At 39.3% G+C, this 51,256-nt stretch overlaps 2 protein-coding genes across 2 annotated transcripts; one reads left to right on the top strand and one right to left on the bottom strand.

Annotated features, from left to right (window-relative positions):
• Positions 1 to 7,233: 7,233 nt before the first annotated feature.
• Positions 7,234 to 35,148, bottom strand: LOC139742845 (uncharacterized). Its single transcript, XM_071653360.1, has 16 exons — positions 34,962 to 35,148; positions 33,607 to 33,643; positions 29,537 to 30,025; positions 28,964 to 29,114; positions 24,141 to 24,283; positions 23,094 to 23,179; positions 22,683 to 22,776; positions 21,805 to 21,910; positions 21,063 to 21,152; positions 19,243 to 19,330; positions 14,339 to 14,479; positions 11,643 to 11,782; positions 10,850 to 11,062; positions 9,162 to 9,259; positions 8,438 to 8,556; positions 7,234 to 7,913 (listed from the first exon to the last, which is right to left on the bottom strand). Exons 1-16 carry the CDS (start codon positions 35,071 to 35,073, stop codon positions 7,234 to 7,236), a joined length of 2,787 nt encoding a protein of 928 aa, XP_071509461.1. The 5' UTR covers positions 35,074 to 35,148.
• A 268-nt stretch (positions 35,149 to 35,416) lies between these two features.
• On the top strand, positions 35,417 to 50,684 carry LOC139742855 (spermidine synthase-like). The gene is made up of 8 exons (XM_071653371.1): positions 35,417 to 35,726; positions 36,764 to 36,884; positions 37,288 to 37,380; positions 38,614 to 38,767; positions 39,320 to 39,403; positions 45,768 to 45,913; positions 48,723 to 48,845; positions 50,362 to 50,684. The coding sequence occupies exons 1-8, from the start codon at positions 35,596 to 35,598 to the stop codon at positions 50,404 to 50,406; spliced, it is 897 nt and encodes a 298-aa protein (XP_071509472.1). The 5' UTR covers positions 35,417 to 35,595; the 3' UTR covers positions 50,407 to 50,684.
• The last annotated feature ends 572 nt before the right edge of the window (positions 50,685 to 51,256 follow it).

The following is a 51,256-nucleotide window of genomic DNA, read 5'->3' as shown; positions in this document are numbered from 1 at the left end:
AGAAAAGCACGGCTAAACTCTCATGATTTTCCAAAGATTTCAGGGGGGGGGGGTCCCATTTATCCTGAACCCCCCCCCCCCACCTCTTGGAAAACCAACCAATCTAAAACATGTTCCGCGGCCCTGTATAGTAGAGAATTCTACGTTTGTGCCTGTATACGAAGCCTTATGTTCATTGTTTCATGGCTGTGAAAAAGATTGCTTTAATGACTTTTTGCTATATTAATACATGTATGTCCAACTGTCTTTAAAAGCTGCCAAATTTGTATCACTTAATACATGTATATAGGGTATACTGTGTAAATAACGAGTATGTGAAAATTGTAGTTTGGTATGATGCTTCACGTTTCGTGTTTGTATTTTTGCTTGTTTGTTTTGTTTTTTTTTTTGCCTGTATTTTCCTTCTCCTCCTCTGCATACAGTTGTGTTATGTTTGTGTGACATCGGAACTACTGCATACCGCATAATGAATTGTTAATTATTTAATAATTAATCCAGAGAATGCCAGAGAAAGGGGAAGGAAAAGGGGACTGGGTGCCAGATAGTGGAGATGGTGTTATGATTTGGGAATTTAATACTCTTTGACCTACGGAAGTCCTAGGCCCTGTTGCATAAAAACTTTACCGCTGGACTTACCGCTCCTTTCTAGCGGTAAGTCTTCAAATTAGCGGTAAATTTTAGAATCTTTGATGCTGATTGGCTGTGATGCCTAATTTTGACGGTAGTTACCATTGAAATTCAACGGTAAGTTTTATGCAATGGACCCCTCGTCTTGGTGGTATTCATCGGACTACATGTACAATTGTACATATACAAACTTGCACATGTACAAATGTACTTCTCTCAACTTTGTATCGTGTCTGGACCAATCCAAAGTATAAGTACACACTCCCTCCTTTGTGAAAGATTTAAACAATCATCTACAGATAGAACACATCCACGCAGTACATTACATATCTACAAGTACATGTAGGCCCTAGTGTATACTTGGACTATTGTACACAATAATAATATGCCTTGAGCACTGTCCTATAAAATAAGATCCTACACAAATGCAATTCATGTTAAAATATATATTGGTAGCACAAGGTACATGTACTTCAATATTCAGTCTCAAATACCAAGATCAATTTCATTCCCCCATTTCTCGTCTCATTTTTTTTTTTTTCAATCATGAGCGGTGACACCCCCCCCCCCTCCTTTTTTCTATCACACACCTTTTATGAAATACTAGTACAAGTACTGCGTAAATTGACCCTCTTTGGCATAGAGGTGCAAGCCATATGTAATGAGAGTGGTCACTCCCATGTTGAATTTAATACAATGTATGTTCACAAAGCTAAAAGTACATGCATGTTTAACAATATGAATTATTGAGAAAATTATATCTTGCAAACTAAATAATCATTGCAGTTGTGATTATTGATTAATACAATGTACATGTATCATCATACTGTAATTGTTTTATTTGAATGATTGTAATGTAAATAAAATACAATAAAATACAATGCTACATGTCTTCCTATCATTGTTGAAAGACTGGTGAATCTGTGAGGAAAGATTTTCTTGTGGTCCTCTACAATATACGGTACATGTACTTGGTATGATAAATCCTGCTCCAAGTTTATCTCCTTACGCAGTTGAAATAAGAGAGTTGGGAGTGAAATACAGTACATGTATTTTTTTTCTTTAACCCTATTCTAACTGGGGGGGGGGGGGGGGGAGTCAAATTGACCCCCACCCCCCTTGACGTTTCGCACCACGATTTCGCAACGCGCAAAGATTTTGCCGCGTCGTTTCACGACTTTTTTCATTGAAGTCTCCCGCATATTTTGAGACCAAATTTGCAACGTCCGGGTATACCGTTTTGAAGTTACGTAATGTTTTGCATATGCATGTCAACAAAAAAACAGCTCAAATTCATGATATCGTGTGCAAATCCAACGCAAATTGTGTTTTTTGGTTAAATTGATATAAATTAGATTATTTCAACTTTTAACCATTGAAATTAATCAATTCTAGTGTAGATAAGCCTGAAAAAGTGCGTGCAACAAATTTTGGCAAAAAAAAAGAAAACAAAAGGTCGAAAAAACAATAACATACATAAGAAATTAACAAAACAATAAAAAACAAAAGAAATTGATTCCGATTGTGCTATTTTTTTACAAGAAAATTGTTTGATGTGTTTTGAGGAATTCTGACATAAAAATGTAGCAATCCTCCAGTCTTTTTAATGGAGTTATAGGTGAAAATATGATTTCATGCACAAATTTGCATAATTAATTTATCAAAAATAGAACGGCAATATTTTTCTAATGTATGACCAGGTCATCTTGTAGTTGACATCCAGCTCTATCTTCAGACAAAATTTCGCGGCGATCGCATGATCGGCGGCCGAGATCTGAAGGGGAAGGGGGGGGGGGGGTCAAATTGACCCCCTCAGTAAAAACTTGGTCTCAAATAGCCCAGTTAGAATAGTACATGTACAGTGATTTTTAAACCCTCCCATCATCAATCCAACCTTAAAAAAACAAACAAACGTAACTGTGTTATCATTGCCTCTGAAGGTCTGTCTATTCACTTCCTTATGAATGGTCCTTTTAAATAAAAAGTCTTTACCCTAACTAGGCCGGGGGGGGGGGGGGGGGGGGGCTCGACGTTCCACGCTATGTATTGCTAACGGGAAAAGCTGTCGCCGCGACGTTTCATGAATTTTTTCTTTCAAGTCTCCCGCATCTTTTGACACCAAATTTGCGATGCCCGGGCGCGCGGTTCTGAAGTTGTGCATAAATATGTACGTGCATGTCAGACCAAAAATTGCTCAAAAACGTGAATTCGTGTACAACTTCAATGCAAACTGTGCTTACAGGCAAATTTCTTATAAGCATGATTATTTGGGGGGTTATTGATTAAAATCAATTAATAACATATTATTTTCTTGTTCGGAACAATGTTGCGGACCAGTTTCATCGAAAAAAAATGAAAAACATAAAGTAAAAAAACAGAGAAATACATAAGAAATTTAAAAAAACAATAAAATACTTCAGAAATTATTTCTGATGACACAAATTTTTTTTCTCTTATATTTGCTCAGGACACTAAAATGAATATTAACACAAAAATTTTGGCCATTTTGAGCTATATTTAGTGATTTATACCAAATTGTCTGATTTCATGCATCATTATGCATAAATTAGCATAATTTAGCATAAATGATTTCCTTTTTTAATCTAATTTTGTGGTACTATAGATTGCGTCATAGGCAATGTGTGTGCCAATTTTCATTGCGATCCCGTGGTCGACGGCCAAGATCCCCCCGCTCTCTATGATCTTCCTAAATAGCCCGGCCTAGTTAGGGTTAAACCTTAACGAGTTTGTAAACATTAACAGCTGACATATCACTAAATCATCTTTAGCCCTAGTGCACATCCTCACATTATAACGATTAAATAGGAAAGTCACAACTAAAAACACGTTTCAAACTTGTTTTGTCACACAAGTGTGATGATCTTTAAAATGCTTTAATTTATTTCATCCAGAAACATGGTGATGATTCAGGGGAAGCAGAGTGCATGTTGGGGGAATCCTCATAGATTTGATGCATAAATGCAATACATAAAGTATCATTCCAGCTGAGATTTCATTGTCATAGTTTCATGAATGATACAAAGCTTTACTTAGACAGATCTCTCCCTAGCAACCACAACACCTATGCTATGCACACATATGAATAAACTTTGAGCAGGTTTTGTATATATGGTAGTTGCTCTCTGGAGTTCATGAAACGCTGTTATCTCTCCCTGTTATGCATTTTAATTTCCTCATTCAAGGTGGCATTTCATGTAGCATTTTTCCAGATATTTTCTCTGAAAAATTTGCTCTAAGCCAAGGATTTCAGTACAATCGTAGCTTACAACATTTAGTAAGGAAAGAACAAAAAAAAAACCAACTTGACAAAATGCTTCATGAAATGCCCTCAGGTTTCGAGAAAGGTACATGTATGCACCTAGAATATGGCAGCAAAGGAATTTCATCAAAACTTATCATCACTTCATGATGCCATAGAGCTATGGTTCTATGCCTCTACCATGCTTCCCACATAACTGGGTTCACAACAGTTAATGCAAGCCAGTGGTGCAGACAAGACCAATGGGGCAAAGAGAAAGTGTCTCATGAATACTTTTATCACTTTATCACGTGTTAAAAATAAATGCTCGGTGTACTGGTAAAAAGAATGAGAGCAACTTCATAAGCACTACAAAATATTCATTTTCAAGGTCCTTGTATTCATGCAAAATATTTGAATGAATCCAGAGGAAGACAATCTTTCATTTAATTCTTTTCTTTTTGTCTCTGGCCCAATTTGAGACTAACTCTCTTCACTTGAGTTGGATATAATACAAGTGAAATTTTTGCCTTACAATAAAGATGTACAGAGTTACTTTAATTAGACTCTCAGTCACTGTTAAAGGCATGATTTACTATTTGCAGAAGAAACAAAAACTCAGCATTAATGCTTTAAAATAGTTCTAAAATGTAAGTTAGGGACAGAAACAACCACTGTAAAAATTTGAATCCGTATAATTGATGCTAAGTATTGTTAAATACACAAAGTGTGAACAATAGTTATAATAAAAATGTTTCCAGACTAAACCGTCTACAGTTATGGTTTAATGAGAAAAATACTTGTATCTCCTTATATTTTAGGCTTTATTGCGAAAATTGTATATGGTAGGGTGTTTTGTCAGACAACAGACCTACACATATGCATCAAATGTGATATCTTGAACATTTTTTAAATCACTGCTCCCAAAGGTAAACTGGACCTTTAACAAAGATGAAGACCCTAATTGATTTTTACCTATATATGTACTGCTGACACAAAGATTTCCTGATCAATAAGGTTAATTACTTCCAGCAGATTTGGCAATATAATCCTTTTAATGAATTTCACCATAAAAAGCTATCATATCCCCTACAAAATGTTATCTTTGTTTTGTGATTTGTATCAAGTGGCATCAATAGTTGTGTTACAGTTTAAGACTCGCAAAATAAACATTACAAGATTAACCCGTTGAGGACGAGTCCCGAGTATACTCAGGCATGTGTCTATGGGAAATGCGTGTTGTAGCAAAATCAGTCCATCCTCAACGGGTTAAAGTAAGACAAGTACATGGTACATAATTACTTAGAGAACTTTAATAAAATTCAAAGCAAACAGGATGGCTCCATACTCATTAAAAATACAATTCAGATAAAATTCAGGCCAGAGTACCTTGCGAATGTTTTCGTATTTTAGAACACGTACAAATAATGAGTTAAAAAGAATTCTGAACTTCCAAGTTACCCAAATGTCAGCTTTCTACAAATGAAAAGCGTATGTGTATAGTTTGCTACCCTCTGTGTCTATCAAGAAATGGGAGAGTTCTCACAGCATATTAAACTGCTTGACTCTGATCATACATGTTGTTGTCATGGCAACATCTGGGTAAACATGTTACGGTAGGCACAAAGCAAACTCACACAGCCATTCAAGCGAGCCCTGTGAGCTACTCATCCAAGGCATTCAGAAGTCTATTTGCAGACTGTCTTACCCAACATGCACTTTGACCTCAAACATCTAGATTTTTTTCATCAATATATATGTAACCGTGCACCACAAAATGAACAAAAAAGTCGCACACACTGATTTTGTGTGGAGACTAAAAATAGGTGAAATGGGTCAACCTAACCCATCTTGACTTTTTCATACTTTCTGAAGGAGTAAGTCTTCTTCTACATTATGTTACAATTTGGGATCATAAAATGGGCAAGAAAGTGACTGTGTTTTTTAGCAGTTTATCTTGAACTTTTTTTGGTAGAATAATGTGATTAGGTGTGTTTTTAGAGTCCCCTTTTCATTTCTTAAAAACCTTGAACACACTCTTCACTTTAAACTCCAATAACTTTTGAAAGGATGATGTCACTGTTTTGAAAGTTGGCATCAATTATGAACAGAATGTGTTGATATGGCGCTCTCAATTTCAGTTTAATCTGATAATCTCTTCATTGTTGTTACTCTGGTGATTTACATCCTGTTTTTTGTCCCATTCGTTGCACAGCCAGCACGGCTTGGTACAGATTTAGCGCTCGAATAGACACTGCACTTCAGAGCCTCTTTCCTCAGTTCACACTTTTCCTGAGTGTGTGTTTTCTTTCCACTATTTAGAGAGGTTAGGAGAGTCCATTTGATTTGAGTTATACATCATTTTAAAGCTTAAAGTCTGCTCTTTTAGAATATGCTCTTAACTAAAATTTCATGTCTGGCGACTTTCTGTGCGTTTTGTGATGCAGGGTCACATATATATGTATATTTTCTTTTTTTGACTGATGTGCTGATAAAAACACTGTAAATCCAGAGATTGTGTCAAAATGGGGTCAGAACAGGTATGAATTTTTTGAAAACAAACCATTCCTGCTAAGTGTTTTTCTGCATGTGGACTATTAAAGATACTACCAAAATCATGTAACAAATTTTAGGGTGGAAAATCGAGCAAAGAAAATGGGATGCCATCGGGATTTGAACCAAAGACCTCCGGATTGATAGCCCGGTGCTCTACCGACTGAGCTACAGAAAGCCCTAGTTCAGTGTTTGTCCCAGAAACCCTAAATTCACAATGCACGAAAGGTCAGAAGCTATAGCAGTGAGTGTGTTTGTGTGTGACACACACGTACACACTTGAACCTGGCATAAACCCGAGAGGATAATTCAACTTGGGGATAAACATAAAATGGTTTGTGTGAGGAAAAAAACATACAGGATTGCATTATCATACCGAACCACAGACTGAAAAATGGAATATTAATTATCACCACAATTTGTGAATGATCAACAAATAGTTACAAATTGGATTTGTTCTCTCTTGATTTAAAAATATTCAAGATAAATAGATGATCTGCTGCAATAGTCAACTCTGAATGGTCATTGCTGAAATGTGTGAACAAGGCTATCATAATCCAAGGAGAATTGAGTGGGCTACATTGTATCATAGCTGCTATCTCCAATTAAAACAAGGAGAGAAGTAAAAACATCTCTTCAATTTGTGAAAGAGTCCTCATATCAAATTGAGAGAATCATACATCAGCTCACAGTATATCAAAATGAGACCTTTTTTTCAAATTGTAAATGAGGTAAGCTTTACTTAAAATTCATTAACAGCATAATCAAAGCCTTGATGGCAAAGACTTCTAGCACTAGTCGGCTGCAGCCCCAGCAGACTGCCTTCTTTTCTTCTCCCTCCTAGCCGCCAGAATGGCGTCTAACCTCCCCCCGAAGCTCTTTGGCCTCGGCGCACCGGCTCTCGGAGTGCCGCTCATCCTCTTCTTCTTCGACTTCTCCTTCACCGGTGTCACTGTCCATCCGCTCTTCTTCACTTCATCCACTTTCCTCTTCTCCTCATCACTTTGAGGTACCTTCTCACTCTTCTTGGGGGTTTTAACACTCCTCTTCCCAACACTGTCACTTGTTTCAACCTTTGAGGTTACGTCCTCTTCCACTGGCTTTGCTCCAATGTTGCCAACTTTCTTCTCTCTGCTCGGTGTGGATACTACTTTCCCATCTTTCCTTTTCTTATTCCTCTTTTCAACTGCTGGCGACATCGTCCTTTTCTTCCCCATCCTCTCTCCCTGTTGGTGATTCTTGATGTTCCCTTTGCCGCTCTGCGCATCCCGCGACTTTGCGCCGCTCACCTCTCCGTTTGGTTTCCCCGGCGACGGCGATTGTTTCTCTGCCGCCTTCTGCTTCTTCCCTCGTGGAGTCGTCTTGGGGTTGGAGGCAGCTGTTGGTGTGTCACTGTCCCTGCCGTTCTGCACCGTCTCCATGGGCTCGGTACTATCTGCATCTTCCTGGGTATTTGTGCCCTGTTTGGTTGCATCTGATGCAAATAAAGAGAAGGCAAGTGAAAATTTTGCTGAGAAAGGCACCGTACAAAAGGTGAAAAGGTGGTGAAAAGGTGTTTTTATTGGGGAACATCCATAGCAGTCTGAAGGCTGTATTGCAGTCGGTTTACATGAATCAGTATGAAAACATTGGCATATACAAAAAATACAAGATGCATAGAGTAAAGAAAAGAGAAACAGAACTACAGAAAAAGAAAAAGATAATGCCTCTCCACAAATTCAGCGATTAATTCTGAAAACGTGAGATACCCTTCCCAAATACAAAGAGAACCATGAGCAGCACTCAAACAAACATACGAACATACAAATACAATTGAGAAGGAACAACTACAGGTGCATGCAAATATCAACCACTTCTGTGTCAGAGACAACAATATACACTGCTATTGGGTTTTCTGTGCCAATCGATACTCAAAGCAAATGAAGGTTTTAAAAAGTAAACGAGCTCCAAAGTCGGGACTGGAACTTGTTGCATGACTATGAAATGAAGATAGCTTACCAGGAACTTTGTTGGAGATTTTCTTTAACTTGGCAATGAAGAACCCATCCATATTGTGAGTGTGTGGGTAGATTCTCTTGGTCAGCTTCAGCGACGGATGGAAGTGACGTCCCTTGAATCTGTAACAGGCAAAATGAAATTTGATATGATTAACACACATGCTGTGGGGTGGTCAAAGTACTTGATCATGTGAGCCCCCTCCCCCATTTTTCCTTTCCACAGGGAAAGGCTATTTATCTTTTTAAAATTATCCATTCATGCTCCACTCGTGGGAAGGATTACCCTTGCAGCCATAGCAAGAGCTGATTTCAAAAGGGTCTTTGAATGAAGGGTACATTTCAGTTTAACTTAACAACTTCACATGGTTTCTGTAGTTGCCAATTACGTTGCTCTAAAAAGCGATGTAAATATGCATCACGAAACATACATGTTGTCAAAAGATCATGGGGGCAGGTAACCTTTTGACAAGGCTTCAAGGCTGAAAAAGAGACTAACTGTGAGGGAACAAGTGAACAAGTGGACAGCATAATCTGCATAAATAGGATGACACACTGTCTGACAGACCCAGCTGTAGTTGCAGCAGTGGGTTTTAACCACTTCGCTCCCACCCTTGCCAAGAATCATCTGTCTCCAAGGCACTGTTTGTTTGTCATCCATGTAACACTACTGCAAATTCAAAACTAACTAATCTCAGCAGCATATTGCAAAGCAGAGTATGGCTTACCTTGAAAAGCCATCCTGGCCAAAATCCACACCTGTGGGAACCAGCTTCACATCGCGCTTCTTCAAGGCATAGTCAACCACCCACTCATTCTCCTCCACCTGTGCGTGGAACAAGGAGAGAGGTGTGGTAGATGAAACACATTACAGATATGGAATACTCAACACATACTCTTGTCTGAGCAGAAGTTATAACATACAGGAAAACCTCATCATAAGAACGCTGCCAGGATTGCCGATTTTACTTAATTACAAATGTAACTTGTTGTAAATGCACTATATAAGAGACCACCTAAAATACAGTACTGATACTAGAAAATAAGGACCACTAGATTCCCCTCATTAAACTTGGTGCCTCTTAACCCTATTTTAACGGGGGGGGGGGGGGGGGCAAATTGACCCCCTCAACATTTCGCGCAATAATTCCTTAATGTGCAAAGATTTTACCACGTTGTTTCATTACTTTTTTCATTAAAGTCTCCCGCATATTTTGAGACCAAATTTGCGACGTCCAGGTACACCGTTCTGAAGTTACGCAATGTTTTGCATATGCATGTCAACCCCAAAACAGCTCATATTCACGATATCGTGTGCAAATCCAAAGAATGCAAATTGTGTTTTTTTTTGTTTAATTGATTCAAATTAGATTATTTTAATTTTTGAACATTGATACTATTCAATGCTAATGTAGAAAAGCTAGAAAAGTGCCTGCAACAAATTTTGGCAAAAAAAACAATAGAAAACAAAAAGTCGAAAAAACAATAAGAAACATAAGAAATTAACAAAACAATAAAAAACAAAATTGTTTGACGTGTCTCGAGGAACTCTGACACAAAAATTTAGCAATCCTTCATTCTTTTTGATGGAGTTATAGGTGAAAATATGATTTCCTGCGTAAATTTGCATAATTAATTTATTAACAAATATAAATTCAACATTTTTCTATTGTATGACCATGTGATCTTGTAGTTGACATCTGGCTCTATGTTCAGGCAAAATTTTGTGGCGATCGCATGATCGGTGGCCAAGATCTGAAGGGGGTTAAATTGACCCCCCCCCCCCCTTGTAAAAACTTGGTCTCAAATATCCCAGTTTAAATAGGGTTAAATCAGTACATTGTAAGATACTTTTGTGCTATATGCATCACAACATGCAAAGATTTCTAAATGATTAAGATTTTATGTACTCTTGTAAAGGACATGAATGATATCTATAGCCACAATCACACTACTCAAAACTATGCAGAGCTTGCTTCCCAATAATTTCCAGAAGTTTGAGCATGTGGTCATGCTACAGACAAAACTAAGCATAGTTTCAGTTTAATAGGATTGATCTCTAGCAGGAAAAAAATGCAAATGCACTGCAGTGTACAAAAGAATGCACTACAGGAGTAAATAACATTGAATGGATCGATTGTGGCTTCATGGTGTTTATTGAACTTTAGGCAGCTCGCAGTCACACTGCATAAAACTACGTATGATATGAACCGAGAAACTTCCCAGGTATGCGGAGGAAGTTTCATGGGAAGTTTTACTGGTGACTTCATGAGAACTTTGCAGTCACACTACTCAAACTGTGCGAAGCTAAGTACCAAGTAGTGAAACTATGCATAGTTTGGCATAAAGAGACCAAGCTTCTTGTTTCACAAAACCTCCCTTAAATTCACAAGCAGACTTGGAAGCATAGCTTTACCATGATTGAGCAGGTCGAGTAGACAAGGTAGCCACCTGTCTTGGAGCGGGCATCGATGGCGTCGATGGCCGCCAGGATAAGCTCCTTCTGGAGGTGAGAGCAGCGCTGGATGTCCGTCTCATCTTTGCTGAGCTTGACTGCCGTATCCTTGGAGATGACCCCTGTCCCACTGCAGGGGGCATCCAGGAGCACCCTGTCGAATCCTCCCATCACCTGCGTGGGAGTGAGGGAAGGGGTGAATGGAAGAGTGGTGGGGGATAAGGAAGGGAAAAGGAGGACAAGGAGGAGGGGAGGGGGGATTAGGAGAATAGGAGCATGAAATATGAGAGGAGAGGGGAAATTGAAGTGAGATTAGTGATAGGAGGATGGAATGTGGATGGTAGGGACATGGAAGAGAGATGAATGGTGGAAGAGGAAACAAAAGAGTGAAGGGGAAATTAATGGTTGAAAGATGGAATGTTAGAGAATGGTGATGGAGGGAATGGAGATGGATGAGGGATTAATGGTAGGGTCATAGAATGGGAGAGGAGGAGCGGAGATGCAGAAAAAGAAAGAGCAATGCAATTGTATAATCGGATGATATCATCACCATATCATTTTTATAATTGTGATTAAAACCGCTATCAATGGATGCATGACAATGCCCAACAATTCTGCAATCTTCTGATTTCTTAGCTAACTCTATTGAAACTTGAAACAGGCCAGTTGGCTTGACATACACTTGAGCTAGAGAGTGGGGTCTCACCATAATAAATATTTCCGGGGGGGGGATATTTTCTGGAGTAACACCTACCTTGGGGAAGGACTTTCCATCCTCATTGCAGACGACGGTGTTGGTGATGCCACAGCGGTGGATGTTTCCCACGAGGGCCTTCACCCTCTTCTTGTTGGCGTCGTTGGCAAACAGCATCCCTGTGTTCTTCATCAGAGCAGCTGAAAAACAGCAAATTTGACTCTTAAAAATTTCACAAATCAAAACAATTTTCCATCACCTTGGTTTATGCCTGAATATATGGACATTATACTTTGCTTGGCTGAGTTTGTTTAACCCTTGCCCCACTTTGGTGAACACCTGCCATGCACACTGGAGTGCTTTGTTCTTTACCTCACCCCCCCCCCCCCCTCCCCCCCCCCCCCCCCCCTAATCCTTATTGTGTCACCTTGTCCTTTCTGTTGGACGGAGGCACATCGCTACACCTGAGTGGGCTGGCTTTTTTTGCAACTACAATCTAGGTTCAGTTTGGATGTAATTTTGAAATGCTGATGAGAAAGCTTGACAAGTAAAGTGAAGTATCTAGGCACATCAAGGGTCATGAGCATGCCAGCAAATATTTAAGAGAGGGAATAATTGCTTATATCTAATAATGCCTTTGTTCCTCTCCCACTATCAAATCTTACTGAGACATACTGTACAGTGTTGATTGCAATGCAGAGTTTGGTCTGTCTGGTTTCACACACCACTGGATGGCTAAGCATAAACCCGTGTATGCCAGTGCACTGTAGATGGCGCTCTTCATGTCATCCAGACGAATCAAAGAAATAGCAATGCAGGCAAATTTGCATTGTAAAAATACTTCTTTCCACAACTACGCAAAAGGGATACCAAACAGAAAGCAATCGGTTCTCTGCAGTGTGTTAGAGAATATCTTGGGATGAGAATTTTTTCCAGGTCAACACTTTCCATTCTAATAGAAATACAAGGAAAAGTAGAAATTACGCGGTGCGTAATATATGTCCCCGCCGGAAGTAGCATTTTGTAGCAAAATGTGCAATATAGGTAAAAAATCAAGGTCAAAGGTCAAAGAAGTCAAAGGTCAAAATTCTGTGTAAAAGTTTTGAAGCCCTCACCTAGTGCCATCACATAAAGCAAACAGAATCGAAATCGGGTTAGAAATGGCGAAGGAGTAGCATTTTATAGCCAATGTACAATACAGGTCAAAAATCAAGGTCAAAGGTCAAAGAAGGCAAAGGTCAAAATTCTGTGTAAAGTTTCGAAGCCCTCACCTAGTGCCATCACATAAAGCAAACGGAATCGAAATCGGGTTAGAAATGGCGAAGGAGTAGCATTTTGTAGCCAATGTACAATACAGGTCAAAAATCAAGGTCAAAGGTCAAAGAAGGCAAAGGTCAAAATTCTGTGTAGAAGTTTTGAAGCCCTCACCTAGTGCCATCACATAAAGCAAACGGAATCGAAATCGGGTTAGAAATGGCGAAGGAGTAGCATTTTGTAGCAAAATGTACAATATAGGTCAAAAATCAAGGTCAAAGGTCAAAGAAGGCAAAGGTCAAAATTCTGTGTAGAAGTTTTGAAGCCCTCACCTAGTGCCATCACATAAAGCAAACGGAATCGAAATCGGGTTAGAAATGGCGAAGGAGTAGCATTTTGTAGCAAAATGTACAATATAGGTCAAAAATCAAGGTCAAAGGTCAAAGAAGGCAAAGGTCAAAATTCTGTGTAGAAGTTTTGAAGCCCTCACCTAGTGCCATCACATAAAGCAAACGGAATCGAAATCGGGTTAGAAATGGCGAAGGAGTAGCATTTTGTAGCAAAATGTACAAAAGGGTCAAAAATCAAGGTCAAAGGTCAAAGAAGTCAAAGGTCAAAATTCTGTGTAGAAGTTTTGAAGCCCTCACCTAGTGCCATCATATAAAGCAAACGGAATCGAAATCGGGTTAGAAATGGCGAAGGAGTAGCATTTTGTAGCAAAATGTACAATATAGGTCAAAGGTCAAGGTCAAAGGTCATGACTGAAATTCTGTGTAGAAGTTTCAAAGCTCCCATGTAGTGCTATCATATAAAGCAAACAGAATCAAAATTGGCTCATAAATGACAGAGAAGTAGCAAATTGAAGATTTTGATCACACACGGACGCACGCACGGACACACGGACACACGGACACACGGACACACGGACGGACGGACACACGGACGGACACACGGACGGACGGACACACGGACACACACACGTACGGAGCCCGTTTCATAGTCCCCTGCTCGAACTCGTTCGGCGGGGACAATAATATATGCTATAAACAAAACAGAGCACTGGTTATGATTGATGCTACTATCAGAGTAAATCAAGTCTTACATGTATTTGGCAAATGAGGAGCTCATGAATAGGCCAACTGGGTCCTGTTACATAAAATCATGAAATCAAACCCAAGTAAGATAATCATATGTAAAGTGGGACTGAGCATTCAGAGACTTACTCATGTTTGATATTCTGATTTATGTTTTTATCTCAACTTTATGCAACAGTGCCCTGAAGTTAGTTATGGGTTTAATTACCAATTATGCCGAAGGCAATAAGCCAATGACATAAACATGGTTGGAAAAAAAAAAGAAGAAGAAGAAGAGAGAGAGAGAGAGAGGGGGCTTCAGACATCAACCATGCAAGGCAGCAGACAGCACCCTCAAGTACAATCACCAATGACACTAATAGAAAAGGTCACATTATCTCTGTCATGTCCAGCACAAAGGAGTCTTACCTATGTAGGTGGTCTTGCTGCCCGGCGAGGCGCACATGTCCAGAATCTTTTCGCCCTCCTGGGGGGCGAGTGCCATGACCGGCAGGAAACTGGACGCCCCCTGCAGAACGTAGTGACCAGCAAGGTATTCTGGTGTGGCTCCTGTGGAAGGATAAGTGAAAACAAGGGAATGAGCAAAAGTGAAAAATTATATTTGACAAGCATTGCCACCACCAGACTGGCAAATAGCAATCATTACTTGTTCACTTTGCTACCTTTGAGAGCTGATTGACTATTAATGCTCAATCATTTCTACTTTTTACATAAATTCCATACTCTGATATTGTTGGAAGCTTTTACCTCTGGCATTATGATTATCAAATCTGACCTACTGTACATCACTCAAAAGTGAAGCAGCCACCATGCTTCATTTGGCAACTTCCAGTTGTTCCTCACTATGTCATAACAAATACAGGGGAAACTCGGTATAACGAACACTGCTATAACGAGATATCGGTTATAACGAGGAAATTTTCCCGGTCCCAAATTTCCTCCACACTAGTCTATGTAAAATGTTACTCTTATAGCGAGATCGGCTATAACGAAATATCTGCTATAACGAGATAAATTTTGTGACTTCCAAACAAAGAAAAACAAAGCCAATCAAACCTGCTATCGCGAGGTAAAGCAAAATGTCTTCGGTAAAGCTTTACTTCGCCTGTGCTATCATCTTCCGAGATTGTAAAGCTTGATGCGCCGAAAACTGTCTTGTACACACATAATTATTTTTCTTCAGTGCACTCCAGCTAGCACTGCATATTGTACGTGTAAGTGTGTGTGTGTGCGCACACTGATACATGCAGAAAATGTGGTGGGACGGCCATATGTATACATGACATCATCATATCGTTTAGCAACGGCGTAGCCAGGATTTCATCTTAGGGGGGGCGGTTAGTCTGCGAGGGAGCGAAGCGACCGAGCCCGAGCGAGCGGAGCGAGCGAGGGGGGGAGGGTGTGGGAGGGGTGTGTCCCCCCTCCCACGGTAAGAACTTTTTGCATTTTGATGTTGTAAATGGTGCAATTTGATGCATGTTTTTGCGCGTTATATCGACGTGAAACAGTCCCACTTGTTTAAGGTAGCAGTTTATTTTGATGTAGATTATTATTGAACAATTTGCCTATAGAATGCTATAATTTAAATACACTTCTTGTATTACTTCTTTTCACTGAATATCATGAACGCGACTGAACCCGAGCGAGCGGAGCGAGCGACGGGGGAGGGGAAGGTGTGGGAGGGGGTGTCCCCCTCCCACGGTGAGAACTTTTTGCATTTTGATGTTGCAAATGGTGCAATTAGATGCATGTTTTTGCGCGTTTTATCGACGTGAAACAGTCCCACTTGTTTAAGGTAGCATTATATTTTAGTGTAGATTATTATTGAACAATTTGCCTATAAAATGGTATACGTTAAATACACTTCTTGTATTAATTCTTTTCACTGAATATCATGAACGCGACTGAACCCGAGCGAACGGAGCGAGTGAAGGGGGAGGGGAGGGTGTGGGAGGGGGGTGTCCCCCCTCCCACGGTGAGAACCTTTTGCATTTTGATGTTGCAAATGGTGCAATTTGATGCATGTTTTTGCGTGTTTTAACGAGTTGAAACAGTCCCACTTGTTTAAGGTTGCAGTATATTTTGATGTAGATTATCATTGAACAATTTGCCTATAATATGGTATAATTTAAATACACTTCTTGTATTACTTCTTTTCACTGAATATCATGAACGCGACTGAACCCGAGCGAGCGTAGTGAGCGAGGGGGGAGGGGAGGGTGTGGGAGGGGGTGTCCCCCTCCCACGGTAAGAACTTTTTGCATTTTGATGTTGCAAATGGTGCAATTAGATGCATGTTTTTGCGCGTTTTATCGACGTGAAACAGTCCCACTTGTTTAAGGTAGCATTATATTTTAGTGTAGATTATTGAACAATTTGCCTATAAAATGGTATACGTTAAATACACTTCTTGTATTAATTCTTTTCACTGAATATCATGAACGCGACTGAACCCGAGCGAGCGTAGCGAGCGAGGGGGGAGGGGAGGGTGTGGGAGGGGGTGGCCCCCTCCCACGGTAAGAACTTTTTGCATTTTGATGTTGCAAATGGTGCAATTAGATGCATGTTTTTGCGCGTTTTATCGACGTGAAACAGTCCCACTTGTTTAAGGAGCATTATATTTTAGTGTAGATTATTATTGAACAATTTGCCTATAAAATGGTATACGTTAAATACACTTCTTGTATTAATTCTTTTCACTGAATATCATGAACGCGACTGAACCCGAGCGAGTGGAGCAAGTGAAGGGGGAGGGGAGGGTGTGGGAGGGGGGTGTCCCCCCTCCCACGGTGAGAACTTTTTGCATTTTGATGTTGCAAATGGTGCAATTTGATGCATGTTTTTGCGTGTTTTAACGAGTTGAAACAGTCCCACTTGTTTAAGGTTGCAGTATATTTTGATGTATATTATTATTGAACAATTTGCCTATATAATGGTATAATTTAAATACGCTTCTTGTATCAATTCTTTTCACTGAATATCATGAACGCGACTGAACCCGAGCAAGCAGAGCGAGCGAGGGGGGAGGGGAGGGGGTGTCCCCCCTCCCACGGTGAGAACTTTTTGCATTTCGATGTTGCAAATGGTGCAATTTGATGCATGTTTTTGCGCGTTTTATCGACGTGAAACAGTCCCACTTGTTTAAGGTTGCAGTATATTTTGATGTAGATTATCATTGAACAATTTGCCTATAGAATGCTATAATTTAAATACACTTCTTGTATTACTTCTTTTCACTGAATATCATGAACGCGACTGAACCCGAGAGAGCGGAGAGAGCGAGGGGGAAGGGGAGGGTGTGGGAGGGGGGTGTACCACCTCCCACAGTAAGAACTTTTTGCATTTTGATGTTGCAAATGGTGCAATTTGATGCATGTTTTTGCGTGTTTTAACATGATGAAACAGTCCCACTTGTTGAAAGTTGCAGTATAATTTAGTGTATATTATTATTGAACAATTTGCTTATAAAATGGTATCATTTAGATAATCTTCTTGTATTAATATTCTTACACTGAATATCATGAATACCGTCTGTTCAGCAGTCAAACAGAAAAAGCATGCACACGAGGGTGTAGATAGGGGCATATCCCCTCCCACACGAAGGTGATTTTGCGTTTTCAGACCTGAAATTCAGCGATCTGTTGCAAATTTTTGGTGCAATACTTTTTCATCGAAGTGATAAAATCACGGAATTTAGCTCTTATTCCGAATGTGCACCATCTGTGTGTATGTATAAAGTCTAGTGAGGTATATAGAGGAAGGGGGATTCCTCCTCCCGCTCGCGGAGCTTTTGCGTTTTTAGAATTGAAATAAAGCGATCTGGGTATAGCCACAGTCTATACTTCTATGCATGGTGGAAGGGGGGGGGGGCGGGGGAGCAGGGAGAAGGTGTGGGCGAGTGTTAAAACTGATTGGGGGAGGGGGCTGAGGGAGGAAAGGGTCGATTAAAAGGGGAAATTCCCCTTATACATGACAGGAACCTTGAGTTTTTGGATTGTAAGTGATAAGTCTTGTGCACTCAGAATTATTCATAATTTTTTGTAAATCTAAAAAGTGTACTAAGCTAGGGAAAGGGGCACAGAGGGGGAGGGTTTGGGAGGGGGTATCCTCCTCCCAAGCACAAGAGATTTTGCATATTTTGAATTGAAATTCAACGATCTGGTGCACACTTTGAGTGAAATATTCAAAAAATATCTTATTTGATGAAAGGTTGCAAAGGAGACCCGCTTCATGTGCATGCATATACAGTATACACGCATTTTTTTTTCCGCCTCCCAAATCCCCGGTCCAAATCTTAGGGGGGGCGATCGCCCCCATCGCCCCCCCCCCCCCCCCCCCCCCCCCCTGGCTACGCCAGTGTCGTTTAGCAGGTGTGAGGCAATCTGATCCTGTGACTGGCTTTCTACATAGGGAATTCCCCATCTTCACACACACGCAGTAATAATGTACATACAGAATGTGTCACATACACACACAGCATTGTGCACACCATATTCAAGCTTTCCATACAACACACACCCATACTATAATCACATACCAATCCACAGACGATCTTGCACGATACAATCGCAAGCTATATAAATTTACAAATTCAAACATCTACAATTAATACGAAACACATTATTGATATTGGATTTCCTGGCGAAAAACATCTTCTTACCCATAAAGGTGAGTAATTCCCTCACACACAATATCAAGTTATCAGTATTGATGGAAATATGATGGGTAGTCCCACATGTGCAAATTAATGTCTTTATATTATGCTTTCTTTTATGCCTACTGATATAACGAGATATCGGCTATAACGAGGAAAATGACTCGGTCCCGACCATCTCGTTATATCGAGTTTCCACTGTATATGACAGTCACAGAGGATAAACTGTTGGGCAGGAGTCGTCAGAACTGACCTGGCAAGACTGCAAATTCTTAATTTGACTAGGAGATGATGTAGCTCTTGCAAAAATTATGATGCTAAAGTGATTTCCTATAATTCCGTAAGCACATAACGCGTTCTTTTATCTTTTTTTTCCCCTTCAACAAATGAAACACTATTATCAAATTAGCAATTCAGTGCATGTCTGCCCTAGACAGAGAGAGAGAGGAGGAGTGAGACATTAATTGAATAACAAAGATGAGACAGAAAATGCAATTCTAGTTCAGTTCTCTGTCTTTAAAGACTAGGCAACAAAAGGCAGCTGGTCTCTATTCAAGGCTGATTAATATCAATCACGTGCAAATGAGCTTTGGAGATGCAAGACTTGCTGTGCACAGAAATGCCTCATAGTAGAGCCTTCCCACTTTATCGTACTTACCAACTGGGACTGATGAATCGTAGATGACCAGTCCAACCTTTGACCACTTGCCTACAGGGTCAAGGTTTACCCCTCTATTGATCAAGGCCTGAAACAAGTAAAAATAAAGTAAAATCATCAAAATAGAATATATATTATCTACAAAAAACTTGGTAGGAAATAGAGGATGGTATATTAAATTCTTCCCTTCAAACTGCATGAGCCTAGAATGACTGAGCACCCATTTAAAAGAGAAATCGCTTCAGAATCAAAGCAGCAAAATCAAAGGTGTACAAACATGAAAATTTCAGAGAACAAATGGGAGAATTGGAACAAGAGACCCTGGGGTCACGCGCTCACCTGAGTATTGCAATTTCACCTTCCATGCATTCTTGCAGACTCTTACCTGAGAACATTGGAAACTTGTGGTGGGGTAGCTTTGAGAATGGGGGCATGGTGTCCATTTACATATTCCATCACACTCGTAAAAATACCTGCCAAGTACACTCTACTTTATAGAATGTTGGATTATGCAGCTTGGGAAAAAAAGACTTAAAGCCCTATCATTTTTTATTAGAACTAGAGAAAAATATTATCTAATATTCCTTGATTTAGGAGGTTTGGACCCCTGGGGCCCCCAAGGAAAGCATGGTGTCCATTCAAACACTTTGAGATCTTATCCCGAAGGGAATGCTACTTGACAAATTTGGTGAAAATCCATTATGTTGTCTTCAGCAAGAAGATGAAAATTTAGGCCTGCATTTGGACATATCCCCCCCCCCCCCCAATCCCATCCCACTTCCTTGGGTCCCAATGGGGTGGGGGGGGGGGGGAGGGCACCCCTGATTCTCCCATGAACAAACTTGAAACAACAGTCATCAATATACTGACTCATTGTATTAACTTAGCTCAATCACTTCAAGTTCTAGAGAAAATCTGTAAAGATTCCTTACAGGAGGGGGGTGGGACCACTGGGGCCCCCAGGTGGGGCATGGTGCCCATTTGATGGAATTGAGATTTTATCCCCCTAGGGATGCTACCTGCCAAGTTTGGTGAAAACTGGTGATAGGGTTTTCAAGAAAAAGATGAATATTAACAATTTTGGTCCAAGTTTAGGCCCCCTGGGGCCCCCTAGGTGGAGCATGGTGCCCATTTGATAAAAATGAGATTCTTTTCCCCTAGGGATGCTACCTGCCAACTTTGGTGAAAATTCATCATGGCATTTTCAAGAAAAGGATGAAAATGTACAATTTGGGCCCCATTAGGACCCCTCCCCACCCCCTTCCCCTGGATCCCAAGGGGGGCACCCCTGATTCCGCCATGAACAAATCTGAAACTACAGTCATAAATGTACAAATTCATAGTATTAACTAAGCTCTATCACTTCTGGCTCTAGAGAAGAAGATTTTTTTCAGATTCCTTAATTTTGGGGAGTTTGGGCCCCTCTGGGGGCCCCCCAGGTGGAGTATGGTGCCCACTTGAACAAATTGAGATCCTATCCCCCTAGGGATGCTACCTGCCAAATTTGGTGAAAATCAGTCAAGGGGTTCTCAAGAAGAAGATGAAAATGTAAAAGTTTACGCACGATGGATGACGCACGACGCACGACGCACGACGCAAGACGGACGCTGAACGAAGAGCGATCGCAATAGCTCACTTGAGCCTTCGGCTCAGGTGAGCTAAAAAGACTAACTCCTGTGTGAATGTTAGTCAGTGAGTTAACCCGATGAGGGCGAGTCCTGACTATACTCGGGCAAGTCTCTACGGGAAATGCATGTTAAAGCAAAATCAGCCCGTCCCCAACAGATTAATATGAATGCTCTCTTTTTATTGGTACTCACCTGCGCTAAGTCTCTCCTCCTGGTCTTGAGTGAGTTGGTCCTGATGGTGACTGGGCGGCTGACTTCATTGGCTTCCAGGAACTCTATCAGCTGAAAGGACGAAACAATGCGGATAACACAGAATGAGTGCACTCAGAAAATGTCATGATTTAGAGTTGGGCAATCAAGGAGCTCTTGGCAGGAAACCAAATCAGAATGTTGGTGTGTTGGAAGGTCAGGCACCATAAACTTTTATCATCCCAGGACAACTCTTGAGATAGGAACACATTCAAAGGTACAGCATGCTGCTCAAAGACTAAGCTCTGGGAAATCTGTATTCTGTTCTACAAAATGCTGTTTTACGCTGTTGAGGACGAGTCCCAAGTATACTCAGGCAGGTGTCTATGGGAAATGTGTGTTGAAGCAAAATCAAACCATCCTCAATGGGTTAAGTGTGGGTGGCAGCGTACAACATAGCATATCTACCACTTCAAAATCCTTGTCTTACCAACTGACATTCTTTGCAGTTAGGGTTTCTGTATGAATAACTTTCATGCTACAGATGTAATCATCAGGGTGTAGACATTAACTGTTTTACACTTTTTCATTCAGATATGAAATGCTTTTTTTTACGGTACCATATGTCCCCTTCTCTCCGTCTGACACCATGTCTGGGCAAATAGAATAATGATACACTGTACAACATGCTACAGAAAGGCAAATGTGAAATCTAATATGAAATTATGCTGAATGCTTCACATACCTCAGACAGAGGAAATAAGTCCATGATCTTCGTGATGAGAAACTCATTGTAGCTGTAGTAGGTCATGAGGTCGTTGCGTAGGACTTGGATGTACTCCTGACGTGGTCTTCAGTGAGTGGGACCAAGGAGAAAATTAGATGTGAGGTAATGATACATTCTTGCAGTATGTCAAATGTTAGAATCAAGTACATTTATTTTAAAGATTTAATCTTATGGCTCCTTTTTGTGTGTTTCTGATGACATCTTGGTCTTCACTCATCTTGTTCATTGTTGCTGAAAACTTTCCAATAACAACAGGGATCGTATAATTTTGGTTGAGACCTAATTTCAGGTTTCTAACATTTTTGGTGATATGATGAGAAACCTCTTGTGAAATATGAAAGAGTGTGTAATTCCATGAGGAATTCAACATCTATTTGATGAAAATTGGTTTTGAAATGGCTGAGATATCCAAAACAGAGCGATTCTAGTAAAGTGTGGGACCCACACTTTATTATGATCGCTTTGTTTTACTTTGTTTTTGGATGTTGCAGTCATTCCAAACCCAATTTTCATCGAATAAACTTAATTCCTCCTAAAATGGTATGCACTGTACTATTTTGTAAGTGTTTTCTTGATATCTTGCAAAAAGTTAAAGGCCCAATTCTCAACTCCACCAATACTGTATCATCCCTTTAAGAGAAGCAGGAGTAATGTATTACATGCGATTTAAAGAATGCGATCGTTAACTTCTTCTTTTTTTCAATAAACAAAATGAGACTGCAGCCCCCAGATTGTAAAGGGTTTACTAATTATAAAATGTAATCCCTGTAACAATATGTTTCCGCAGGGCAGTGAAACACATCCAAAAGTCTTCTTCCTTCCCCAACTGGGCTTACCTTCCCTCCTCTCTGCGGTTCTTGAAGTCCGCTAGCACGTCCATAATCTCCTTGATTCGCTGGTGAACTAGGCTGAGGTCAGTCGGCTGGGATGGTGTGAAAGGTCAAGGAACTTTAACGCTACTGCAATGGGACATGATTCAGCAGTGTCCTGACCAAAGTTTAGAGGAAGGGCATAAAAACATAATGCCTCCGGCACCACTTTGTGGCAGAGGCATAAAAAAAAAACACACCACAAAAACATGACAACAAATCAAATCTAAACATACAAAAGGAACAAAACAAGGTGCCAACAACTTTACACACTTATAAAAAATCAAGTCATGATTTGATGTGACATTAAAAAAGGGACTCATGACTTTGGTATTGTGGACATTGGCAATCCTAGACATCTAGATTTGCAAAGGATATCTTCCTTCTCTATCTCCTGTCCACTGGGCAGAACAAATGTTTCTGTCAGCGAGATGCCGATTTTCATCTCTTCGTCAGCTAATTTCCTGCAGAAAACGACAACAAAAACAACAATAAACCATACAGTTATATGACAATGCACATTCACTCTCTAAACATTTTGCTGCATTTCACTATCAAAGTTCAGCACATAAACCTTACATAAAACATTGAATTCAATAAATGTATTCATAACATTCTATGATTTGATTTGATTTGATTTGATTTGATTTGATTTGATTTATTTATTCTCTGTATGCCATTTTTTTTCCCAAGTACATCAACTTTCTGCAATTTCATTAACAGAGTACAAAATACCGGTAGTATACTTTATACAATTGTCATCATTTTCATCAATTATGCAATACATCTGTAGTATAATTACATGAGTAACATATGTTAATAATGCCATCAAGTTAAAGGGGCATGTCACATGGCCCTAGGATGTTGATTCCAGAGTAAAGGAGATTACATGAAACGCATGGCTATCAACTGTAATTAGATTTTTTATGTCCCTGACTTCACAAAAGAGAGTGGATGCAGTAGATGAGCAGAAACCAAGTCTTGTCAATCACGGAGGAGACATGGCAGAGAATACATGTAACCTCTGCAAACTCTATTGTTCACTTTCAGAGTGATGCATTTATAATCGACACAGCCAACATAATTTGCTATGGGATGGGACTAGGAGGCATCGTCCTCTTAGCTGCTGGTGCACAGCACAAGAATACGCTCTGCACTGAGGGCTAAGTACCATACATCCTTAACATGAAGAACTTTGTGAGTAGAGTCAATGCAGGGAATTTGGCATGCTTGTCAGAAAACTGAAACAAGTAACCTCAAAGTTTTGGGTACGATGAATGGCAAAAGCCTCATGAATTTTGTGTATAGGCTATTCATATATAAACACAAGCTGTTTATACAGTGTATATAAGCAGGCCTCTTCTTTACTTCTCTGTGGTTGAAAAAGTGAACTATAATTGTTTAAGAATAAACTAGGCTTCTCACTGGTCTCGCTTGATCTTCTTGTCCAATTTCTTTGAAGCTTTCTCGATTGGCAGCATCTCTTCATCATCGTCACCTTCCCCATCTTCATCCCCGCCATCGCTGTCATCATCTGAGTCTAGACCACCTGCAAACTCATCATCAGGCTGCAGACAGTGAGATTGGGAAGAGGAAAGAGGGAAAAAAATTCAACAGTTTTCATTCTGCAGTGAAATATTCCTCCTCTGAAGAACTGTATCAATCACCCACACATGCCAACAAAAAGAAAAAAAATCACATACAGTTAAACTCGCCTAAGTCGACGTCGCATATGTCGAATAATCGCACAAGTCGATGATTTTAAAAAGTCCCGATTTTTCCCCATTGACTTACGTGTATTAATTATTAAAGTCGAATACTCGCCTAAGTCGATGAAATTCCAAGAACACTTCCCGGAAAAACCACTGAATTCACTGTGCCTAAGTCGAATAAGATTTTATGTATAATAAATCACTGTCAAAATCACGAGACGCCAGTTTTTGTTTACATACAGTATATACCAAAAGAAACTTTGCGTTTCATTAATGCAAGCGGTTTCACCTGAATCGTTAGTAACGCAAACTAACGATTGGGAAAATTAACGTTTGTAGTAACGATGAGTAACGATCCCTAGCACAAATTAACGATGTTTCATTAACATTAATGATAGGTAACGCAAGAAGTCACGAGAGATTTTGGTTTTGTAGCCCCTGCCGAGTGTAGCGACCTATGCCTTATATATAACAGAGTTTTTTCGCGAATCGAATCACGATTTCGCGAATGGTCACCAAAAGGGTCACCAAAAACGCACGCCGGGCCACCAAAAAAGCCGGATGTTTGCCTTCAGTTTTGGAAATGAACAGCGGCAACAATCGGCTCCATAAGATGCTAGAATAAATGTTAGATGTTTGCTCTTAATTTTGGAAATGAATAACGGTAATATTCGACTCCGTATAATACTAAAATAAATGTCGGATGTTTGCTTATACTTTTGGAAATAAATAATGGTAAGATTCAGTTCCGTACGGTGCTGAAATTAAAGTCAGATATTTGATTTTGCGTTCGGAAATGAATAAGGATGATATTCAGCTCCATAAGATCCTAGAATGAATGTCGGTTGCTTGTTTTTACATTTGAAAATGATTAACGGTAACATTCGGCTCCGGAAGGTGTTAAAATATTTGTATATGGTGGATGATTGCTTTTACAATCAGAAATAAATATCGGTAACTTTCGGCACTTTACGATGCTAAAACAAATGTCGGATGTTTACAAATGTCTGCAAATGCTCCCACTTTTTCATTTCAAACTTAAATTTTGACCACCTAAATAGGCATCAACTTTTGTAATAATCTATAAGTCTATTTGCTAAATCTTAGAACTTAGAATAATGGTATAAGATGATTAAATATTCTATTTATTTATTTTAGACGTGGGTACCATCCTGTATCACTTCAGTAATACTTAATATTTATTTTTCTATGTTTAGTAGGACCGATTTAGTTTTGCTTGTTTTTTTTTTCGGGCCACCAAAAAATAAAAATCAATCATTTTGGTGGCCCGATCGGGCCACCAAAATAAAAGTTAGTGTGGAGCCCTGGCCTGCATTAATGTGGATAAAGTGTCTTGCTGAAGGGCAAATATCGGGCACACCGCTCCAGCTCTCACCTCCAGAGTAGACAACATACATTATACATATACAACGTGTGGTGTAATGTAAGTCGATTTTTTTTTCGACTAATACGCAAAAGTCGAAAATCGCCTAAGTCGATGTGTTTTGCTCAGTCCCGAGAAGATCGACTTATGCGAGTTTAACTGTATTAGTTAATTTGAATTACAACTTCCTTACAATGAAAATGTGTTTACAACATTCATAGTTCGATTTTTTGATCAAGCTATATTCAAATTTAGAGGAGATTTATTCACCAACTACTGAACACATCTTGAAACTAATTGAAAATGCATCAATGGATCCTCATTTCTTAACCAATAAAATCGGTTTCCATGACTATGTGTACTTTGACAACACAACCAACATTAGCCCCCCTCCCACCATCTCCCCAGTCCATGCCATTGAGGGGTAAAAACTGTATATTGCATTGCAATGGCCTCCATGTGGGCAATTCCGCGGTTAGTAACGTTACATTTGAACAAATTTAGAAATTTGTTTTTACTACTAAATTACCATTTATTCATTTCAAGTCAAAATTATGTCAAAAACATGTTCGTCCTTCCCAGGTTTATGATACAGAAAAGAATGAATACAATCCAGGAAATATTAGAATTGCTATGGCAACTTAAAGGGCTGGTTAGTAACGTTACGAAAAAAGGACATGACAAAAAAATCAATGTCTTGCAACAAAAAGTGTGCAAAAATTAAAGTTACTTCAAACAAAATGTTGCATTAATTTCAGTTATTGCATCATGACGAATGTTCATGTAAATTTTTTTAGCAGTTCGACCAATGATTTCTTAGCTAGACCCCCAAAAGCATGGTTAGTAACGTTACGGTTAGTAACGTTACATTTGTCCGGAGTAATGCCGCAGGTCATTTCACCCTTTTATAATTGACAAAATGTCACATGACTTCTGGGGTATTTAAATGTATTCATCTTTTACCCTTTAGCAAAACTTTGAGGAAAAAATTTCAAAGGAACCCACTGTAATTTGCATTTAAGTGAATTTCAGCGTCCCCAGTCCCACATGTACATTTTAAATGAGGGTTTTAGATCTCGCGAAATCAATACATACGAAAAATAAAATCTACTGAATTTGAAAGACCTTAATGATTGGTGAACATACATGGCATTAGTTGATACCTAGATTAAAAAGTAAGATAAAGAGGCACATTTCTTTTATCCATGTCATGTCCACCTAACTGCGGAATTGCCCATGTGCACCTCCTGCCTTGTGAAAGGCGAGTGGTATTGTCTGACACTAACATGTCACAAGCAAGTTTGGAGTGGGGAGGATTAATTGAATGCCAATAAAGAAGTCTCTTAAGTAATGAGAAACACAATTCATTTATTTGTTATGGTTTGTTTGTATGTTTATTCACAACTCAAAACTACATGTACCTCAGAGTACATGAATGTAATAGTGAAAGGTACAACATTTGTAACTGCACTATTTGGTGTCCCTTGACTCACAATGTGCCACCTGCACTTGTGTGTTCATCTACATCCTCTGGAGTGCTGTGTTATGTTTAATAACTTACGGCGGAGTGTCTTATGTCATTTTTGCATGCTACTGGCATATGGTCGCTGTCTATACCTATAAATCTTGGATTGTGGTACACGTATAGTATGTATGCGTGATTGGTGCCACTGTTGAGGTATTCCACAATGTCAAAGCTTGCGAGTTTTTTGCTTGCTGATTGCTGCTTAGTTGGAGGGGATGTGTAAAATTTGTTTCAAATTCTATGTCTAGACTGCTTGGTATCACAATCTACACTGTATGCTAGAGGAACTCAAAAGAAAAAAAAAAATGCAAACTTACGTTCAAGTCGTACTCTTACTAATGTCACAGAACGATGCACACATTAATAGAAAAACAAACAAACAAACTCAAACTAATATGTAATCACCTGCTCTTTAACCCTAACTTACCTGGGGGGGGGGGGGCCATAATGGCCCCCCCCCCCCCCCCCCCCGACGAATTCCGCGACCATTCCGGCGCTCAAAATTCTTTGACCGCGCCGTTCGCTGACTTTTTACTTTCAAGTCTCGCGCAACTTTTGAGACCAAATTTGTCGCGCCCGGGCATACCGTTCCGAAGCCACGCCCCTTCAAAAAATTTTCGTCAACCCCAAAATTGCTCAAAAACGTGATTTTTGTGTACAAAGTCAATACAAATTGTGTTTTTTCAATTAATTCATATAAAGATTCATATTTTTAATTTTGATGGCTGAAATCAATTTATTTTAGTATAATTATGCTTCAAAAAATGTGTATGACAAATTCTGCGAAAAAACAACAAAAACAAAAGTTCGAAAAAACAAAGAAATACATAACAAATTGATAAAACAATAAAAAACATAAGAAATTAATTTTGATACTGATTTTTTTTTACGCACAAATGTTTGGAATGTCACTAGGAATATTTACACCAAAAATCAGCATTCCATAAGCTTTTATAAGCCAATTACAGACGAAAATTAGGTTTTTTGCATATATTTGCATAATTAATTGATTTAAAATAGAAAATGCAAATTTTTTGAAAATTTAACTGAAAATTCTTGTAGACTACATCCGGCTTTATGTTCATGCAAAATTTTGCGGCGATTGCACGATCAACGCCCGAGATCTGAAGGGGGGGCCATAATGCCCCCCCCCCCCCCCCCCAGGAATTCAAGCTCGCTAAATAGCCCAGGTAAGTTAGGGTTAATGTAAAATGGACCTTGCTTAAAAATTCTATCGATATCTTTTCACAGCTTTTTGGTTAATATTCCTTATCAATAAACAGACCAATAAACAAAAAATGGCAGCAAAAAATGTAAAAAATAAATACACTATCTTGGCAGAGGCGATAACTGTAAAACAAACTTTTGCGAATCTTGCAAGGAGCCAAGATTCACGAAAGTAAACTGCACACCAAGTGTTTGTCTACACAAAACACTGAATGCTTGTGCATGGTGTATTTGTTATTTTTTCATGGTCAGCATTTCATGAAAATTTCATGTACCGAAAAAGGCTGTTGTGTTTCTAGTTTTACAGTATAAATACATACCCACAATGAAAATTACAATGTAAACTGCTATCCAGCATCCTATTACCAGACAAAGACATTTTCTGTTGTTTTCATCTCACCATCTCATCATCAGGCTCTTCATCTCCATCGTCTTCATCATCACCTTCCTCATCATCCTCGGATTCATCCTCGTCGGATGAACCCAGAGCAAGCTTTGACTTCTTGGTGGGTTTCAACCACTCCTTGTTCTGGTCAGTGAAACCTTTATCATCCCATTAAAAGAAGCAATATTTTCATATTGTTAGATGTTAAAAAAAAAAAACAATTAGAAATTTCTAGTTTTACCATACAAGACACATCCGCAATAGAAAATTAAATAAACCGCAAACAAAATTTTAAAAAAAATACAAAACAACAAAACAAAGCAATGAATGGTTTTATTTGTACTCCTTACAGTCCACCATGCTGTATGCTTCAATGAATACATGTTAAGATGTTTCTTCTTTCCTGTGTCTGCATGGATAAAAACAAAGATAACAGGGCCTTCTTTAGAGCAGCAGCAACACTGAAGGGAACTACACCTGTAGGCTGGATGAATAATATCATATCGTATCCATTAGCTCAGGTTCATATTACAGTGCACTTACAGTGCACTTACAGATTTTCTGCATTTCTGAGATTTGAAGAATCATGGCTTACCTTGTTTACCCTTGATATTGAACTGGATCTCATCATCATCACTGTCGTCTTCATCCTCGTACTCATCCTCTTCCTCATCGTGATCATCTTCATCTTCCTCTTCATCTCCTTCATCATCATCATCATCATCATCATCATTTTCTTCAAGGTCTGGTCTGACGACTTTGGAACCCTTCCCTGGTGTGCTACCCTTAGCTGTCACACCTCTGATTGGTTTTCGTTCAGATTTTGCAGCTTCTTCATCCTCCTCATCTTCCTCATAACTATCGTCCCCTTCCTCAGCCACCGATGTCTTTCCCCTCTTTGTCCTCCCCTTGGATTTCTGCACCAGATCTCCTCCCATATCTTCCTCCTCCTGTTCATCAAAACTGTCTTCAACATCATCGTCATCATCAGAATCGTTCATCCTCACCAATGGAGCCCTTTTGGGACCCTGGGCTAGTCTCTTCAGGCCACTCTGCTTATCAGCCTTCTTTGCAGCTCTGAAAAATATGATCATTAAACACAAAGAAAAGAATCCTGGTAAAGAAAGATAAATAAACATACCTTTGTAGTAACCTCCTACCCCCTCTCCCCAAATGAAGAGAGATACAGGTAGATAAGATAGTAGAAACACAATTTTGTAGAAACAAAATTGACAAAATTACTCAAAGCGGGAAAAACAATATTCAAGGGACACACAAACAAATTCACTCTGCTGTCACAATCAATATACTACCGGTGCTGTAATAATGGAAATTTTTGCGCATTTTGCACAACCAGAAATCAGTGCAAAAATAATTTGGCAATGTAATAAAAAGCAATTTGGCTCTTTTTAAGTCTTAGTTAACTCAGAACTAGAATCATAGAATCTACATGGTTAACAATAAAATACAGACTTATGCAGTTACACGTGTACGTGTATGCAATATGGTCAATTCCAGCGTAACGGACATGACATTCAGACCACTTTTTTGTGATTCAAGCCATCACACAGTGAAAGTGGGAGTCTCCAAAAGATTCCAATTGAGTTTATCAGACACATTTAAGTATATGTAATGTACACAGAAAATTTCATGGAAATTTATCAAGTGGTTGTTGAGAAATTGCATTTTTAGCGAGCGTAACGGACATGACACTAAATGGACAAGGCATTTTGATCTACTTACCATTATGAAAATTCCTGTGAATTTTTGGATAAGATGCAGCTGGTTTTGGTCTTGATTAAACCTTTAGGTCATGCTTTACTCATAAAGTCCTAATTTAGAGTAGTTTTACTGTTCATTCTTTTTTAATAGTTTAAAATATTGCGTAACGGACATGACACTTTGAGTGTAACGGACATGACAGTTTTGTCCACTTTTTGTAAGCTAGGAGAAATTTTTTATTACAAGGTATAGCAGATATTCAATTGTTGGCATAGTAAGGTTAGAACATAGGGACACACATCATAACTGCAATCACGTAATATTTCTTATATTTATATCATTTTAGGGGGGTTAGTCTTTGTATATATTTACAAAACAAAGAAATATAAAACAAATTCGCTCCTGCACCAGCTAGCTGCAATTAGTGACAAATTTCCAGTTACTACCACCCACCATAGCAAAATAGGACATATTACTATCTTATACTATGGTTATTTTTTTCTTAGTAGCCTAATATTTGATACTTAGTATCATACACTAGCGTAACGGACATGACACCCTTGTAAGCTGAACCATATTTTCACTTCTTTGTTTCAAAATAAAAAGATTAAAATAACTGCACACTGCTAACTACATTATGTTCTTGAACAAAACATCAAAAAGTCCTTTTATTGCCGGTTTCAGTGATCTAACAGCTACTCTAAAGCACATGGAGTACAATGTCCAGAGTACCACAATGGCATACATGTACAACACAGAAGACCATGTCTCCATATCTGCGGATAGGCAAAGAAAACAGAACGAACCAGATCTTCATGAAATAAAAAGTTTGAATACAACATCATTAAAATGCACTCAGGATTGCATCAACTTTCATGCAATGAAACAGGACCACAAAACTGTTTGGTACTGTACCATTATCAAATTAGTGTTATCATCTGAAAGAAATAAGGTATGTAAATTTCATTTCTGCAAAGTTCTTTCATTTGGCATTAATGTCATCCTTGGAGTAGAATCATCCTCTGTTATCCAATCTTGGATAGACTATTGTAAAAACTTCCACTGCTATTACCAGTACTTTATCATTGTCAACAAATGCTTTCTTTTCTTGGCTAGAAGTGAATGATCAAGCCCCTTTTTTTTCTGAGAATTTTCACAACATATAATCCATTTCCATGTAGAGTGGTCACCTGGGCAACAAAGTATTTCTTGTTTTCTTCACGGCAAATTCAACTCGTTCAAATTGTATAATCAATTTATTGCTTGCTTAGGCACTTCTTAAGGCTTGCCAGAGTGGTGTACTGGTTATTCTCACCAGCTTGTGAGTAGGACTTTTTGAAATACTGGATGCTTTCCGTACCAACTGGTTGTAAATTATACAGTGTACCTTTCAGTGGATAAACATCTTCTCATACATCTCAAAATTGTGCTTTTTGTACGATGCTGTGCGCTGTCATATATACTGGTATATCCCTTGGCATAGAGGTACATCTAGTTAAGTTGTATTGATGAAATGGATAGGCAGCATTCAGACCAACTTTCTCTGACAATACGAGAGCTACACGTACTGTCAACATGCTTAATAAAGCAAAACGATTCCATTCTCAGCCCTCTTGGCAAGTGATATCTCATTAACGTGCCACGGAAGGTGTGGATTTATAGAGTCATAGAGATGAGAGAGGTATGTATGGATGCAGCACAAACTTTAAAAAAAAAAATTATGAGGCAACACCATCATTGAAGACATTAATTAATGGTGACATTTGGATTCTTTGTTGTTGTATCATCAGTGATCATGTTCATTGGATGCACGAGGATCCATTTGTGCAGGAGTTCCTGGCTGTTGTGTCGACTCCATGGCGGATATGTGTTAAATGTGGTCTACAATGTACATAATGTAGAAAGTGCTCATTTAAAGTACTGAAGGGAAGGCAAACAGTGAAAACTCCATTGTCTAAATACTCCTTGGAATGACAGCTGCTGTTTTTCAGTCAGGATTACAAGAGGTGGGAATGGATCAAACCGGTGTAACAGGGTAGCAAGATCATCTAAAATCAAGAGTCTTCCAGTGGCAGAAAGCAAAGTCTGCTTGTTTTTGTTTTATTGAGTGATGTGCAGACTTAATTATTTACTCAAGTATAGAAATGTCCTACTATCCTCAAGCAATTAAAACTAATAACCACCCTGTTTCACTGGGCCACAGTGTTATTCTGCCACTTGTCTAATATGAGGTGTCATGTCCGTTACGCAAAGTGTCATGTCCGTTACACCATTTACAGGAAAACTAGAAGTGGTATAGAAAAGTGGTTTTCACACATGCAAGGGGATTCAATCCTAACATAGAAAATGAATTTGCAGCAACTTTACACTAATTTCCTCTTGGCTATGAAAACTTATAGTAAAAAACGTAACGGACATGACGCTTCAAATGTTATAGAAATCACACAACTTTGAGGATCAACGGGTCAAAAACTGATGAATGCTAAGGAAGTTGGTTATGATTTTCCGTTGATATATACACTGGACTATAATTTAAAAGCTGAACAAGGCCTCCAGGACATATCTGGCCTTCTTTAGAGACAGGAACACTAAACTCTTTAAAAATAGCCAAATTTTTGCATCATTGCAACACATCATACAATATTTTCATTGACTGAGAAAAACACAAAATTTTGTAATGACAAAGATGCGACTAGTGAAAAATGAAATTATATATATGTTACTTTCTTAGGATATTTGAGAACTTAAGTGAAACTTAAAACTTCATTTTTTCACCAAAGTGAACATTTCTCATGGAATTGCCCATATACATTGTACAGAAAAGCTGTCCACCAAATCATGCAAAAAGGTGCAGTAAAGCTAAGCATATTGCATGTGTAGCCATTCTGATTCTCTGAAACAACTTGTTTAATATTTAACTTTTAGAATGTTCATACCTCTTTCTTGCTCTTCTGCTTGCATTCTTTGATTTGCCTGAAAACAAACAAACAAACAAAGATCCACTTGTAAATTATTCCAAGGATTTATTTTGTGAGGGGTGTTGTTTACAGTAATAAGATGATACACATACGAACTTCTTTTCTTGGAGATTGTCAAAACCTTTGCATAACCTTGTTCTAGGGTAGACTTTAGTAAAATTTAATTCACAATACATACATCCCATTCCATGGCCATGGCAATAAACAAAAGATGTCATACATTGTATACGTACAGTGTAACGTCACACCACCGAACCTCGTTATACACTAGTACAGGCCCTGCAATGTACTCCTACTGTTCTAGACAAATTTCTCAATGATTATCGACCATATATACCGAGCCCTTGATAATTACGTTTGTTATGTGTACAGTGCAACTGTATTAACCCGCGACATCTACTTAAAGGGAATGTACAGTATTGGTGGAGATGAGAATTGGGCTTTTAACTTTTTGCGAGATACCAAGAAAACACTTATGATTTAGTATAGAGCATACCATTTTAAGAGGAATTCAAAGATTATTTGATAAAAATCGGGTTTAGAATGACTGAAACATCCAAAAACAAAGTAAAACAAAGGGATCGTAATAAAGTGTGGGTCCCACACTTTCTCAGAATCGGTCCTTTTTGGATATCTCAGCCATTTCAAAACCAATTTTCATCAAATAAACATTGAATTCCTCATAAAATTACATGCTCTTTAATATTTCAAAATAGGTTTCTCATTATCTCACCAAAAAATGTTAGAAACCTGAAATTAGGTCTCAACCAAAACTGTACGATCCCTTTAACTGTATCAACTGTACCGTGCAGCTACATGTACACATGTATTTGATGAGATGTAATTAGACACTAATAATATTGAATAACGTAAATGTAAAACTTTTTTACAAGACATTCCTTATAGATTCTACACATTTTTTGAACTAAGTACGGATTAATCATAAAAATTAGAAAAAATTAATTGAATATTTACTACGTATGCATTATTTGATTCATAATCATATTCAAGCATGCATGTGCATCTCTGTGCATCAGCAGGTGCATATAAATTTAAAATGTTATGCATGGAATTGACAATTGTTGCACAACCAGCTACACAGGAAACCATCACAAAATTCAAAAAGATGGTTGGTTGTTGAAACTGAAAAATTTTACAGACCCCATCCACTTCACAACAAAAGCAGAATCCATCAACAGATCTACAGTAAATACAGACATCTTATTCTTTATTTATTTGGTCTATTTCCATATAACCTAGTCAGATTTTGATACATACGGCCTACATGAATAGAAGTACATGGGACTATTTACCAGCTTCGGCTGAATTTTTCAGGTGGCGGGGAAGTAATGGTTCCTCTTGTTTCCGAGCCTTCCGACCAGGTCCTCTCTTCCCAAGTTCGGATCTGTCTTTCTTCCTGCCCATTTCGGTGAGTATAAAAGTTGACAACCTTAAATTTCGTATGAAAGAAGAGCCAATATCGGTCACCTTAACACTATCAGAGACAGTTTACACTGCATACGCGAATCCAATGAATAACTACATGTATAACGGCACACGAAGCGTGCACACGTGTTTCTTTTGCTTCACTTCACCATGTGGTACATGTAATGTTGTGCGTGCATGCATACCATGTACTGCTAGCATGGAGCTACTAGCTCCATGCTGCTAGCCTGTAGCTGCAAGCAGTACACGCACGGGATCTGACAGTCTAGTCTGTCGCTCCGTGGGCAAGCACACGTTAAAAGCTGACGGGAAATACGCACGTGGGTGAAGAATTAATAAAAGAAATCTGCGTTTGATAGAACTTTTAGTCGTGCAGAACTCAATCTCTTCTCGTCTACATTTCGCGGTTTGATGTTGAACACTAACTGGAGACGTTTTCAGGCGTCGTAATTTAAATCATACAGCGTTCTAAACAGCAACATCTAGGCAAGCTAGCCAGTCATGGATGCATTCAAGGAGGGCTGGTTCAGCGAGCTGAGCCCGATGTGGCCCGGCGAGGCGGCGTCGCTGGAGGTGGAAGAAGTTCTGTTTCACGAGAGATCTAAATATCAAGATGTTCTTGTGTTTAAAAGGTAACCATTTGCAGATCTAGTTTTCTTTGATCCAGAATCGCAACTCGTGATCAATCTAGTCAAACAAATCCACAATCTAATGTAAATTTAACACTTATCAGATTATAGCCGATTGTTTTTCTTTCTTTTCTCTTCCTGTGATTCAGTTTTTAATGTGATGCGGTAGATAATCTATAGACTAGGCGTCTAGATTTAGTATATATCTATACATGTGTGTGTGTGTGTGCTGGGGGGGGGGGGGGGGGGGGGGGGGGGGGGGGGGGGGGCAGGTCGGGCAAGAGGCAAGAGCCAAGACCGTACACCCAAGCCAGAGGATGAAAGAGGCCTCTGCCCACTCACCCCCACCCCTTCTCTCTGCTCCTTAAAGACTCTATGACTATAGAGCTCTTTTATGGACATAATGTCTTGGCTGAACGAGATATGAATTTTATGCCATCAAATTTCCATTTTTGAGCAACTCTCAAAATTCAATAGCTGGGTAGTCATAATTATTAAGAGTCTCTGTTTTGATGGTTTTCATTCAATCAAAGAATGAAGAAATGATGTCTAACAGAGCCAAAAAAAAAAATTATTATTTTAATGATGCAGTTAAAAAAAAAAAAAAAAAGCCCAAAACATGCACCTGAGTCCATATAGGTACAAATGTACAGGTACATTAATTTGTAGCGGGCGGAAAATATATGATATTAGTGTAGACTGTCTAGACAAGAACTTTCATGTGCATCATTATTCATATTTCGCAAATCTTGGCTCTCACAAAATTAGAACATTCCTCGTCGCACAGTATGTGGTGTAATTAGAAATCTACAGCTGTACTTCTTCCAATGTAATGCCAATAAAGAGATTTTTCAAGTTAGAATAATCCAAGTGGGGTAGACCTATTTTTCAAGTAGGGCTTACAAGGAATGTGCTTGGGATAGAACATGCCTCTGCTGTACACCCTTCTCTGCCAAGACCATCCTCACTTTTATGAAATAAAATAAAGACATCACTTCAATGTCTGTTGTCAGTGACATCAACTCTTTTGTTCTCAACAGTAAAACCTACGGCAATGTGCTCGTCTTGGATGGAGCAATTCAGTGCACGGAGAGAGACGAGTTTAGCTACCAGGAGATGCTTGCGTTCCTTCCACTCAACTCACATCCCAACCCCAAAAAGGTATAAAGTTTGTATTTTGTGATAATATGCTTTCAACCAAACTGTCCTCTTTTATTTAAATGCAATAAGATGAGCAGTGCAAGGATTTTACCTCTCACAGGGTGCTACACAAGCATTTGCCCGATTGCCCGTGGCAAGTGAAAATCTAATTCAGGCAAGTGTTTCACAGCACATTTGGAAGTCTGCCTGCCTGTCCGGGCAGGTGGTAAAATAAAGTTACGCAGCACCCTGCTCTCATAGAACTGGTGTAGATGGGGGGAAAAATGAGATTAGCGAAAGGAAGGGATGAGGATTGTGAAGTGAAAATTCAAAGAACAGTAACCAAACAGATGATTTCCCAAGACTTTTTGAGCACTTTTTCCACTGACGTCTTCATTTCAATACATGCTATTGTAATTTGCAGGTTCTGGTAGTAGGTGGTGGAGATGGTGGAGTGATCAGGGAAGTTGTGAAGCACCCAGCAGTCGAGTCCGTCACACAGTGTGAAATTGATGGGGTAAGAACAGATAATTCATGATTTTTTTTTTCTTATTTTTTTTTCTTCTTTTTTCAGTAGAACTGCTGCGGAAAGTTAAGAAAAATTATTACAGAGATTGTGAAACAATGAAAGAAAGTTGTCTCCGTTGTATTCAGTGAAAATGGGCATGAGAAAATGGTTATTTATTCATCACTTCAATCAAGCATTATATGCCTTTTGCTGCAGTTTGCTTTTAAAACCATAAATTTTTCATTCCTTTGAATTGTTTTTTAAGGGAAAATTTAATAAATGTATTCTCACAAATATTAAAAAGCTGATTATTAATAAATATAGGCCAGGATTGCAAAAATTTATATAAAGGCAATCCAAAGGTAGGGTAATGTCGACTTTGAAACATAAAGAGCAGTATGGGGATGATAGAACTCCTTTCAATGTGCAGTTAGATGTCAATATAAAAGTTAAAAAAAAAAAAAAAAGAATATGGTCATCATTCCACATTGTGAAATATTCTTATTACATTTAAAGACACTCAGTCGTGGCGAGTGGTTTGTACGGCACGGAGACGAACGCAACACGCTGCCTCCCCCATTCTGTATCAAATGTAGTGACCCCCGAATGAGAATAGCGCTGGCTCAATGGGTCAGCGAAAATACGATAGGCTACAAGAAAGCTCCCTGTGCTTATCTCCTAACCCAAAATGGCTGTCCCAGTGAGCCACGAGAGCTTCCGAATGGACGCCCACTCTCAGTGCGCATGCGTATGAAGAGAGGCCAAAAGAGCCACGCGTCTTCTGGCCTCTCTCCAATCTCCGCAGCTCGCGGTGACAATATTTGTGTATGATGCGTACACACACACGCACACACACACACACACGCCGCAGCGTCTTCTGGCCTCTCTCCTCCAATCACCGCAGCTCGCGGTGATAATGTTTGTGTATGATGCGTACACACACACGCACACACACACACTTGTCTCAGTGGTAACATTGCGCAATTGCATGCACAAACTTCGGTCGTTCGGAGTTTACGTACCATTAGGGATGGCGATCGGCTGCCTTTAACAGTTCTGTTTCATCAGTTCTTTTAACAGTATTACTCACTCTTGAACATTTGGGGATCCAGTCCGCTAAAAAGTGACAAATATGTGTGTATTGAAATTGTTTTTTTTTTTACTAAGAATGAATGATAGACTCCTTCTTTATCTCCTTTATTCCTCCCCTTCTCTTCCTCTTCATCCTCCTTTTCCTTTTAGAAAGTAATAGAAGTGTGCAAGAAGTATTTGCCCTGCATGGCAGTAGGTTACAGCAGCCCCAAGCTGCACCAACACATAGGCGACGGATTTGCTTTTATGAAGCAGAACAAAGGTGCATTCGACGTCATCATCACAGATTCCTCGGACCCAATCGGTGAGATTTACTTTGAATGAAAGACTATCATATCACCATCATGTGATCGTGTAGACTCGTGAGCTCAGTTCTACAGCTCACCATAGTGATTCTGTTGATATTGCCTTGAAATTGGTTTACTCAAGTTCTGGAATACTTGTCTTTCCTCAAAGATATGTTTTGGCTGCTGTGATATGGGCATTGTATGGGTAACAACGCATGTATGTCTGATATGTTCAAATATAGTTATTTACCTTTGATTGTTTGGAGCAGATTTTTTAAAGCAATACATGTATTTCTCACATCTTGAGAAATGTTTAAATGGATGATTACTGAAAGACAGATAGACAAACATTAATAGATAGATAGCTGGATATACTATGTATGGACAAAGAGAGAAGAGCATGGAGAGAGAGAGAGAGATAGGTAGAAAGTTCTGACTTGTTGGTTGAGGTGAGTGTGCATTGCACCTGTTTTTGATTTTGTGTAATTACACCATCACTGTCTTTATTTTTTTTTTCAATTGTATTCTATTCATGATAACTTATCAGAATTTGTGTTTGATTATTCCAGGACCTGCCAAGATGCTGTTTGAGCAGGAGTACTATGAGTTGATGAGGAGTTCCCTGAAGCCTGGAGGAATCATTGGTACACAAGGTATTTAAAAAAAAAAAAAAAAAAAAAAAAAAAAAAAAAACGGTCTGATTAACACCCAAAACTAGTTGACTTTCACAGTAACAAAAAATAGACTACACACGTATATCAAGAGTGTACAGATGATAAGTCCTGACCTCTTTCTTCAATTGTTCTGAGTTTTTTTTTCCAATTTGTCTCTCTCTACAAAATGAAATTTGTAAGATTGCAACTGTTGATCTGTAATTCAACAAACATTTCATTTTTGTCTCGCCCACCGGAGGTGAAGGCGAGACTAAGGATCCAAATGGCGTCCGTCCGTCGTCCGTCGTCCGTCACAAATGTTAAAGTTTACCTGCAAGACTCTCTTATGATGCATAACTTGGCAACTGTTGCAGCAATGGCAGCCACACTTGGGTGATAGAAGCACTAGGGGTATCTTCATGTTATGGTGTTGTCAGAGGTCATGTGATGATGTCAACGGTCATTTGAGGTCATATATTAAAGAGTACAAGCCTCTCTTTTCTATGTTAAAGTTTACCTGCAAGACTCCCTTTTGACAAATAACTTCACATAAGTTGCTTGGATTACAACCTAACTTGGGTCATAGATGCACTGGGGGTACCTTCATGTTATGGTGCCGTTGGAGGTCACAGGACAAGGTCAAAGGTCATTTGAGGTCATATGTTAAAGTTTACTTGCAGGACTCTCTTATCACATGTAACTCGACACATGTTGCTACAATGGCAATCAAACTTGGGTGATGGATGCACTGGGGGTACCTTCATGTTATGGTGCCATAAGAGGTCACATGATAAGGTCAAAGGTCATTTGAGGTCATACGTTAAAGTTTACTTGCAAGACTCTTATCACACGTAACTCAGCACATGTTGCTACAATGGCAATCAAACTTGGGTGATGGTAGATGTCTCTTGGGAAGTTGAAGGTAACCACAAGGTCAAAGGTTACAGACGGGGTCAACGAACTTTTAGGGCCCAATGTTAAGTTTTTAGGGCGCATTTCATTTATGGCTCATAACTTTTGATCCCTTTGTCCCTTTTTGACCAAACTTGGATGGAAGATGTCCCTTGGGGAGGTGAAGGTCGTCACAAGGTCAAAGGTCACAGACAGGGGTCAACAAACTTTTAGGGCCCAATGTTATGTTTTTAGGGCACGTTTTGATTGTGGCTCATAACTTTTGATCCCTATGTACATATGTATTACATCAGAAAGCTTAATCTATTCAGTGTAGGTCTTGTGGACCTCCCCCTCCCCCCATGTGTCGGACTCTTATGGGCCTGGTTTGCCTAAGTGTCAAGCTCATTGGCAGTGCTACCTAGTTTTGAGCTGGCGGGCCTGTGTTGGTCAGTGTCAAGCTCGTGGGCTGTATGGTTCCGGTGAATGACTCATGGTCCTGGAGCATACAGTGACGTCATGGACCATTTGGAAGGCGACATACTGTGAGGCATAATATGCATTCCACATGAAGCAACCCTGTGTCTTGCAACTTGCTATTGTCATCCAATTAAGTTTGGGTCATTACGTCAGGCAATTTTGGGCATTTTTTCAATGACCTGTTTAGGAAACTCAATTCCAAATAGGAGTGGAACTACTATTTACTCCAATTGTCTTCTTTATGCTCGATACTCCTTAACCCTAACTTACCTGGGCTATTTAGCAAGCTTGAATTCCTGGGGGGGGGGGGGGGGGGGGGGGGGGGGGACATTATGGCCCCCCCTTCAGATCTCAGCCGTTGATCGCGCGATCGGCGCAAAATCTTGCATGAACATAAAGCCGGATGTAATCTACAAGACTGTTCAATTAAATTTTCAAAAAGTTTGCATTTTCTATTTTAAATTAATTAATTATGCAAATATATGCAAAAAACCTCATTTTCGTCTGTAATTGGCTTACAAAAGCTTATGGAATGCTGAATTCTGGTGTAAATATTCCTAGTGACATTCCGAACATTTGTGCGTAAAAAAAATTCAGTATCAAAATTAATTTCTTATGTTTTTTGTTTTATCATTTTTTTATGTATTTCTTCGTTTTTTCGAACTTTTGTTTTGTTTTTTTCAGCAGAATTTGTCATACACATCGTAAGAAGCATCATTATACTAACATAAATTTATTTCAGCCATTAGAAAAAAAAATATGAATCTTTATATGAATTAATTGAAAAAACACAATTTGTATTGACTTTGTACACAAAATCACGTTTTCGAGCAATTTTGGGATAGACAAAATTTTTTTCAAGGGGCGTGGCTTCGGAACGGTATGCCCGGGCGCGACAAATTTGATCTCAAAAGTTGTGCGAGACATGAAAGTAAAAAGTCAGCGAGCGGCGTGGTCAAAAAAATTTGCGCGGCGGAATGGTCGCAGAATTCGTCGAGGGGGGGGGGGGCATTATGCCCCCCCCCCCCCCCCCCCCCCCCCCCCCCCCGGTAAGTTAGGGTTAACACTTGGGCCTGGCCAAGAGTTGTGCCCCCATGCCCAATTATTGGTTGTTTCCAATATGCCGCATCCGGTTTGCATCCAATGTGTGAATCAGGGTACGCTGGCAGCGGGTAATATCACCTGCATGATCCGGTTAAGACTCTCTGCCAGCAAGTGATGATTCAGTGTAACCTGCTGAAATTGGTCTAGATCTATACCCTCGATCTCTTTCAAGACAGGGCAGCATCTGCGTCTTCAGTGAAGCACGCGATCGGCACACAGATCTCCTCCACGACTAAACTGGATAGACATCCCGAGGTCAGACCAGCGTTCTTATAGGTGCACAGCTACTGTATGCGATCATTAGAGTCTTCCAATGGCAATATTTGAAACAGTTTGGGTGAAGGCAAGCTTGTCTCTATGATGAGTGCATTGCACATAGAGTACAGGATGCACGAGATGATAAGAAAGCTTCTTTTTGACTCGCGGGATAGGCTACAAGCCTTTCTCAGGCAGAGGTTCTGAATTATCGGGTCGTGCTCAGTCTGCACACAGGGAACTGAACGCCATATCAAGTATACGTGTGTAATGATTGTGTGTAATGATATGGGAAAAATGCATGGAAAATTCAAAATACATGTTTATGTATTTTACGTGGAATCAGTTCTGTCTGTTGTCTTGGAAGAAATGCATCAATCTTACAATGTTGTTTATCATTTTCCCTCTCCATCACGAGTATATGGAACGTGTTGATCAAAGTTTTTGTGATGTCGGAAAATGCGAGGCTGTATTGCAGGTGGCCTATTGAAGGTGGCCTTCAATTTGTTTTTCACAGTACAGTATATTGGCGTGTTTAACAGACTGTAACTCACCGAGATGCCTCTTGAAATGTTTTGAAAAACTTCTACTTGATTTCACATGAGCGGATGATTATCAGTTGTCTTTCTGCTTTTTCATCTTGTGTGAAACAAAGTATTGTTTCTCTTCAAAAGATAGCGTGCCAAGTAATCTGCACTTACTGTTGGTGCAGGCTCTATCGGCCCTATAAGACATTCAAACCCACCTTCAGCCTAGACATCCGTAGGCATTGTGGTGTCGAGCGGGATCTGAACATCCCTTATGAAGCGAGACTTCTCTTTTGTTTTCTTTTCCCCACTAACAATGTGAAACAAAGATATCCGTAGGCGTTGTGGTATGTAGATGTGGTAGAGCGAGACTTCTCTTCTCTTTTCTTTTCTTTTCCCCACTAACAAACAAGTTTAGCAGGAAACATAGAAGCATTCACGCATACTGTTTACATTTCCCATCACATGCTTTTAGTATCGGAATTTTCATGTACACATTTTGCCTGGAAAAGAATTACCAAGAACTTTTCAACACAATACATGCTCAAAAGAAGCCATTTGGTTCATATATAATTTACTCGACAGAGTGATTTATAGGGGCCTACTTTCACTGTCCATGTACTCGAACAGTTTTCGCTATTAAAAGATACAAGTATGTTCCCAAGACTGCAAACAGTAGAATGATTTGCCCCTTAACATATCACACTACTACATCTCTTGAAATGTCTTCAAACGTAAATTAAAGTCATTCCTCTTAAATGATTACTCTCGGTCGACGAATGAGGTCCTCGTCTGCATGTCATTGTCGATCTCGTCCGTGTGACTGGGCCATCTGTTAAGCGGTCTGCCGTCACGCTGTCAGTAGACCTATTCTCTTCGTCACCATCACTCTCCACTTTGTATCAGTCTGACAGGGTGCTTCAACATCTCCGATGAGACCAGTTGACTATTTGGAGTTTGTAATTGCACTCCAAATTGGCGTAAACCAAAGTTTTCGTGACTCATAGTTTTTCCTAATGTCCTGCTGCTCGCCGGTTCAGTCATGACAGTCAGATCCTCATCACATTCACTGCGTAGGTCGATGGTGCATTCACCATCGATAAAGATTAGTTGGTTGACTTGGAGGGGGGGGGCATGATGTACCAAGAAAGGGGAACTCCTGACTTTATCTCTGTGGTCTCCAACTATTCTCAAAGTTCCTCAAAATTCCAAAATACTCTGCAGCCTTTGCTTCACTACATAGTGTGAAGCCGCTCCCACTGTGCTTGCCACTCTAACTGATTTCTCGGCTGAGACATGTTTTTTTGTATAACTAATTTACTAACAAACTTCCTTTCCCTAAAGCATTTCATTGGCTCAATCTTTTGGGGTGGGCGTTCACTAGAAATTAATTCCTTGCTGGTCAAATGTTCAATTTGCTCCTCCTATTCGTTTCTGTGAAAACTCAATTTTCTATGATTCATCTCAATTTCTGATTAACTCGCCCACTGTCTTTTAGTTTCTTCATTCACTTGTTCTCTGTAACCACTGGTAAAGACTTTATTGTTTCTTGGATATCAAAATGATAAACCAAATGGATATTAGTGTCCTTATGGCAACCAACGTCATCGTTGTTCTGGGTCATTATCCCTGAATTTGTCTTTGGAGTTCCAGTTTGACCCACTCCACTAAACAATAAATGCTAAAATAGAGGAATGAATTCTGGCAGGAGGGCCACCTTCCAGCTCAGAGGGTCATTTATGTTTGGGGATCAGAGGGCAGAAACATGTCATCACGTTATTCCCCGTAATTTGGCGCAGGGCTTTGGGGATGGAGAGTGCTGACCACTAGCGGGGAAAGTAGCCAACATCAAACTCATCAATTCCTATGACCATAGACTTTTCTTGGAAGAGGTGGTTTTGACCAAAAAGAAAAAGAAAAAAAAAGAAAGGAAATAGCTGGAAGGAAGATGAACGGTTTCATAAACTCAAAGAACGGGAAAAGACTGAGCTTATATTGACGTCACAGGGTGTCTAGGAAAACGACTGCTGTGTTCTGTTTTCTTTTACCATCTATCCTATTCTATTCTATTCTATTCTATTTTATTCTTTATTATAAACATGTGCTAGTAGCCATCTGGGCTGCAATTGTGTTTGTTTTGTACATATCCTCTAAAGGTTCCCAGAGGTCAAAGGTACATGTAGAGCCCTATCTGTGCTCTTTGGAATATGAAGACAATTTCTTGTAAAACATGTATGCTTGTTTTGTACATCTTAACCGTGTTTATCATTAACTAATGGCACTACAGATCAATATTATGATATTTTGAGGTCATTGACCTCTAAAAGGTCACCAGAGGTCAGAGTTAGAAACCTGTCTTTGCTCTTTGGAAAATGAAGACAGTTTCATTGCAAAACAGATATGCTTGTTTTGTACATCTTAACCATGTTTATCATTAACTAATAACATCACAGATTAATGTTATGGTATTATGAGGTCATTGACCTCTAGAGGTCAAAGGTAGAAACCTTTCAATGTCCTGTGGAATCAGAAGATTTGTAGTACAAATGCATATTTAGCGCAGCGTAACCAAGATCTAAGCCTATCATTCCCAAATGCCGCCAAACTTCAATATTCTGATATTTAAAGTTCATTGACCTCTGGAGGTCATCAGAGGTCAAATCAGACTTACCTCCCAATCTTAAAATGAAACTTATGGTATGTACTAACACTGGTGAAAGTTTCATACTTTCGTCAAATTTTGCACAATTCTCATGATTTTGAGGCCTTAACCGCTCTACTTTTGGGAGAATCATGCATTATGGCGGAGGCATCAGTCGCTATGATTTCTTGTTTCTTCTTTTTTTTTCTACTGAAACAAATCCTGTCGAGTAACAGCAAAGCCATCACAATTTTAGGAAAGAATTCAAAGAAAAATCAAATTATTTTAGATTTAAAAAGCTGAAGAAATAAAATATATTGTGTATTCCTCTTTTAAGATTCACATTGTTTCACTATTACCGTTGTAATGTTCCTGGTCTGCTATGGCTAAGTTTCTGGACAAGTATAAGGTTTATGTCTGCAAGAGATTCATTTCATCATTTTTCTCCCCCCACCCCCAATCGTAGGTGAATCCCCTTGGCTCCACCTGTCACTGATCAAGACCATGCAGACGTTCTGCCGGACACTCTTCCCAGTGGTAGACTACGCCGTCACCAGCATTCCCACCTACCCCTCGGGCTGCATCGGCTTCACCCTCTGCAGCATGAATCCTGTAAGCCACGCCCCCCTACGGGGGATATTTACACCAATCCTGTTTAAAGTCTCAAAGTGCAGCATACCTCATCTATATGCTGTTTAGGCTGCATACTCCTGACCAGAAAAAAACAACAACAACAAAACAAAACAAAGTAAAAGAATAAAATAACAGCACCCAGACCTCAGTTTCCACATTATGTTTTTATTGATAATATTGCTCCTGAAATTGGTTCTAAAACTTTGATATCCATGTCATTCCCAGACGAAACAGACCAGACTCGGCCACTGCGAAAGTTGGAGCTACACGATGTAGAGGGTCAATATACGTAACCACCGCTTCCTTGCTTTGACATTTTGGTGACCACCTCTCATGTCCTGTATGAGCAAGTTACATTTCAATGCCCCATAGGTTGTTGCTTTCCATCACAATTCAGCCGAATTTGGGCAGAGGGCCCATTCAGCTCTAAAAGCTGCTGCTGGAATCGCATCTTGAACTCTTGAACTCAAATATTTTATCCATACTGCCTGGAGTGAAATGTATCTTAAACTGGGTCTCAGTCCTGGCGAGAGTAGCTATTCATACACATTATTCATCTTGTGAAATAATTTAAAATAAAATATGTGAAAACTAGGCAGTTTCCTCTTCTGTTCATCACGAGAATTTCATCAGGAAACACTAGACTTTCATCAGGAAACACTAGACTTTCTGTGAATGCCTGGTATTCATTGCAAACTGATCGGACAATAATTTCCCTGTGAAACACTGAAATTTGCTGGTAATCACTCTCAGTGCTTTTCCACTCTCCTCAGTGCATGAATGCAAAATACCAGGGCCCACCTCAAGCAAAGTAGAGTCTTTATTCTCTCAAAACTCATGACTATGGAATGTGAATTTGCTTTCAGCATGCTGCAGTCATTTGTTTCCTTTGAGATGCACATTTTTTGCAGAAGTTATTCAGTGATCTGTATCGAACTTTCAGGTTAATAGTCTTCCTTTAAATGCTTGTGTTCTTACGGCTTGTGAAATGTTTGGGAGAGGGAAAATCTATTGAACCATAGATAATAGCTCATGGAGCAACAATGTGGGACACAGGATTATTTTTGTTTGGTTAAAAAACAAACAAAAATTGAGAAATGCTCTATAGTGGTATTGCAACTGATGTATGTTATCAGGGAGGTTTGAGAGATGGAGTTCCATCTGGCTTTGATTATTCAGACAGCTGTGAATTATCTGTGCATGGACAAAAGAATTCCACAGGTGTATTTCTGCCTTTGATGGTCAACCATCTTTGTGAGCAATCTGAAGATTCATTTTTAATACTAACATAACATCAGGTATATGCTGCTTATTGGCTATAATTATTCAATCAAAGTCTGTAAATTTTCTATGGATGGACAAAAGGATTCAACAGGTGCATTTGCGCCTTTGATATATGATGCCTAAAGCTGCCATTTTTGTAAGCAATCTGAAGTAAGAATAATTTTCAATGCTAGCATAATATCAGGTATATGCTGCTCGATTATGAATAAAATGGAATGAAACTTCGCCTAATGATTGATAAAGCATATAAAACGAAGTCAATCCCGTCCAAAAATATGTGCAAAAGTGTAAGTCTGAGCTGTATGTTGTGAAAGAGTTTGAAATTTTACCCTCCAGGAAAGCTGGTTTTATCACTTTTCCGAATATTTCCAACAAATGAACTTTAGTGGTGTCATCCTCAAGTATAGTTCTTATATCTGATTATTGTGCACGCACGTACAGCTGAGTAATTTTGAAATCTATTTCAGTAATATTTGAGCAATTTCTATTAACACACCCCCATGTCTTTACCATAATCATTGTCTACCACCCATTGTTTATAAGGAGGGATAGCACAAAGTACTGTATACGCTATAATTTTCGCGTACATAAATTTTCGCGAATTGCCGCTGTCACACATTTTCGCGAGTGGTTAAATTCGCGATTGAGGGACCAGAGAAAATATGAAGTGGCAAAGAAAGTGAATTTTCAACTTACTAGCAAATAAGAATGATACTAGATATACACTGCATGAAAAAAACTCACCAAACGCTGCGAACTAGTAAGTTAGAATTCAACATTTTTGAAGTGATTAAGTCCATCGCACTAGATTTCTGACGAGTGGTCCCCTTGCGATAATGGATTGGCTCTCTACAGTATTCGTAAGTAGACGTGGACGTGCGGAAACAAGCTTAGCCATGATGGTCTGTTCGTAAAGCCATGACATGGTATACTAGTACTGAAATGTTCGTATCAAGGCAAGGGATTCATTTTGGAAGGTAATATTTTCGCGTGTTGTTAATTTAACAAATAGCTCCCGACTCGCGAAATTCGCGAAAATAAAACCCCCGCGAAATATATAGCGTATACAGTAGTTACCACCATAGAGACATATCTTTCTTAGAAAGGGACTGATTGTTGTGCAATGGGACGTTTTTAGCTCACCTGAGCCGAGCTATTACAATCGCTCTTCGTCCGGCATCCGTAAACTTTTTACATTTTTCATCTTCTTCTTAGTACAGCGTTATGACAAAGCATGTTATCCACCTGCTCCCTCAAATTACGTTCCATAGGCAGGAATTTGCTGTAGTTTTTGCGAGATAGGGCAACCCTCTGGTGAGCTATGTTGTTGTTTAGGGAAACTTGTGAACAAAGCATTCATAAAACCTGAATACATTACAGAACTGGTATATTCAAAGGCCAAAGAAAAATGAATGAGGACTACAACTTTAAATCCCTTCTCCTGCCCACGCCTGATTTGATTTGTCTCTTTTGTTCTTTCTTTTTTTTCGCTCCCGTCCATTAGGAGACGTCATTCAGGGATCCCATCTTCAAACTCACCTCCCAGCAAGTCAAGGAGATGAGTCTGAGGTATTACAACGCAGACATCCACAGAGCGTCCTTTGTACTACCCCAGTTTGCCAAAGAGGTGGGTATGATCTTGATGTGTGGCGTCTAGTTCAGCCGTAAAATATTATATGATGGAGGAAACAGTACAGACAGCATTTTTCGGGTTTATATCTGGTACAGAGATATTTTCCAAGCCTGCCTTCTTTAACTGTCTACATACCTTCTTTTTTTGTGTGTGTGTTTAACAGGATTGCAAAAATGCATGTTTACTGGAAGGATGTGCATCGTGAAGTTTGACAATTACATTATGTGTATATTAAGCAGGAAATATTAAACAGGACCACACATTTTAAAGCATTTAAATTTAGTGGAGAAGGGAATGGGAAGCATACTGGTAAAGCCGTGGTTTACCAAATTAGTTAGACATCTGCACATTTTGAATAACTAAATTATATGTGCCAACATAAACAATAGTATATGTATCAGAATCTTATCAGCAACATTTATGATCATTGCCTGGAAATGAATGGAATTTACAGTAATTAGTAGTGATGATGAAATGACAACAGAGGAGATATAGGGAATTCTAGTTCTAACAAAGACATACAAACCATGACAATTACCGTTATGAATGTCATCTTAGGTTTCTCACTGTATCAAGGTACAAAAAAAAACAAGACCACACATTTATTAAAAAGCATTTAAATTTAGTGGAGAAGGGAATGGGAAGCATACTGGTATACCGTGGTTTACCAAATTAGTTTGACATCTGCACATTCAGAGACTCCAACCCCAAGCACCTTCTGATATGGAGATTCTCCAGCCTGAAACCCCTAGCAAACTGGAGACTCCAACCCTGATGCGAGCGACCGTGGAGCGCAAAGTTCCTTGCGGCCGGGTCCAGGGCCGGCTTAAGGGCCCTGGAAGCTCTAGGGTTCTTGATACTCTCTCGTGTAATCTAAGGCTTATTTTTCAACATGTAATGATGAAATTAAGTAAGAAATCATTTCAAGCGGGAGACACAGAGCCTGGGCGGGAGAAATTAAATCTCAAGCGGGAGGATAGGCTATTTTGCAAAAATGGTCTTTCAGCAGGAGATCTCCCGTCGAAAGCGGGAGAGTTGGAGTCTCTGCACATTTTGAATAACTAAATTATATGGCATTGTGCCATCATAAACAATAGTATGGGACAATAGAATTGGGACCAACAAATTCACCTTGTTATATGAGGATTTTGTTTTATCAATGATCTACATAAAGATGTTCCATTTCAGTGAGAACGATAGAAACGATGGTGTCATCAATTATCACTATGATTTTTTTGATAATGATATTAATTACAATGAAAGTGAGGATTATAACGATGGTAACAATGAGAATGAAAATTACAATGATAGTGATAGTGATAATGAAAATTATAATGGCGATGATTATTGAGATTATGGATAAGACTAAGATAATCATAGTTCTAATACCGGTACTATGATGGCCATCAAGACAGGAGTGGAAACTTTCAAAAATTATCATACAAAGAATTGAAGACATTTTGGGGAACCTAAACTATGTCTGGATTTGAATTTATTCCCCTGCTCACAGGCCCTTGAGGAAACCATGGTTGAGAATGGCGACAAGACGGAATGACCCTCGGACGATGCTGCTCTTCCTCCTCATTTACAAGGAGGCCCTGGCACAAATGAAACGGACTAAGAACTTTGTAACACGCACCAAGGCCAAAGGAGTTCTCCAGCTGGAACTATGGGTGCATTCGAGCCCTCTAAAGCAAACCAAGCGAACTGAACCAAAGTGTACCGTACTGAACTGTGCCAGATTTGAAGAGTTCTGTTGAGAAAGCATACCTCACAAGCTATTTTTAGAAAAGGTCACACATTTTTGTAGCAAGAATGTCATTCACCTGGTGCTTGAAGTACTTACAGCTGTCCCGATCAAAGAGAATCATGTCTTTGCATTGTGACATATAAACATGATGTGTGCATGCTTTACAACAAACTTTTGGTACGCTTTTGGTACGCTTTTTGAGCACATCGGGAAGTGGTCCACTTTTAGCTTGGTACAGTCCGGTATGGTACACTTTAGGAGCGTTCGAGCGCTCCTCTGGCGTGGGTACAGTACAGTACGGTTCTCCTTAGGAGAGCGCTCGAACACACCCTATATCTCCACATGGAAGACATTGTATTTTCTTCTTTTTTTGTCCTTTTCTTGTGATTTTGTATTACTTTTATTTTTCCGTTTTCAGTGGCGTCAACCCCTTTGGTTTTCAGTCCAAGTCATAGTAGTCTGTTCCTTGTAATGTCTTTGTTTGCTTCTTCTTGTTGTTTTTTGTAGATTGTCATGTATTTTTACAGTGGACTCCCGTTATAACGAAGTCCTCGGGACCGACAATTTTCTTTCATTATATCGAAATTTCGTTATAACCGAACAAATACTAGTAAACAATAAAACTACATAAAGTAGATAACGTTACGGCCCGAAT

This window comes from Diadema antillarum, unplaced genomic scaffold (genome assembly GCF_040938485.1).
Source record: "Diadema antillarum isolate AM-2024a unplaced genomic scaffold, OU_Dant_1.0 seq00001027_RagTag, whole genome shotgun sequence".
Lineage (NCBI taxonomy): Eukaryota > Metazoa > Echinodermata > Echinoidea > Diadematoida > Diadematidae > Diadema > Diadema antillarum.
Note: the sequence above shows the minus strand (reverse complement) of the source record. Positions and strands in the feature narration are given on the sequence as shown.

Excerpts from the sequence above, each read along its gene's own strand:
- LOC139742855 (XM_071653371.1), top strand. The coding sequence starts at position 35,596 with ATGGATGCATTCAAGGAGGGCTGGTTCAGCGAGCTGAGCCCGATGTGG. Across the intron at positions 39,404-45,767 it reads AGGAATCATTGGTACACAAG|GTGAATCCCCTTGGCTCCAC; the intron begins GTATTTAAAAAA and ends CCCCAATCGTAG. Across the intron at positions 45,914-48,722 it reads CCCTCTGCAGCATGAATCCT|GAGACGTCATTCAGGGATCC; the intron begins GTAAGCCACGCC and ends CCCGTCCATTAG.
- LOC139742845 (XM_071653360.1), bottom strand. The coding sequence starts at position 35,073 with ATGGGCAGGAAGAAAGACAGATCCGAACTTGGGAAGAGAGGACCTGGT. Across the intron at positions 30,026-33,606 it reads AGCAGAAGAGCAAGAAAGAG|AGCTGCAAAGAAGGCTGATA; the intron begins GTATGAACATTC and ends CATATTTTTCAG. Across the intron at positions 21,911-22,682 it reads AACCGCAGAGAGGAGGGAAG|ACCACGTCAGGAGTACATCC; the intron begins GTAAGCCCAGTT and ends CACTCACTGAAG.